Here is a 72,089-nt window from a genome sequence, read left to right as displayed (position 1 = left end):
AATTGCGACCGCTCCGGTGGCCTAGTGGTTAGAGCGTCCGCCTCGGATGCGGGAGGTCGTGGGTTCGATCCCCGGCCGAGTCATACCAAAGGCTTACAAAAATGGTACTAACAGCTGCCTTGCTTGGCGCTCAGCATTAAGAGGTTAGTGTTAGGACTGGTCGGCCTGGTGTCAGGATAATGTGACTGGGTGGGACATTATGCTACATGTCTGCAGCATGGTTTCCCAGTGCTAGACATCACTATAAACTGCTACACTGCAGAGATCGTAGCGATATGACTGAAAAATTGTTAAAGCTACGTTAAAAATCCAAATCACACACACACACACACACACACACACACACATTTGAAATTTCGATGAAATCCATGACAGATCATGCTCTATGTGGCTGGCTGTCACCCAACTTCACTTCCCACAGGGAAGAAAAGATGTATCAATATCCATCATGGGGTTTCCATTTTATTCCTGCGAATGATATTTAAAAGACATTCTAATTTCACGCGCTTACGCTAGTGTCATATTGTCTTCAAGATATATTTCAGTTTTATTAAATTAATCCAAAATGGTCTATGTGGTAAGGGAAACTAATATCGTGTATTATCTTTACAAAGTCAACATTCGAAAATATTTGCAATATATATTTTAGATCTGTGGTGGAATCAAGTCTTAAAATAAATTATTCAGCTTCGTCCTATCAATATCTTTTGTTGTGACAAATTGTAGGTAAAGACAGAAAAGTAGTTCTCAAATGTCCTACGTTGAAAACAATTTTCGTTTAGTATTGGTGTATGCCAGGGCATATATCATTGTGCTGATTTATTGATTCTCAAAGAGTTTTACTATATTTATTATTAGATATTGCCTTTTCTATACCTTTTTCTATTTAGTCATTCGTCCTCTTATGCTCCAGTGAGATTGTGATAACGACAATTGATCACAAATAATACTGTAACGTAAACGTTACAATGGTAACAAGAGAAAGAGACCGAATCCAAATAATGAACGATATTGCACATTTTGAAATTTGAAATGTGCTTCACTTCTAAAAGAGGCAAGCAATGATTGATATGATCATTTCGGAATATCCTATTAGCTTTAGGAACAGAATGAAGACATCATTCATATAATATATGCAAAGGACACCAGACAAAATATACACTTAAGCAACTCACAAGATATGATCAAAACGACAAAAATGCAGAGAGATATCAGTAGTAGACAACTTGACCAGTAGGGTTTAGGGAGGAGGAGAGGGACGAGTGAGATAGAATGGATCGGAATATCGCATCTTTTCTTTTCGAGGTATTGCATACATGTAGCATGATGCAGACTTCTATTTATAGGAATGCCTTCCGTGCAATAAATAAGTAATCTATAATAAGAAAAACACTGGAAAAAGGAGATAAATTAAAGCAATGTCTTTCCAATCTCGTTTGAATTTTGCTGGACTGTAATTGTCGCATATGATACTAGATTTTCTAGGATATAATTTTATTTTAAATTGTTTTACACTGATATTTAAATTAATCACCGTTAATATATACGCTTTATCAATGCCCATCAAATTTGTTCAATTCAAAGATGGAGTTGCAAGCAAGAGGTACAGATGACACAAGGAAAGATGCTTAATTACCGAAATTAAACAATTTATGAGTCTCTTTAATCTACGTTCTAAAATGTTTCACATTCCATTATATTTCACATAATGGTTAGAATATCGGAATTTAAACGCATTTTCAAAACGTTATAAATGTAAAAAGGAATGCACGATATTATATATCTTTAATAATTGTTGCAAGTTTTATTTGTGACAAGTTTTACTTGGTGCCACGCATTTAAAAATTGCACAGTCTTTTCATTCTAAATACTGACGATCCGTCAATTTAACAAGCGAAAACAGTATATTTTCTACCTTGGAAATTTAGTATTCATATCATTACTCACTTATTGACTTAGTGTTGATTATCTGCCACTTACAAATTTCAAATACCATTCAAGGCTTTAAAACTATTATTCAAGTAGGGATAGTTAACTGGAAAAGTTTACTTACCTTTGGCGATTCGAGCTTGCTTCAAAATGTGACAACGTAATATTAGAACTAAAGTTAAAACATTGAGCTAAATCAAATATAGGGTGTCTAAATTAATTCTGTTATATTTATTTTACAGATACGAAGTTTTTCCTTTTCTCTTTTTTTGCGCCTAAAAACCATATTCCGATCATAAATTAACTAATTAATTAATTAAAGTTGATCAAATCTACAGGCGCAAACTGTATATGTCGATCGATATGTACAGGAGAAAAAGGTAGTGTTATAGTGTATATACAACAAATAGGTTTTGGATCAGGTAGATTTTTAAGAGATAGTGGTAGAGATGTTTAAATACAGGGTCTTGAACTGAATGAAAAAACAACCTTTTTTATGAAACAGGGTCATTATACAACCATAATTTAAGCTAGAATTTCTGCTATGATCTGATTTTTTATGCTCAATTGAGTGATTTCAGAACACTATTTTATATCCACTTAATAAGTATCAACTAGGTTGAAATTGGCGGCATTAATCAAAACAATCTTTGAGAAAATCAGATTTGCGAACGCATATGTTGACCTATTTAATTATGTGCCAGACAGACAATATGTACTAGACTCCTGTAGTTTTCCCCCAAACGTTATATGATAAACACCGTTTGATGTGTTAGATTTTGGGTATAATGATCACAGCATTAAGAAAATATGGATGTCTATTCATTAGTCTCATTATTTCCAAACAGACCTGCTAAATAAGTCTCGCACGTTACGTGACATGTATCAAAATGATCTTAGGTCATCTTGGCATATAGCTGAACTCAATGAATGCCTGCAAATATGTCAGGACTTGTAAGAGGGCGAATAAACACAAATTATGCGATTAAGATGTAAGTAATACGTTAACATTTTGATTATATATTACGTACAGGTCAAAACATTGTTAAAATAATAAATATTCACCTTATCGTGTCTGCAGGAGAAAATGCGAGACCGGATATGACAGTGAATATTAAACGAAAAAGACTGACTTTGAAAGCGTGTCGTGGTTTATGAAGGATATGAAATAAACTGCATGCAGTTATTTAAGATAACTATGCGGCACATATAAACCTGAAATACACGTGTTGATATGCTTACCATGGCAAGATATAAAAATACAGACCTTGCTGTAATTACAAATCTCTATCTCTCTCTCTCTCTCTCTCACACACACACACCATCTTGGGACTTAACTACGTGGAAGTAAGTTGCAAGCTTGAGTTTGTCCAGTCGAATTTTTTATTGTTCAGGTGCCGTCGGGCAAGTTGTTTGTAAAGCTTCGGTTAATAATGCATCTAAACATGGAACACGGTTCAAAAATAACATTTATGTACCTAGAATAGCTGATTTTAATAGAAATGTATGCGAAGACGTGCAGCATTGCCCACAGAAAAATATTGATTCTCGTACAGCATGACTAGGTATCGTTCGTACATGTTTTCTCCCTATATTTTCTGAAAGACTGTTTTTCATATGAATCCAGTAACGTTGATATAACTTATATAAATAATGTCTCAATTCTTGTATAAAATACAATGAGTTTAACCGATAATTATAATGATGTCATTTTGTCAATCTGCGTCGAATACTACGATGGCTGTCACGTGTATGTGGGATGGGGTGAAGGTATTTATCAAAGCTCCACTCGATATTCACGGAATGTGATTTAATAATAATAATAATAATAATAATACAAATTGCCATAATTATTACTGTGGATTTATGATAATATTAAGCTAATATAAGGGAAATATAATGTGCATAGTATCAAGTATAGAGGAAAAATGTGGAAATCTGTTTAAAGCAAAGGATTTAAAGTTATCAGAAATGGAAACCACAGTAAATTAAATTGAATTACAAACTTCCATATCTACTCCACATTTAATCTATGTGAAAATTGATGCAAACTAAAATGCATCGCTTTTATAAGTATGGATATGTACTATAGTTTTCTTTCTGTTAACAGTCCTAACAACAAACAGAAAATACCAAAATCATATAAACAAAATCATAATAGCTTTGTTGGATTTCTCTAAAGGCGCGAGGTTTTCTACGTCTTATACACATGAAGACATCAGCTATACATTGAACCCAGCACATGAAAGCCATGAATAGAGATAAAATACTTGTACATATAACGGCAGGGATTTGTCCAGTATGACTGACACTTGTCCGTAATTCCTGACGGTTAAACATAAGAAACAGAACAATGTCACGGTGAATATAAATCAGAAAAGTTTAAGTTTGTAAAACAGATATTTCCAGCAATGTTCCGTGACGATGCATATCAAATGTTCAAGTTGGTATGATCAACAGAACAAAAAGAAGTACAGTGGCAACTCTTTTGTATAAGACAACGTGTGGAATAAGCATACAGGAACAGAACTTTTTTATATGGTCAAATTACTTCGTCTTTAAATATAGACGTGATTACAGCTGAGCCAGTATATACAGATGTATTGCTAAGTATTAAACAGTTATTTCATCTACATGACACAAATAATTACATACACGCGTTCCTCTAGCAATATAAACAACCATCACATCGTATTAAGTCAGAACAGGAAAGAATGAATGGACACGTAACCTCGTTTGAAACTGCAATTCAGACAGCTATTCTACACAACAAAATGTAACATGATATGGCACAGTCATTATAACAGCCAACAGAAATAAGAAATTACCGTATAGGTGATAACTGATGTCTAAACCATCTTTATATTGCAAACGATATTATCCCTCTCTCAGAAATACCAAACAGTTGCAACAGCAAAAATAGCACACCCACGTCCATCCCATCAGACAAGTCTGCTGCCAGCACTATCAACTGGGTTTCGCACAGGTTAGACAAATGTCTTAACACCAACTCTACTGGCTGAAAAAAAAATGAGACATCAAATTTAGCAGCCCTTCGTTAAAGGGATATGTTTGCAATAACATCCATAATCCATCAGTGGAAATTACAAACCACAAAAGACAGGAATCTAACACCTGATTCCTTTATAGTAAAGGCATAGTATAAAGGAGACTTTTAAAAACAGATTACCAGTCTCTTAGAAATTTGAAAACCAATACTATCTTGGACAGAATATTGAATGCAGAACTAATCAAATAAAACAACAATATTCTTTTAGTTGGTGGAAACGATATTCGTTATCAACGGACAAAGTTTAAAATTAGAACAAATCTTTTCCTACCTCCTTACATAGTATTTGTAAAAATATATGCCCAAAACTTATAAAATACAATTACCATAATTACAGATAATACTGCAAATAATGTGTAAAATATAAATTGTTACGGGATTTATAAATCGCTGAAGCTGCAAGGGAATAATTTTTACAATATACGTCTTGACAACTCCAGTGGACAGTTTTAGTAATATAACTCTGGAAAACATTCATAATGAAACTGAATGTGTAAAACTTCGATACATGGCTTTTATGGTCTTCTTACTCTGTTCTTTTTCAGGATAATTTACGAATCATGATGTTTTGTACAGAAATTAAAATAACAACTAATTCTATATCATTAATACAAGAATACTGTATCACTTAAACCAGTTTTTAAAATACTAGAGAGTATAACACATTTACAGACTTCAAGTTTATTAATGTTATCTTGGGTTAATAATAACAAATTTTAAATCTACATTTTTTCAAATGAAAGTAATGCAGCCTTTAAAATAGAATTGTTGCAGTCTGTCCTTATCGTGCTGAATATCTTTATTAGACGAATTGCTTGCTAACTAGATACCATACCCTACATAACGTGAATACTTGTCCAAGGTAACTTTTCTATAATCGAACAAAGTCTATAGCCGTTATAGGGTTCTATATAATTTTTACACCGTGCCGTTCTTTAAATAAGACCGGACGCGATTTTGTCGCTAAACGAAATTCTTTTTCAACTGCATATATGCTATTATATTATATTGCAATGGTTTTCTAATAAGCTTGTGACTGTACGTATATCCTCCCTCTGGGTTATGTAATATTTTACATTCATCTGTTGTTGTAGGGTTTAACGCCATTTTCAGCACAAGATATGCTATATATGACGGACAGTATAAATGGTGGAGGAAGAACACGAGAAAAAAAGCGGAAAGATCCACCGACCTACGAGAAGCTACTGGCAAGCTTTCTCACATACCCATATTGACCTAACCCGAGACTCGAACTCACGCAGACATAAACCCTAGGTAGAACATAGTTCCTTATTTGTCTATGTAGATACCATCTTTGTTTACTGTTCTTTGACCTGGCTTTGTATTTCTGATTATGTCTATTTCCATGTTATAATTCAGATTTAGTTCAATACATACTTTAAGACAATAGGTGTCGTCGATTAATTTTCCAAACAAATAAGAAGTGTTTCCTATCTCAAATTCCTCTTAGCTGAAAGTATCACCAGGTACGGAAAATATATCTTTTCTTGAATAGTTGGAACATTGAATTACCAGTGCGTATTGAGGTAGGTTAGCGACTATGTTATATGGTGGAAGTTCCCTCTCTGTTTGTAAAAAACAAGGAACGTACCCAAATAAATAACGTATACAAAATCAATCGAAGCACGTGGATAGAGCTGGCTTTTGGCTATTTTAAACTCTGTGTGGATTGTGTCCGATGAAGCAATCCCTCTTCCCACGTCAATGCACAGTACCTTATAATAGATGAATATATTATCTGTATGTTAATTGTTGTATACGTTGTCATTTAAAAGCAGAGTGTGTGATGATTAAGATACAGCTGACGCCTTGTAAATTACACTGTGCTAATTTTAAAGGCTTTTCCATAAATACTGAACTCTCACATTGTGTTGACCTTACGTGAGGTGCCAACACCCTGACAAGATATTACTCATGGAAGTAAAATTAAAGTAAAATTAAAGAAAACTTAAAGTATAATTAAAGCACGGTGACTCAACAAACGAGAAAATGTTTAGTAGACAATAAACAATTAAGTACAATTCAAACAGGAAACAACTATTCTTCTCAAAATCATAGAATGATTTTTGTCAGTCTTACAACCGAATTCATGTACTTAGCATGTTAACAGCCATTAGTAAATAACTTATAAATGAATGTATTTCCTCTTTTCTTAAATCGACGTTTTAACCAAACATTTGATTGGCAAAGAGGATGAAAGATATGGGAAAGAGATTTTAATATTACACGGTTGTACATTCGAACATGCTTAATCAAGGACAGCTTGTCTCCTTTCGTATGTAGGTATGCTAATGTTGTAACTGTTAATATCTAATAGTAGTTATTTATTTAAATAAATTGGAATTACAACTGAAGAGAATGGTAACACCTATCATGCTGAGTTTGGTATCTTTGTTTTTAACTTTTGGTTAGACCATAATCTTAATACAACCATGCTTGTCTAAGAGTGAAGCGATTCAGCTATGCAATAATGACTGAATAATCGACTCATATTGACCTCACTAGATGTAACAATATGGCTAATACTGACCTCACTAGATGTAACAATATGGCTAATACTGACCTCACTAGATGTAACAATATGGCTAATACTGACCTCACTAGATGTAACAATATGGCTAATACTGACCTCACTAGATGTAACAATATGGCTAATACTGACCTCACTAGATGTAACAATATGGCTAATACTGACCTCACTAGATGTAACAATATGGCTAATACTGACCTCACTAGATGTAACAATATGGCTAATACTGACCTCACTAGATGTAACAATATGGCTAATACTGACCTCACTAGATGTAACAATATGGCTAATACTGACCTCACTAGATGTAACAATATGGCTAATACTGACCTCACTAGATGTAATATTATGAATCATATTGGCCTAACTATTTAACACAATGACGAAAAGACATATCAAATATACCATTATTCAGACTCGGGTTTACAAAAATATTTTTTTCACTTGATGCTCACACTGTTATCAACTTATAAGCATTCGAGAAAAAGACATATATCCCATTCTTGTCAATTAGCTAAACATTTAGACTGACCAAGTATATTTAAATTGGTGTGTAATTGCTCTAGGATATATCACAAGATAACTTATTTTTATCTCAGAAGGTGGATGAATTTCAATGTTTAAATACAGAAATCTGCGCATAATTTGTGGTGTACTTTAGTCAGTGATTCATTTGTGTAAACGGTATGTCGCAGATAGAGTGACAAAGCCCTTAAATAAGTCACTCTGTCATTTAGCCTTCACACTTAAGTTCATCGATATCTGACTATAAAAGAAAGTAGGATCGTTTCTTCCTCAAATAATATCAACAGACGGCTCGTGCTGTTAGAATCGTGTTAATAAGCAGTTAAGATATTCTGGATCTGGGAAAAGGTGAAGTTCATATTTATTCTTATCATAATAGATTATGTGCATCCCATCCTTATATCCTTATCTAGCTTTTAAAAAAGTAAATAATAGTCAGCAAAATTTACATCCTCATGAAGCATAATTTTATGCAATTTGGATACGAAGCTCCAAATTCAAAGTCTTATAAGTTAGTCAATTATTTATTCCACAAATATAATTGCTAACAATTACAGTTGCATATTTTACTTGTACATTAATGATCGCCTTTACGTTTTCAATTTTATAGGCGATATTAATTTGTTTAATAATGTTTTTAAATTTAATTTTGTTGGCATCCATTGCCATTCATTATCTAGTATACTTTAAATTTGCTGGCTAAGATTATCTTTGCTATAAAGATGATTTTATACACAGTTTCAACTCATCATGCTTTTTAATAGACTCCTGACGTCCTAATAGAATATTTCTTTCATAAGGTGTTTGCATCATGGAGACACAAGTAATCTTCACACAGTGTCTGTTGGTACTACTGATGACTTTACACGAGACCTCATGCTGTCTATGCAGACGGGGAATGCTCAAATGGGAGGATATCATGTGTCCAGATCGTGATAAATCAGGTTGGTAAAAATATAACAATCTTCTAGAATTCACGTTTTTTACACGAATAGGAAAAGAAAAAACAACTGAGCTTAAAGTTGATGAGTTATGGTGCTGGTGATAATGACTCTGAGAATAATGACACTGATTCTACTGTTATGAGTACCACCACCACCACTAACAAAACTTGTCTTATCATTGTTATTAGTGCATACACCACATAAATATGCTGACAGTCATCAAGATAGCTACTTTTTTATCTAACATTTCTACTGATAAAATTAAATATTTTTTACACATAAAGGTCTTAATAAAGATACTTCGTTGTCGGACCTCAGCTAAAACTTGCTCATTTTTAACATAATCGATTTAAATCAGTTAATTGAACGCATGCCACAACCAGATTAGGACATTAATGCAGTAATACGGTAATAGTGTAACGTCATTTTTTCAATACGCAGTAGGTTATAAATGGCAGCCATTATATCTAGTGCAAGAAGAACCCGGAAAACCCTGATAAAAATCCAGACCCAAGTGAAGTTACTCTCACGTACCAACAGTGGCCGAGACCGAAACTCGAACCGACGCGAACCGAGGTGAGATGGCAGTTTTCGGTAAAGACGAATCTTCTAGAATAAACGGTTTCCCTGCGCCATGACAATGAAATAACTGTAACATTAAGCTAGTACTTCACCGTAAATATTCATCTTTGGTGGAACTATGGAATAAAAGATATTACAGAATATTTCTAATTTATATTAAAGCTGTCCTGAATTACATGATATAAATTTGCTTTTAAAGAGAACACAAATATGCCTGGTATATGTACACATTGTACATATATGTGTATGTTACCACAAAATGAACACCATATAATAGGCCATCGGCCGATATAACAAAATACAATACAATTAAATATAATGTGCGCTATGGTTTAAAGGCGTTAAATATGGCATTCATCATGAGTATAGATACATAATTTCCAATAATTGGTGCATTATTGTATAAAGATGACACTACCTCTAACTATATTATTCACCATTCATTTGAGTTATCAAAGATTGTCTAAGACGAAAAAAGACGAATTGATGTAGTAAGAAAGATTTATTATAATTAATATATTGCTATGACGCATTAGGGATACAACTTTTCTACAGATGTAAAAGATAATAAACTTCATTGAAGTATTTCGTTCTTATATGGTAGTAAATTGGACAACATATTGTAGTAAATTGGTATTATCAACAGAACAAAAAGAAGTAATCTGGCATAAACATACAGGAACAGAACTATTTTATATGGTCAAATTACTTCATCTTTAAATATAGACGTTATTACAGCTGAGCCAGTATATAGATGTATTACTACACCTGCCTGTCGATGAGAATCTACATTTAGCAAGTAATTTCCAAAGAAAATACGATAATCCACATTAAAGGTATTTCCGGTCCTAAATTCGCTTTATAATCCCATGCTACCCATATTTATGTTAATTGTTAATATCACTTTGCCAGTTTTGTAGTCTTGAATCCTTAATTATATAATAATTCTGCGATAGTCCAGTTTAACCTACAATCACTCTCAAAATTAAAAACGCCAAACATGTTTATTTTTCTTTCTCTCAAATCATGGTCGAACATGCAGCTCGTTCTATTTAATGTTATCAACGGGCGAGGGGATTGGTGTCTTCATTTCGTTTTTCGTTTTAACATTACTGTATTTCTTGACAACCTGCCGACTTTTAAAGGAATGAACCAGTTTATAATCGTGCAGTGTTTTTATATAATAAATGTTATGAGAGGTCTGCGAACTAGATTTTAGTCGGCACGATAATTGATATGATTATGTTAAATGGACGGTCCGTACACGCGCTGTACAGTTTGTATTGCTTACGAAAGGGTAGGCTGTTTACACTTGATTATGCCGTGCTGGGTGCAGTTTTGGTTTCTGATCAATTATCAGTCAAACAGAAACATATAATTGTTATCGTGGGAAATGAGTTCAGTGGAAATAAAGATTAGCATTTTATCTCCCATTGTTATTAATTGTATATTCCGTGTCGAAATATGGTGGACCCCTGTGCTCGTCTTTATTGATTCCACATGTGGGTAACTCTCACTTTAATCCATACATTCACGTCACGTCAACGGGACCTCGAGTGGCCGAGTGGTCTAAAGCGCACTCCGTTACGGATCACTGCCATCTCACCTCTGCGTGAGTCTAGGATTCTGCAAATGTGGGTATGTGAGAAAGCTTGCCAGTAGCTTCTCGTAGGTTGGTGGTTCTTCCTGGGGTTTTCTCCGGTTCTTCCTCCACCATTAATACTGGCCGCCATGCATAGCGTATCATGTGCTGAAAAATAGCGTTAAACCCCACAACAACGTCACGTTAACTCAACGCCGGTTCAACCTATGGCACAAATGAAGCATGTTCCCTGTCAATGTACCGACAGAAAACGAGTTTGGTCATTGCCACTGTCAAAAGATCATATTACACATAAGTGAATAATGACATGTCAGAAATCAGCCGAGCTCGTGTGTCTGTTCTCAAGCAAATGAATAATGGAAGTCCAATTCCTCATTTTCCTTTGATTCTCTACAGTTTTTGTACAACAATTATTACAACTAGTTTCCTCCAGTTCTTGAATTTTAAACCGCGATCAGATATCAGACTAGCTGTGAGAACTAAACGTTATATTTGTAAAGAAAAAAATTCTCATCCTTCCAGGGTAATTACAAAGATGCATATGCCGAGTTAGCCATGTTGATAATGTTGTACTCGCAAAAGGCGGAGAATGTGAGTAAGAGTTTTAGAGATTAAGGTATTGCTAACGTCATTTAATTCAAAACTAGAAAAACTAGAAGTGCGATTATTATTGTGTTCTTCACAGCCAGTGAAAGACATATATGAGCAAGGAAAAAGATGATAAAGTCGCAACCAATAAATATATTTGTTAAATTGTCACGTAAAAGATTCTGCAAAAATTGCCAAACTAGAAATCTAGTTAAAACGACAATCTTATGGGAAACCTGTATACGTACGAACATACACACATACATGCTTGCATGCACGCATGCACGCACGCACACACGCATACACATACATACACACACACACGCGCGCATACATACATACATACATAGCTTCATTCTACAAATAAAATGCATGTCCTACTATCAACCAACATGTTCTAACATAACAGCAATAATAAGCAGTACATTATCTTCTTATTGTAAAAGTCTTGATCAGAAAATCTTGTTGTAAAAGTCTTGATCAGAAAGTCTTCTTGTAAAAGTCTTGATCAGAAAGTCTTGATCAGAAAGTCACGTTGTAAAAGTCTTGATCAGAAAGTCTTGTTGTAAAAGTCTTGATCAGAACGTCTTGTAAAAGTCTTGATCAGAAAGTCTTCTTGTAAAAGTCTTGATCAGAAAGTCTTCTTGTAAAAGTCTTGATCAGAAAGTCTTGTTGTAAAAGTCTTGATCAAAAAGTCTTGTTGTAAAAGTCTTGATCAGAAACTCTTGCTGTAAAAGTCATGATCAGAAAGTCTTGTTGTAAAAGTCTTGATCAGAAAGTCTTGTTGTAAAAGTCTTGTTGTAAAAGTCTTGATCAGAAAGTCTTGTAAAAGTCTTGATCAGAAAGTCTTGTTGTAAAAGTCTTGATCAGAAAGTCTTGTTGTAAAAGTCTTGATCAGAAAGTCTTCTTGTAAAAGTCTTGATCAGAAAGTCTTCTTGTAAAAGTCTTGATCAGAAAGTCTTGCTGTAAAAGTCTTGATCAGAAAGTCTTGTTGTAAAAGTCTTGATCAAAAAGTCTTGTTGTAAAAGTCTTGATCAGAAACTCTTGCTGTAAAAGTCATGATCAGAAAGTCTTGTTGTAAAAGTCTTGATCAGAAAGTCTTGTTGTAAAAGTCTTGTTGTAAAAGTCTTGATCAGAAAGTCTTGTAAAAGTCTTGATCAGAAAGTCTTGTTGTAAAAGTCTTGATCAGAAAGTCTTGTTGTAAAAGTCTTGATCAGAAAGTCTCGTTGTAAAAGTCTTGATCAGAAGGTCTTGTTGTAAAAGTCTTGATCAGAAAGTCTCGTTGTAAAAGTCTTGATCAGAAGGTCTTGTTGTAAAAGCCTTGACCAAAAAGTCTTATTGTAAACATCTTGATCAGAAAGTCACGTTGTAAAAGTCTTGATCAGAAAGTCTTGTAAAAGTCTTGCTGTAAAAATCCGAGCATTTTGTTGTATAACAACTCATGGAGATTGTCACCTCTTGTTCTCTTGTTCGATACGGGGGATGGTTTCATGTTAGTGCACATGTATATATAGGTATGTGTACATGTATGGGTATGTGTGTGTGTGTGTGTATACGTGTGATTTAATTGTATGCATGTGTATGTGTGTATATGTACACACGCAATGGTATGTGTAAATGTCTATATGTATGTGTGTATTTATTTACATATATACAAGTGTATATGTATGTATGTATGTATGTATGTATGTATGTATGTATGTATGTATGTATGTATATATATATATATATATAGAGAGAGAGAGAGAGAGAGAGAGAGAGAGAGAGAGAGAGAGGGAGAGAGAGAGAGAGAGAGTTGTGTGTGTATGTGTCTGTGTGTGTATGTATGTGTGTGTAAGTATGTATATGTGTATGTATATATGTATGTACGTTTGGGTTGGAGCTATATTATACCAAGGGATATTAAGTCACAAAATGCCATATATATTATTATGTGATTGTAAGTATTTGTATATTTCATCTTGTAATTTCGTTAGTTGACAATGTATTTTTTTTTTGTTTACGTTCTGGTTTCTGTGCTGTGTCTCATATTCTCGTAATATAAATAATTCGTACTTTTATTAACCTGATGTAATATTTGCTAAAGAGGAAATGGAGTCAGTTAGTCAGTCATACATAAAAGCACACACGCATGTATACATGCATACAAACATGTATAAACGTGCATACATGTTATCTAGAAAGAAATAGATATATAGTTACCCTTGTTTAAGTTTTCTATTTCTTTTTCTTCAATATTGCAATGTTAATGTTAAGCACATAACAATACCGACGTACTAACATTTTTGAAGTATTATCATCATCAAGCAATTGTTCAAAGATCAGTGTCATGCCAAGTTAAATGCGTATTAGCTCTACCTACATATTTGTATGACTGCAGCTATTGAGATGGTTATATTCGTCAGTAGAATTGCTGACACAGTACTACTGTTTACTTTTTTCTGCACTTTTCTGTTGTAGTTCATGATCATGTATTATCCTTGATTCGATTAATCTGATGTAATCTCTGTTGAAGAAGAAATAAAGTCAGTCATACATACATAAGTACGTATGTACACACACACACACACACACATACATACATACATACATTTCTTGAAAGCAAATTTAGAGAATCTTACAGTAGAATTTAATTGCTATAGAAAGTAATTTGTTTGTGTACAACAGTCGTCAAAGGAACAGTGTTAGGTGGACAGCTAATGGAGACATTAAGAAATCGTGATGACCATGAAGATGTTGCTTTCTGCGGAGGTTACACGATGTATCTGGAAAAAATATTTAAAGTAAGTAAATACATCTACCTCTGATGCATCTTTAAATAAATCCCTTCAATTAAGTTTTCCTTGTCACATATACAGCCGGAAAATCTTTTAAATAGTTCTATACATAATGGTTAATGAAAATGGCAATTCATTACTTAAACAAACATCCACTACTTCCTATAGTCGAGCTTAACGTTACAATATTTAACTGAGTTGACGAACACACTGGATAAACAACTGTTTATTAATAGTGTTAACTCAATGTCCTGTGCCATACATATTTATTTATTCTCCATTTAATTTACTGTATAGGTTATCCTGCATCTCATTATTTTACTCAATAAGAAAAGTTTATTTCACGTTCAGATGACTATCCTTTACATTTCTTTTTCTATATAACGTTTATAACTGCCGTTTACCAGTTGCTTAATAGATACAATCCTATAAGTCTACTTAAATGGGGAGTTGCATGGTCTGTATTGATTTTAAAATTAGGTAATGCATTTTTTAAACTTTAATTTGTAATACAAGAAAGTTTAAAATCTGCCAAAATAACTGATACGCAGACGATTTGATATTGCGTTTTTATTTATTATATTGATGAATATATCGATATATTATCTGTATTATAATTATAATATATATTCTTACGAAAGTCATTTAGTTAAAAACATGTTTTATACTAATGTCTTATTACTGCGTTTGCATTCTAGGGGTGAGTCACGTTTATAATTTCTTCAAAAGCTTCAAAGCTAAATCCAGATAATCATCTAATCCAAAGAGATCATTGGTATTGTTAAAATGTCAAACTGTCCGAGTGCTTAACTGGCTAGAAATGGAACAGCTGAGTTAATTGACTGATTCTGAGAATTATTTTTTTCAAGCCTAGTTGTATATTGTATTGCTGCTGTTTATTATATTCTTATATAAGTATTCTTCGTGAGTTCACTTAAAGGATATTTGAATATAAAACATAGTGATTTTTCTGTGGTGTGGAACATAAGGACATAACAATTATCATTTGGACTACCTTTCGAAAGTGTTCTAATTACTTAGATTTATTTGGCTTATTATGACTTTTAGAACGTTTTAATTCATTAATTACTGCCAAAAAATTTGAACTTTCACTTTGTATTTTAGGGAAATAAATTTATATTTTCAATTATACAAATTTTGTGGGTTGTCGCTCTCTCGTGTTACGTAGGCCATATCACATGTAAAAGAAACCAATTTACGAGCTGAAAATACTATAGGTAAAATATAATGATCTTACAAGAGAATACGGGTCTATTGTTTATGTAGGGTAAACTGTGGAGTCTATTGTTTATGTAGGGTAAACTGTGGTGTCTATTGTTTATGTAGGGTAAACTGTGGTCTACGGGTCTAGTGTTTATGTAGGGTAAACTGTGGTCTACGGGTCTATTGTTTATGTAGAGTAAAGTGTGGTGTCTATTGTTTATGTAGGGTAACCGTGATATACGGGTTTATTGTTTATGTAGGGTAAACTGTGGAGTCTATTGTTTATGTAGGGTAAACTGTGGTGTCTATTGTTTATGTAGGGTAAACTGTGGTCTACGGGTCTAGTGTTTATGCAGGGTAAACTGTGGTCTACGGGTCTATTGTTTATGTAGAGTAAACTGTGGTGTCTATTGTTTATGTAGGGTAACCGTGATATACGGGTTTATTGTTTATGTAGGGTAAACTGTGGTGTCTATTGTTTATGTAAGGTAAACTGTGTGTATATTGTTTATGTAGGGTAAACTGGTATACGGGTCTATGGTTTATGTAGGGTAGACTGTGGCGTCTATTGTTTATGTAGGGTAAACTGTGGTGTCTATTGTTCATGTAGGGTAAACCGTGGTGTCTATTATTTATGTAGGGTAAATTGTGGTTTCTATTGTATATGTAGGGTAAACTGTGGTTTCTATTATTTATGTAGGGTAAACTGTAGTTTCTATTGTTTATGTAGGGTAAACTGTGGTGTCTATTGTTTATGTAGGGTTAACTGTGGTAGGGTAAACTGTAGTTTCTATTGTTTATGTAGGGTAAACTGTGGTGTCTATTGTTTATGTAGGGTTAACTGTGGTGTCTATTGTTTATGTAGGGTAAACTGTGGTATACGGGTCTATTGTTTATGTAGTGTTAACTGTGGTGTTTATTGTTTATGTAGGGTAAACTGTGGTGTCTATTGTTTATGTAGAGTAAACTGTGGTATACGGGTCTATTGTTTATGTAGGGTAAAACTGTGGTATATATTGTTCATGTAGGGTAAACTGTGGTGTCTATTATTTATGTAGGGTAAACTGTAGTTTCTATTGTTTATGTAGGGTAAACTGTGGTGTCTATTGTTTATGTAGGGTAAACTGTGGTATACGGGTCTATTGTTTATTGTATATGTAGGGTTAACTGTGGTGTTTATTGTTTATGTAGAGTTAACTGTGGTGTTTATTGTTTATGTAGAGTAAAATGTGGTGTCTATTGTTTATGTAGAGTAAACTGTGGTATCCCTTCCTAAAATAAACCCATCTGGCCCCGTGGTTATTATTATGAATTAATGGCCTAAAATTGCGAATTGTACAAAGTTGCTGTTGAATGGGTCAGGGAATACTTTGGATTAGAGGCCAGTAACACCTGTCACTAACCGATCTACATGAGTCAAAAAGTGACTGCACAATCAACCTCCCTTTATGAAAATTATATCAAGTTTTAGTGGTTTTACCTTCCACATTATTTTTACCTTTTCAAGTTTATAGTTGCTGTTTACCAGTTACTTATTAAATAAAGTGATATTCGTTTGTTGCGATGCGCGGTTTTATGGTATGTGTTGGTTCTATCATCGTTTTGCTTTGTAATATTTTTTTTAAATATGCAGATTTAGTTTTTCCACCTTTTTCTTTTTGTTGCAAGATTATTTCAAATATGCCTTAATGATTAATAAGGTGAAGTGTTTGCACTGATTCATTACGTTTTAATATATCCAAATCATATTTTTTTAAAACAATCTACGAACAGTAAATAATCTGGGCAAAAGGTATTTGACTGAGTGCCAAGAATACGGGTTTATTGTTGGTGTAGCGTAAACCATCCATGTAAGTACGGTCATTCTTTCATAATAAATTTTGGCCTAGTAGTTATTTAGCAGGAGACAACGACCTACAAATACATTGCCAGCACATTGGACAACTCCAATATTATTGGTAAACGGTGTCAAAGCATAGATGATATTAACTCGCGCAAATGACAGGTGTGGCTAACCGATCTGCATGAAATATATACAGACAATAAATATTAATAGTACTAGTAACGGTGATCCCGACCCAGGATATCTTGCTTATTAGATGGCTACGGTTATGAACTAGAAGCTTTTTTATTTTTCTATTAGTTAAACAGGAAAACATAAAGCACGCTTTCAAAGATATATTAAAGCTAAATCTTTCCCAAATTTTGAAAATATAGTCATTGTAGGAAAACTAGTATCAAATAATAGTAGAAGTATTATAGTTGAGCAATACAGAACAGAACAACATAGAAATTCTTTCCTCGTAAAAACGAGTGTGGACTGGGATCATCTGAGTGACAGTGTTGTGTGCGTGCTATCAGTGGAGGGCTTTAAGCCAGCTCTTGAACAACACTGCTAACTTTCCAGTAGGTTTTCTTTTCCGGTGCAAATTTATGCCGTACCTTGCCATGCATTGTACACATTCAGGTTCAGATATTAAGAATCCATTCGTTTCATCTTGTATTATCAATGGACGATAAAGGACTTGTTTAATAGAATAAATGTGAATGCGGAGTCTGAATAATCATATTTCTTCTAATTAATTATGAAATATGTAATAGGACTGAAAATCTCAACGTTAATTTTGTTGATTCACAAGCAGCAATGGCATTGAGTAATAGTAATTCACCTTTATCTTTTCAGAATGGCTCCAATCCATTAGGCGTACGCAATGGTACTTTCTTTATGGTTTTGCCCTACTCTGAAAATGACTGTGGCCGTCCTTTGTACGGAGGCCGAACTTATATCGTTTCTGGTAAGATGTATAACTTTGTAAATTCAAGAGCAACCTCATTTCACTTTTTGCGTCCTTGGCAACGCGTAGAAACGGATACAAAAGGCGAATTTTTAAAGGACAACACATACATACATTCACACAGACATGCACACACACACACACACAGATATATATATATATATATATATATATATATATATATATATATATATATATATATATATATATATCATACAGTCTTGTGTATAACATATGCTTCGCGCATTAAAGAATTCAAAATAAATTAGTAACCTAGCAGTTACATTAGTAGCGGAAGATAGTGAATATAGTCACTGAAAAAATAATAATTAAATCCCCAAGCTTCCGCTTTTAGTGTATGTCTCATGCGTTGAAAGTAGATTTTGTATCGATGGTACCTAGTGTATGTCTCAAGCGTTGGAGGTAAATTTTGTATCGGTGATATCTAGTGTACGTCTCAAGCGTTGAAAGTAGATTTTGTATCTGTGGTACCTAGTGTATGTCTCAAGCGTTGAAAGTAGATTTTGTATCTGTGGTACCTAGTGTATGTCTCAAGCGTTGAAAGTAGATTTTGTATCTGTGGTACCTAGTGTATGTCTCATGCGTTGAAAGTAGATTTTGTATCGATGGTACCTAGTGTATGTCTCAAGCGTTGGAGGTAAATTTTGTATCTGTGGTACCTAGTGTATGTCTCAAGCGTTGAAAGTATACTTTGTATCGGTAGTACCTAGTGTATGTCTCTTTAACTGAATAATAAATGAGTACATTTTACAGACATGATACGTAATGATAATCTAGTGAGAAACAAATAGCGGCTTTAGTGATAAAATTTGCCGTAATATCAGGATGGAAACAATGATCAGATACTTCAAGCACGTGACAATGACATATATAAACACATAATATCAAACTAAATATACCGAACGATAACAAAATTATTGACATAAAAATAGATAGATATAACATCATTCTCTCTTTTAGGTACGGTGGGTCGGGACGGTGTACTTTACAGCAATACGTGTCAGTATATAGCATTTTCTTCCGACGTATCTGTCTCTTCACCAGTAATGGATATTCTACTTGGTCGAACGGAACTTAAATGTAGAAATTAAGTGCTGTTTGTCAAAGACGATTCTTTGAGTGCAATGACAATTGTACCAAACAGAATAAAATCTTTGGTTCATTTTTAACGTGTAGCATTAATCTGATCATGCTATTTATCTATTCTCTCTCTCTCTCTCTCTCTCTCTCTCTCTCTCTCAACGTAAATACCAGCGAAAATCCACGAAAACAACGAGCGTGGCCAATTTTTGTCTGTGGCATGCGATGATGTCTCAGGAGCTATGGATGATGGCAAATTATAGTCACAAAAACCAAGGGAAATATGAAAGATATAACTGGAGGAAATATGCTCCTTAGTAATATTAACTAAATCATAATAATGAGGTCGATCAACTGTGATACATTTAAACGTTTGAATTACTTCTTTCTGGTTACTTATTTTGCTTAGTATAGAAATGCCACTTGTTACAAGATGTTAGTCGGTATGTGTACGGCAATGCGTTCGATGTTAGGTGGTATGTGTACGGCAATGCGTTCGATGTTAAGCGGTATATGTATGGAAAAGCGTTCAATGTTAGGCTGTATGTATATAGGAAAGCGTTCGATGTTAGGTGGTATGTATATGGCATTGTGTTTGATGTTAGGTGGTATGTGTATGGCAAAGCGTTCGATGTTAGGCTGTATGTATATGGGAAAGCGTTCGATGTTAGGTGGTATGTATATGGCAAAGCGTTCGATGTTAGGTGGTATGTATAAGGCATCGTGTTTGATGTTAGGTGGTATGTGTATGTATATGGCAAAGCGTTCGATGTTAGGCTGTATGTGTATGGCAAAGCGTTCGATGTTAGGCTGTATGTATATGGCAAAGCGTTCGATGTTAGGCTGTATGTGTATGGCAAAGCGTTCGATGTTAGGTGGTATGTGTACAGCAATATGTTAGATGTCAAGCAGTATGTGTATGGCAAAGCGTTCGATGTTAGGTGGTATGTCAATAGAAAAGCGTTCGATGTTAGGCTGTATGTATATGGGAACGTGTTCGATGTTAGGTGGTGTGTGTATGGCAAAACGTTTGATGTTAGGTGGTATGTTGTTGTTATATGGTTTAACGCCATTTTTCAACACACGATACGCTATACATGGCGGCCAGTATTAATGGTGGAGGAAGAACCCGGGAAAACCCCGGAAAGAACCACCGATTCACGAGAAGCTACTGGCAAGCCTTCCCACATACCCACATTAGCCGAATCAGAGACTCCAACCCACGCAGACAGAGGTGAGATGACAGTGATCCGTAACGGACAGCGCTTTAGACCACTCGGCCACTCGGGGCCCCTGTTAAGTGGTATGTATATGGGAAAGCGTTCGATGTTAGGTGGTATGTATATGGCAAAGCGTTCGATATTATGTAGTTAACCATGTTATGTTTCTAGTGATCTATTTTCATCATACTTTCTTCATTTAAACCATATTTCAATGTTTAAACCTTCAGTGTGCTTGTTTAATCAATTTGAATGAAAATATTAGTTCAAAAATAAAATTAATTATTAATCTGCAAGATGCTACTATGTAAAGAAGAAATATCTAAATAACTTATTATTTGGTTTGGGAAGTACATGCGTTAAAAAGATAAAACAACAAAAGAAAAGGAATCTTACTGGATACGCCGCCTTAAAAGATTGAAACGAAGCGGTTTAAACCATGAAGACTAGAAAAAGACAGCCATGCACAAATTAAATTATCTTTTTGCAGCCGATATATGTTCTTTTAAATAATTCTCTAAATTTGCTTATGATTCACCCAGTAGCCTATAATTACTACTATAACAATGAAATATCCTGGATACAATTTGCCCTTACATAAATTTACGAAAACTAACAGATGTCATTATGGCTTATCGATTTATAGGTCCATTTAAAATATGTTCCAGCATCCGCAACAAGTTGAAGTAAACTAGTTGAAACATAATGAATGTAAAGGTAGAAATAGTCATGTAAAGTTTTGCAAACACACGGTTTTTCGGTTGTTGTTGTTTTGTTTTGTTTTTTTTTTTGTTTTTTTTTGTTTTTTTTTGTTTTTTTTTAAATGATTGTCTTGTCCATGTTTGTATTTGCCTTTAAACCTTTAAAAAAAAACTCATTAAGGGTAGAAAGCGCTTAAGCTAGTTAGATACTTTAGCACTGAATGTTAAAGGTGTATTGCATATATAATGAATACATAAGAGTATTTGAAAAAAGACAGATTTTTTAAGAGAGATCGGTTTGGTTGTTTACCTTAAACTGAACGGGAATAAATCGTTTTTTTTATGAAACAGTCATTAGACAAGATAAATGGTGCCTAGAAGTTCTGCACAGAATTTGTTTTATCTGAATGAATGATTTTAAAACACTTTTATAGCCATTTAAGAAGTATCAACTTTGTTGAAATTGGCGGCATACGAGTACCTTTATTTCCAAAAAGACCTGCTTAATAAATCTCGCATGTTAGGTGACATGCATCAAAACAATCTCTGATAACCATAACACATATCTGAACTCAATGAATGCCTGCGAATATGTTAGTTGTAAGAGGGCGTATAGTAAAACTTCTGCGATTAAGGTGTAACTGGTACGTTAATATTTTCTATGTATTATCTACTCGTCAAAACATGGTTAAAATAGTAAATATAGTAAAGATCATGTCTGCACGAGAAATTGCGAGACATGATATGTCAATGAATATAAAATGGAAAAGACACTTTGATAGCGTATCGTGATTCATAAAGGACTCCATATGCGAACAAAACTGGATGCAGTTATATAATATAATAATGCGGTGCATATAAACCTCAAATTATTTAGATAGAAAGAAGAACGATTAATTTCTTTTATTCTGACAGACGTTGCACCTTCTTTCATTGTGCGCAAAAAATAGTCCCAAACAAAATTGAACTAGTATTAAGGTTGAAAAGTAGATTATACTTTTCGTACAATGTAAAGAACAAGCGTCCTTCCGAATAAACATAATATTTTACACAGATGAATTCATTTTTAAACACAGAATGTCCAGCGCTTGTGATGTCACGTTGTTTGATGCAATACTGGTTAGAATGCAGTAGACGGTCCATGATTACGTAACCTAACATGTCACTTTCACCACTAAATATTACACTGTTGCACTATTCATTTAAAAGGAGGTTTCCTGGATACATCATTTCCCATATTTACTGTAATATATTTGTGACAAGATATTTGCAATATTTGACTTGGAACAGCAGACTAAAGAATATGTAAACAAATTTCATTGTGAGTCGGAATTGTATCACATATTTATCGCGTAAATATGCAGTGGTTGGTTAAACTTAGGCCACTTAGGAGACTGCTTTTTGTCCACGTTCTTCTGCGAACGGAGGTGAATTTATTTACTTATGTAGGTTAACATTTAAGCCACGCTTGTATATAGGGTGGGTTCCGTGCTTTGTGTTTACCGCCCGCTTACCAACCCCAACTTATACATTCGCTATGAGCTGAGCAATACCCTTAGTTTTTACTGATTGTTGTTGTCTTGGGGTTTAATCCATTCGTTATGTTATGGTATGGTATACATTAGATAACAAGCCCATGTGATTTTACAGTGACCTCATGAAGACAGAAGAGACCATTTTCCCCCAATTCCTTTCGTGAACCGAATAATAAAATGGCGGCCAAAATGTTCATTGACAACAAAACAATCCAGAAAGCGAGGTTAATAACGTTTTCCCACAATTGCAGCCAACCAGTAATGAGAATACTGCACAATAATTTCATGGGCTTATTTGGACCAATCAGAATCACATAAAATGTTGTTGTTGTTCTAGGGTTTAACGCCATTTTTCAGCACAAGATAGGCTATACAAGTCGGACAGTATAATTGGTGGAGGAAGAACCCTGGAAAACCCAGGGAAGAACCATCGACCCACGAGAAGCTACTGACAAGCTTTCCCACGTGCCCACACTAGCCGAGCCTTGGACTCGAACCCGTGCAGACAGAGGTGAGATGGCAGTGATCCGGAAAGGTGAGCGTTTTAAACCACTCGGTCACTCGGGACCAGCACATAAAGTGATATGTTCACATATTATAATATGAAAAATATGAAACCGCACAAACTATAGGTGAAGTGTATCGACTATGTGATAAAAGAAAATATGGGACAGTAAACAAGACCCTCTCTCTCTCTCTCTCTCTCACACACACACACACACACACACTATCTGACTTATCCGCGTGAAGTTACTCGTGAACTTGAGTTTACCCAAGTAGAATTTTATTTGCTTGGTCACGCATCGGGTAAGTTCGTTTGTAAAACTACGGTCATAACTGGTTAAGTCAGCACTTACTATATCATCTCAACGGCTACAGATGGAGTTATAAGAACAGACCACGTATGAGGGTCAAATTATAAGTAGAGCAATAACAGCAAAAGCACGATCCATGTTATGGAAAGCTTAAATCCAAAGAATCGCTCCGGTAACACAACTTGTGATCACAAAGTCTAATTGATTACGGGTATGTTTGTGTATATCAAATCGGCGATGCACATACGAGAGAAAAGATGTACCAGGACACTTTCTTTATGTCACTGCCAGACTAACTTTACGGACTCCTAAATTTCACATGGTCATTTATATCACTGTCAAAATTCTCACGATTTTTTTAGTACTCGGTGAATGATTCACTGAATATTCTATGTAGAAAAATCACTAATATACTATGGTAAATTTAGAGTATGCGCATTTGGTTATAGCGCCCCGTTTTAAGGAATTCTTAGATTTTGTGATTAATTGTTTGATTATTGAAACTCGGTCCAGTGGAGATATTCCTAAACCCGAAATAATTAGCCAATTACTAGCAGCAAACGTCACGGAGTGAAGTGTTAGTGAGTTTGCATGATGCCAAGGTTCACTAGTAGTGAATTCAGATAAAAACCGAATGAGTGAGCCTAGAATAGCATAGTCCCTATTAAAATCTAGTGGTGTACATAGGTGGTGTGACTGCAGTGGTAGTATTTACGGTATGAAACCTGTAAATTACACAATGGAATCAACAAGAAGGGCCTTAGCAGATACCGTTTATGTTGTAATGGTGGCAAATTAGAGTAAAATTTATGTATACAACGAACACGTCTGGCTTTCTAATTTACAACTGAAGTTATATATATATATATATATATATATATATATATATATATATATATATATATATATATATATATGGTGGCATAAATAAATTTGATATACCAATACTATTGGTATACCAAATTGTTATCCGCCCATGGCGCAATAATAAGCATACGCAAACATTCTAGCAACCCTATACTGTTCATTCTTGACCAAGGACGAATTTCCACACAATAATCGTTAGTGACGCATGAAGAAAAAAGAAAGATAAAAAGTATTCATAATCCACGTTTTCTAAATGAATTTAATCTGGCACACAATTTCATCGCAGTCATATTTGCTTTCTGTTCCTCGCTCCCTTAAGTGCATAATGGACAAACTAAGGAGAAATCTGGAGTGAGAGAGGAAAATAATTTGGGCTGGATGAAAGACTTGAAAATGAACTTTCGCCAGGTAACCTACAAGAATATGGTTTAACGTAATGTTATGTGTTCACTTTCCATGGGATTTACAATGTTTACAAAATCAATGATACAAATACTGCAAACCCTGTCAACATTATTCGGTAAATTTGTCGGTTACTGTGATGTATTGAATGGTTTTTTGCTGTTGATTCTTAAGCCTATTATAATATTCTAAACACTGATTATAATTAATTAAATATGAAAATGTCCAAAGGTCGCCACCCCACCCCCCATTCTCTCTCGCTCTCTCTCTCTCTCTCTCTCTCTCTCTCTCTCTCTGGACCATCGTAGCAAGATACAGGCGAAAGGCGAAAATCTATGAAAAGAAGAGCGTAGAGAATTTTCCCTTGCGTCACCCCACGATGTCTCTGGACCTCTGAATGATAGCAAAAGTTAAGTCAAGCCGACCTGAGAGAGACAGACAGACAGACAGAGACGGAGAGAGTTTTATGGTTGGTAGGACTGTTATTGAAGCAAAATAATGACTTAGATCAACTGTAAATATTTTAAAATATTTTCTTTACCTCTTGTTGGTTCGTTATTTCCCTTAGTTTATATTCCACATTAATTTCCATGCGCCGGTACGTGAATGGCTGAACGTTCGTGTGAATGGCGTAGATAACCATGTGTTTGAAGTGCTCTACTTTCTTCAATAAAACCATCTTTCATGTTTATATCATACGTGTTTGGTATATTGCTTTAATCCGTGTGGAAAAAAAATAGAAACTCAAAAAAGGAAACAACCAACTTACCTATATGCAAAGGTGATTGTGAATAGCTGAAACACTCGGCAAGGATGAGTGGAGTTCATTCACTCGGTCAATACACCGTTGTCTGTAGTAAATCTTAACTCCGTTCAAAGGGCAAATACATGTATTTGTACGTTATAAAAAAATTAAGAATAGTATGTACATTGCATTAATATAAAATACCACTCGTTCTATAAATTTTTAATTAAAAGGAAACTCGACAAGTCCCGTTTCCTTCACATGAAAAATGTATGCATATCTTGGTATATCATTGATACAACGTAACACGTTATATATAAAAACAAAATCCATACTTGCACGATAAATATCATCGTCCGTAAAGACCGTTTCGTTTTTTATTCAGGCAAAGCACGATTTAGTTCTTCATTATCATTAATGTGTAGGACTTTTCAAATCATCGTGCAAAATGCCTACCTACCTACCTACCTGCACGCACGCACGTAAACATATACATACATACATACATATCTGCACGCACGCACGTAAACACATACATACATACCTGCACGCACGCACGTAAACATACATACATACATACACACACACACACATACATACATACATACATACATACATACATACGTGCAGCCAATCAGAGAAAAACATTGTTTTAAAGCCACGCCCACTTCTCAGTTGAAGACGTGGCCACCACTGTTTAAAAAATTCAAAATCCATACTTGCACGAAAATTATTACCGTCCGTAAAGACCGTTTCGTTTTTTATTCAGGCAAAACACGATTTAGTTCTTCGTTGTCATCAATGTTTATAACTGTACATACACACACACACACACACATACATACATACATACATACATACATACATACATACATACATACGTGCAGCCAATCAGAGAAAAACATTGTTTTTAAAGCCACGCCCACTTCTCAGTTGAAGACGAGGCAACCAGATCTTAAAAAATTCAAAATTCATACTTGCACGCTAAAAATCACCGTCCATAAAGACCATTTCATTTTATAATCAGGCAAAACCCGATTTTGTTTTTTATTTTCATCAATGTTTATCGTGCAAAATGCCAGATGGTGTTTATTTATTCATTTAAAGTGTATTTCATTATAGCGTTAGCAAAGATGTTAAATTTATTTGAAAAACATTAAAGCATTCTGTTCATAAGATTACTATACAGGCTTTAATACAAAACTATTTGTGATTTGCATAACTCTGTTGTTGTTGTTGTTGTTGTTGTTGTTGCAGAGTTTAACGCCATTATTCAGCACAAGATAGGCTATACATGGCGGCCAGTATAATTGGTGGAGGAAGAACCCTGGAAAACCCAGGGAAGAACCACCGACCCAAGAGAAGCTACTGGCAGGCTTTCTCACGTACCAACGTTAGCCGAGCCTGAGACTCGAACTCACTCAGACAGAGGTGAGATGGCAGTGGTCCGTAACGGTGAGCGCTTTAGACCACTCGGCCACTCGGGGCCCCGCATAACTCTGTTGGTTAAAGTGTTGCTCTCCTAACATGTAGAAAATAAAAGAAAATCAAGACAACCTAGTTTTCACCAGTAATTATCCAAAAGAAGGTTAATCTGGAGTGGTAATACTAGTAAGGCGTACCGCCAAGGGACTAAACCTGTAATTATTTAAAACACCCAATGAATTACAGGGACGGATAATACATATAAATCTAAATAAGTGGAACATTTTTTAATATATATGTACCTGCTGGGGAAATATGCGATAAAAAATCAAATTTCATAACTAAAATGAACCAAACAACATAGGACTACTCTCTAGAAACATAAATTGTATGATGAGATTTCAATTGTTTAGTAACTGACTTAGACAAAAGTGAGGACATTTTAGAATCGGATAAGAAACTTCATAAGTTGATAAAAACATTTTAAAAATCAATAACCTAGCAGACGCTTTTAGACACGTAAATAGAAACGTAAGGGAATACACATATAAATATGTTAATAGTAAGGAGAGCCGTCTTGACACATTTTGTATATCCGAAGGACATGTTGACGTAATTAATAAATTCACCATTGTAACAGAACCAAGTTCAGACCACACGCCAGTAATACTCAACCTTATGGTTACAAATACAATCAAGTAGGGCAAGGCCTGTGAAAGATGAACCATGCTCAAAAGCTCGAAAGTCAGTATGGTCCTGACACTCATTCTTGAGAAATAAGGTCTGTCATAGCACAAACTAATCAAACTGCGCGGAAGTCCACAGGATACGAAATGTGAAGTGAAACGGATTTTTACTTCGACAAGTTTGTAGAGATTAATGGAACATTGAAAACATAACTTTCAAAACAAAATATAAAATTGGAAATAGAATAGAAACCACAAGGAGTGAACTTTACTCAAGAGACGCAGACAAGAAAGCAAGAAAATATGGCAGCTCCCCACAAGGAGATAAAAATGTTGGAAACATTCTTTACGATGAAGAGGATAGAAACAGACGATGGATCATACCTCGAATGTTCTTTCAAAGAAGGTAACCAAGAGTTGGACATGTCAAATACACCAACAGAAAGGATACCATCAACATCAACAATCATGATTGCTCTAAAAGTCATAAATCCGGACTACATAAATCAAACCTACTCCATTTAATAGAAAAGGGTACAAGGGCTACATACTACGACCCAGAGGGAACCTGCAGATTATACCATACGATGAAATAAACATCATGGAAGATAAGGTCACAGTAAAAAAGCCCACACCAATCCTAAGGAAAATTAAGAAAAAAACAGGAGAGCTTCACCTATCAGGCGTCCCAATGGAAATACCCCTTGAATTAACGTTGAAAGTTTTGGGGAAAACATTGGAATAAAAGTAATAACATCAAGACTGGCAGTCCTTCCACTATCCAGGATATACAATGGGATAAGAATACTAGAAATAGAAAAAACCAAACTTAGAAAATGAAAAGAGCCTTCTACCAACACAGATCCCTAACTAAATCGTGGTACAAAGGTTGTATACACCACAGAAAATGCAACAGGTGCGGAAAAACAGGATACACTCCACACAAATGTCCGAATAACCAAGAGGAGACCGCAGCAGAGCCAAGTAAATAGACAAGAGAACAAAACAAACAAACCTACGTTGCGACGGCAGAAATCTTCCCAAAAACAAAGCACCAGGAAGAACAGACGAAACAACAACAACAATTGCGACAGGAAAAAAGCAGCAACAACAAGAAAATCAAAGCTTAAAACAACAACAGAAAGAGGAACAACAACAACAACCAAGACAAAAGCAAATTCAACAACAACTGAAAAAACAAGAACACGAGATTGGGAAACAAAAATAACAAGATCAACAACAAGACAAGGAATATCCAAAACAACAACAAAGAGAAAAACAACAGCAACAAATAGGACAGAAGCAAATCCAGGAACAAAAAGAGATAGGAAAACAGAAACGAAAACAAAAGGAAGAAACAACAACGTAAGAAACCAAGATGAAATAAGTACAAATGAGCACCATGCTAGGAAAAATATAACAGGAAAAAAACAAAACAGCGAGAACAAAGACATGGCCAACAAGATGAACTGGGAGAAAAACAGCAAAACAAATTGAAAACTAAATAACATCAACAGAGACAAAATCAGCTGAAAGAGCACAACTAACCCTGACATAGTCCAAGTTTCCTCTGACCCTTGCCATCTCATTTTTGATATTTGGACATTTATGTTGTGGTGTAGGGTCAGAGCGCATTCCCTATCGAAAAGTTGGAATTCGCCGACACCATTTGGTGTCGGGATGGGGTAGCCGCTTACTAGCCGGCCCAGCAAACTTGAACGACCTTTCATCTAGAGATACCTGCATGAAATCGATAGGAATATGATTTATTTTCTCAGAAATTGCGATCGTAGCATTCGTTGTCTTTAATCTGCTGATACAAGAGACGAAAGTGCATCTTTGCTAAAATTTGACCTGGATCTGGCCATTTGTATTCCTATTCACGTGACTACACAACTCTCGCAACCGACATCTCGATGACATCAGAGGTCATACAGTCACGTGATATCAACAACAGACCATTTCTAATGTTGCTGTAGGAAAACAAATCGAACATATAAATAAGTCATGTAATTTTGATAGAAAAATAATTTTAAAAAACTTCTCAAAATATTTTATTGTGAAAACAACGACGAAAACCTGTAAATGTTGCAGAAATTTGAAGAAAACCAGATTCACTACGAAGAGCACGTGTCAATGTGGTAGTCACGTGCAACCAACAAAAAACATCGCTGACACGTGCTCGATACTTCTTGGAAATGGTTTTCTCCACCCTGCTGCGATAACGACATGTTTCTGTTCGTTGTTCTCGGAATAAATATGTTGAGAATTAAGCGTGCATTATATTTATTTACAAACATTAAGTGACTTCTATATAATATGTCCAAATTCTATGTACAACAACTTGGGAAATTTGTTATTGTCGATATCACCTGACTATGACCGCTGATGTCATTGATATGTAGGTTCCGAGATTTGTATAGTCATGTGACTCGGAATGCAAATGGCCAAATCCAGGTCAAATTTCAGCAACGACGTACTTTCGGATTAAAGACATGACGAATGCTATGCTCACGATTTTTGTGAAAATAAATCATATTCCTATCGATTTCATGCAGGTATATCTCGATGAAAGGTCGTTCAAGTGTGCTGGGTCGGCTAAAAAGCGGCTACCCCATGCACTCTGACCCTACACCCCAACATAAATGTCCAAATATCAAAAAATGGGGTGGCAAGGGTTAGAGGAAACTCGGACTAACCCTGACAGAGTAAGAAATAAAAGGACCAGAATTAGACAGAAGCAGAAGACGGGAAAAAAGAAGGCAAGAAGTACATAGAATGATGGAAACCTACTTATTAGACTACGATGAATGCCTTAAATAAAAAAGATACAATACAGAAAATAATAACATTTATAATATAAAAGCGATGATGAAAGTCATATAAGGAAAGATTTTGCATTTTGCATCGAGCAATAGCATACAGTATCTACGTAAAAAAACATACTATAGTTGTAGGCTGTTGGAAACGAGGCGCAGTTTAAAGATCTGTAAATTCGTAATTGGTAACCATTTCATAAGCACTTGCTTCATTAAACTCCATCATTTGATTTAAGAATATGTTTTATTGTCTTAAATATCAGGAATTCATTAGTTATTACACGAAAGATTTAGCCTGCCTTGTTTTATTTGTTTTTGTAATTACTCCTATTTGGCTATATCAAATTAAAACAATGTTAATAAATTTTGCTATTCACAAGTTTGGTATTACGTCGGAACTCTGATGTTTAATTTTATATCAAATATGATTTTCAAATATAATATTTCTTCATGACAGTTCAAACTTACTCTGATAAAGAAAGTACTATATTAATTGAATCATGAAAGACGACGACACTGGACTGACGAGTTAATTGTTTGGCAGAATTTCATGGAATCATTTGTTAACATTAAAAAGCTAATGTTGTATTATATATATATATATATATATATATATATATATATATATATATATATATATATATATATTTGTGTGTGTGTGTGTGTGTGTGTGTGTACGTCATAGTTCAAACATATACTTTCAGAATGCAAACATTGCGACTGTACACAGAAGTCCAGCACAATAAATCATACTTACTATTTCCATGGTCCTGTGATCGGAGCAGTAATGATTGGAGAAAATGGTGTATCGCAAAATAAAAATGACTTTGAGCAGGAATCCCATGTTTAGACCCATACTCTGGTAGATATATCAGAAGGAATTGGCATCTGCATCATGAACAATTCACTTTCTGGAATATAGACTTATTTTTATTTTGATGACTTAATATGGTTGGAATACAAGAAATTTTCTTAGCATTTCTATCTCTGTTTTTACCAAGTAATGAAGAATTGTGAATTGTTAATTGTAAGAATTTAATCGAGCGATGTTAACAGTCAGTAGAGTTTAAATCAATCTGCTGATGAAGTCCTTAGTGTGAGGACGAAAACTTCAAGTTTGCTTTCTCTATTGTTTATGTATGGAGTTGAAAAGTTAAAACATTGTCAGATGTGAATATTACTACAGAGATAAGCTTTCGCTAACGTTAAATCTCATTTACTCCTGCGGATGACGCTAGTTCTCCTGTTGTCATGATGGTTGTGTCTACAAGGAGACATACATGGTGAACAAAAAAACCACCGAAGATATTGATAAGAAGAATGATTGCTGTAATTATGCTTACAATAAACTAGATTTAGTGTGTTTTATTATTTAGGATTCACATCAAAACAAAATAATTAGTAACTCGACTGTTTTAGCCAAGATGACAATACCAATTCGAGAACACCTCAGCACAAAAGGATTGTTTTAAAGGCTGTGTTTATGTAGTTAAAACACCGAACTAATATACATACTATCAATACTGTCTAATATCAATATTAATATATATAATAATATCAATCCTGTATAATATCAATATTAACATCTATAATAATATCAATATTATCTAATATCAATATTAACATCAATAATAATATCAATATTGTCTAATATAAATATCAACATCAATAATAATATCACTACTGTCTAATATCAATATTAATATCTATAATAATATCACTGCTGTCTGATATCAATATTAATATCAATAATAATATAAATACTGTCTAATATCAATAATAATATCTATAATAATATCAGTACTGTCTAATATCAATATTAATATCAATAATAATATGAATACTGTCTAATATCAATATTAATATCAATAATAATATAAATACTGTCTAATATCAATATTAATATCTATAATAATATCAATACTGTCTAATATCAATATTAATATCAATAATAGTATAAATACTGTCTAATATCAATATTAATATCTATAATAATAGCAATACTGTATAATATCAATATTAATATCAATAATAATATAAATACTGTCTAATATAAATAATAATATCTATAATAATATTAGTACTGTCTAATATCAATATTAATATCTATGATAATGCCTTTCTTTTTCATAAGCCAAAAAGTGATTTTTAAAAAATAATTTACCTTATTTTGGTACAGTTGTCTCAGAAGTGTCTATCTGAAAATGATAAAATAGTATCGTCATTATCTTTCCTTCATTAAAGTGTTAGCAATGGATGCAATCCAGGTGATATCTTAATAGGTTATGGCAAACTGCCTTGTATATTTATATATTTGTATGTAATATTAAAGTATATTTGGATGTTTACATGTCTGAGGGTGAGTTTACAATCATGCAAATTTGTGTACCCAATTATTTGTATGCCGAACCCCGTAACATGTCACTATTGTATATACTAATTTGTAATACTTTTTTTAATGACACTTGTTTCCCATCTGCACTTGATCGATTTCTGATTAACGTGTGTTTCTTATCACATCACGTTTTAAATTCCACGTAAAATCTGCAGTGGGTGCATGGAGAATTGTTAACATAACTCACAATTATGTAAGCATGTCTTAACTTTTTGATTTGTAACTTATATAAATACTGTGATTGTTGATTGTATTTGGATCATTGATTTCACTTTCATGATATTACATATTTCAAGAAACAGATGCGTAACAACTGTTCTGAAATTACCATCGTCTAAGCCCATTCGTGTGTGTTCCATTTATCGTCCTTCAAATACGCGATCGTCTTGATTTGAGAGATTATCTTTTCTTTGCTTCTTACTATGGCCCAATCCTTTTGTTAATGGATGATCGGAAAATTGATTTCATGAATGACTGGTAAAGTAAATGGAATTCTATTTTACCAATATGCAATCTCAATCAAATGATAGTCACTCGAGTCACTATCATGCTGATGACATTAATTGATCACATTTATTATTCACACCTTAATTCATACCATAGATATTTGTTTTGTTAATGACAACTATTCAATCTGAACTTCATGAAACACGTTCTGTAAACCATTCAGCAAGGCCCATGCCACTATAAAGTGCTGATCCGATAACCGTTTTCATGCATATATTTTTTTTTCTATAGAATTGAAATATGCTTGAAGTAAATGTTAACCTACTCTTATAATTCCAGATCTTGATGTACAATGTTGGAATGCACATTTTCTTGCAATTCTAAAACAAGATGCTCCTATTAAATGCAAGAAGAGGGTCATGAAATTGTGTGATATCTGTCAAAAACAGCATGCCAAACAAATTTACAAAACGTCAACAAATTTAACTAAAACAGTTTTTAAAAATTCACGAATGTAACCAAACGTTGATAACTAAAGCGAAAAAGATAGTTTTAGAATTTAATTAAAGTACAAGTGACTGCATAAAAATATGGAAACATTTTTGTAACTTTAATACAACTTCGAAAGTTTATGATTTCTCTTTAGAATTTAAAACCAAAAATCATCCTAGTATAGAGCCATCAAAATTTACAAAACGACATAAATATCTTAGTCACGTCAGTAGTGAAGGGGGGCACTTTACGTACAATGGGAATTAGCATTAAAAACACCCTTGGGGCACTTTACGTACAATGGAAATTTAACATGGAGAAAAATCGTGGGGCACTTTACGTACAATGGGAATTTAACATGGCGATAAATCGTGGGGCACTTTACGTACAAGGGGAATTTAACATGGGAATAGAGTTTGGGCTTGTTTAGGGACAAGGGGAATTTAACATGGGATTTTTTTTAAAAAAAATTTTTAAAAAAGGGGTAGGCAATTCAAAAGACTATCTCTTTTCGAGAAATATGGCTGGCCCTGAAAAGGGCCTTTGGGTTTTCTTCTTCTAATTTCGTCTTTTCCTCCACCAACTTCTTATTTTATCTCCAACACTCTTTCTCTTCTTTTTTTTCTCCTTCTCTTCCTCCTCTTCTTCTTTCTTCCTCTTCTCATTTTCCTCTTCTTTTTCAATTTTTTCGTTCCATGTTCTTATTCTTATCTTTTCCTCTTCATCCTCCTTCTCCTCCTTGATCTCTTTCATGACACCACTAATCTTGTCCTTTGCTTTCCTTAAATTGTTAATTTCCATCTTTACACGATGGGGACTATAGGAATAATGGTCTTCAACGAGTCTTATTAGCATCTGTTCCATTATTCCTAAGTTGTCTAAAACGTCTTGCAAGGTTTGTAATTTGTCCATTTGGTTTGACGCCATCTTCTTTTTATTCTTTGCAGAATGGTTTGAACGACGAATACTGTGGGTTCTTATACGAAAAGCGCGTACGTGAAGGAAAACATCCCCCTAAAACATAAAATGGATCTTACCTAGATGATGACCGAACATCGCGCGGACGTGAAGGAAAACATCCCCCTACTTTCTCATTTCATATAATATAACCCTAACTATACTCTCCACATTTGCTAAGAAACCCATAATCTACTATTCACACAAACATACCTGAGCTCTTACCAACACACAAACACATACACTTCCACTATTAATAAAGAGTTAGTGTTTATATACACACTACTCTACCTACACACATTGGCAAATTGATCGTTATTTCTTTTCTAGAGTATTGGGTAGCCCTGAAAAGGGCTGTTTTGTTTGGAACTTCATGGGCACCTGGTTAATGGTGGCACCTTCCAGGCCTGGCGCCACATACGCATCTTATCCCCCAGTTACTTTTTACCTTTTGGGGGGAGAGAGCAGAGGCAGGATATGTCGCTTCAGAATCCCAATTTTCGCTCTCTGGGATTTTGAAATTTTTTCTCTCCTTTTCCTCCTCCTCTTCTTTCTTTCTTCTTTCCTCCTCTCTTATCCTTCCCTCCTCGACAATGGCTTCCGCGGCCAGTTCATTTAATATGCGCCTGGCATATTCCAGATGCACATGAAGCTCCAACAGTTTCTCAAGTCTCGTGTTCATTTTTTGGTGTTGATCAATCAACAAGGGTAGCTGGACTGCCGAACGACTTTCAATTTATACTGAAAGCGCGGACGTGAAGGAAAACATCCCCTAATAACATAAAATTCATCTTACCTAGATCATGAACCAAAAAAAAAACAACAACGCGCTGACCTAAAAGAAACACTCACTCACTTTTTATGCTACCCATCACTATTGTAAAATTTTTTTATAAATCACTTCAATAGACTATCCACATACTCAAAGCAATCCAATCTAATCCCAAATATACACCTCAAACACTAAGATAATATATCATTTTAATCTACTATCCACACCAACTTACTTTTAGCTCTTACTAACACACAAACACACAAACACATACCCTCACATTTTTTAAGAGAGAGTTAATTTTTATTTTCACACTACTCTACTTACACACATTGGCAAATTAATAGTTATTTCTTTTCTAGAGTATTGGGTAGCCCTGAAAAGGGCTGTTTTTTGTTTTGCTATGGCATTCTTTTTTAGTTTCTAAGAATGCGATGTCCTCTGAGGATAGACTTTCTGACGATAGGTCTGCTTCTTCGGAAAGAGAAGAAGAACTCTTTGGTGTCGATACGGCAATCGACAAAGCCTCTGTCAGCTTCAGGTTGCTGCTGCTCTTGTTGTTGTTGTTGCTGTTGTTGCTGCTGTTGCTGCTGTCTCTGAAGTCTGTACTTCTCTGTCCATTCTTCTTTTTCCCTGTTCACTTCTTCTCTGAAGAGCTCTTCTATTAGGTCTTCAGTGATTTTTAACATTCTCACGTTCTCTATTTCTTCTGGCTTTGGTATCAGACTGTGTCTGACCCTATGCAAATTCACGTAGGCTTCGTTGAGCTTAGCTAGTTTGGAGCACATCTTCGTAGGAGGATGAGTCGACAATGGATGGTTAGACTGGGAACAAACCGGTTCTTAAAGTTAAAGCGCGGACGTGAAGGAAAACATCCCCACACGGTTTTCGAGCCGCAACGTTCATGAGAGGGATAGTAAGAAATGAAAGAGCATCAATCCAACATTCTTATAGCTAAACAAAAGACAAAGGCATTTTTTTCAAAACACAACATTTTTTATTTAAAAATCACTTAACACTAAACAACAACATTTTTAACAATAATCCAACACTATAACATCCAACAATTTTCTTCAAATCACAAACATTTTTTCTTCAAATACTAACTACTTTGAACAAGGCTGACAACGTTGTGAATGAAATTGTGATTTCCACTGTTGGAAATCATTAGGCCATTGATGGACACTACGTTTCCTAGCTTGAGACAAAAGATAAGCATAATGGTCACAAAACCATCGGTCTACTTTCACATCGTTTCTAGCAGAAGAACGAGGATCGAAATGAGTCACTAAATGTTCTAAGGAATAGCCCAGGCTGCGATGATGCAGAAAATACACACAATATTGTCCACACACCAAGGAATCTGTGCCTTGTAATTTCACATTATTGAATCGGGTGGTTTGAGCATTTCTTCTCATAAAGTCAATGATATCGTCTTCCAAAGGGGGCAATCCGTACGAATCGAAATATTCCACACATCCTTCTTGAGGAAAGTAGATGGCTACCCAGTGGGTTCCTGGGAGATGACTGTCGTCCGTGTTGATCACGTAAGCTTGATGGTCTTTAGGTTTGCGATGAGGGAGTTCATCTTTAGCACAGACGACAGGATTCCAAGAAGCCGTATACGAACTGTGGTTCAAAAGGTAATGAAGTTCCCAGGTATCCATTGTTTTGTGTTTTTTTTCTTCTTCACAGGTAATAATAAATCGTCAATTCGATCCTGACTTTTTGCTTGAAAATGTCTGACGAATAAACGGTTATTCGTTCTGTTTCCTCACTCTGATTCAGGAGAGCTTCGATACGATGGATCTCTTGAGTGGTTAATGCTGGACAAGAATGTTCACGCAAGTCTTTATACCACTGGTGCAACACGTCTTTGTTCGAGATGAGACTCCAAGCTTCGTCCAGATACTCGTCCAATTTTTCTTCTTGACTTAACATTAGGCATTTATCGTGTTGAATTTGACTGGGATGATCGTTTTGACATCCATAACAATTTTTCTTGATCAATTCCGTCATTTTGTCGACCAAGTGTTTGGCAAAACAGGAGACTAAATGGGCTTCTTGTTCTGGCCATCTCGATTTCATCATGATCACTTCTTCTTTTTCCACGGTCTCCTTACATTCCATCTCCAAAGTTTCTCCACTAGGTAAAGAGGGATAACAGTCTTCCATGGCTTCTAGTAATCTAGGATGACTTCTCTCAAACTGTTGATTTCTATGGTATTATCGAATTCTGCATACAGGATGACGTTCACTGTGTTTTCTGCGCGTAAAGCTTCTGCAAACTGAATTTCCACACGAATCTGGCCAGATTTTATAGGGTGGAAATGTCCCTCGTCGCTGCCTTGGTCAGGAGTGAAATCAAAAGCCCACAAAGCATAGCCTCCTGCATATTCGTCGTACGTAATGCCGTGACTGGTGTTGGTTCCTAACTGTCCGGTAGCTTCGTACAGGGACAAGTACGATCTCAAGTAATTCTTCTCGGGATCAAATTTAGGCTCGAAAGGTCGGGTACACAAGGTCTTGCCGTCGCGACTGACTTCGATCTTGGACACTTTGTAATGTTGAAACTCAAAAGGATTTTCGTGGTAGGCTCCGTTGAAGGCTGAATTCTTGACGATACCAACAATCAATCGTTTGGGTAACTGTCCTTGGAACAGATGATCTTGGATCATGGATCGCTGTCCAGCAGGAATGGTGAAGGTTTTCACTTCTACGCGTCGTATCGGATACTTGGCGGTCGTTCTGCTCAATGTCTGACTGATGTCGTTACCTACTTTAGGTAACACTTCCACACGTCGCACGTAAAGTCTGGCTCCTTCGATGATGGTTTTGTAAGTGGCATCATGAGCAGCCATCAAATGGAAAGCGGCACTGCTGCGATTCAGTCTCAAGCGGATATCCACCCCGTTCAACAAATACTTTTCTTGCAACCACATGTCCAAATGCAAGCGATCCATCAGTTCTAAACTACGACTTAGATGAATTTTCTTTCGTCGTTCTACAAATCCCGTTGTATTTGAAGCATCCCCAGCAAGTGTAATGCCGTTGAACTTAGTCGCTTGGTCAGGTTTCCATACCACGCAAGCATCCAGATGAGTATTCTTGGCTTCTTTTCCGTACGTCAAGAGATTTTCCAGGTACGCTCGATAAGGGTAAGTATCCATGCTGCTGCTGACCAGTTTGTTATTCAAGTACAAGTCCACTTCGCTGAACAAGGAATGCATGAAATTGTTGACGGGAGCTACTGCTTCATCAGCATCTATGTTAGCGGGAGGTGTTCCTTCCATCACTTTCACTTTCAAGTACAAGTATCTGCTATTCAGATCGATGTAATCTTCGGGCTGTCCTTTGATTTCAAACTCGATGGGAGCGGAATCGGTCAATGAGGAGACGGGATGAAATTCCACCCACTGGGATTCTTGCATGGTCATCATGGTGGGGGGCATGGCAAACATATCCAGTTCCGTCTTGGAACAAGCGCAAGACTCTCGGTGCATCATTTTTTTCTCTTTCTCAATAATCGAAAACGTCTAAGTCTCGAACGGTTCTTCTTTTCTTGGCCTTTCTAGCTTGAAGTCTGGTGAAAGGGTGTTTTCTTCTTCGTCGTCTCTTTCTACCTTGTCCTTGCTGAATGCCAGACTCGGTAGCGTGCAGGGCATTTATAGGTGTGTCTCGTCGCCCTAAAATGTCTTTGCCCGTTTGCAGCAAGACATTTTTGCCTGCCCTCATCAAGGCTTCTTTAGGGTTTTGTTTGTCGATGATGACATTTTGGAGAAATTCTTTGCCTTGCGTCAGTGCCGCATCTTTCAAGGCGTGCAATCCGCGTGTCACCATCGGTTTCAACACCGGGGCCACCGAACGAAAGGCCGATTTTAACATATCTCCTAAACCGTGTCCTCGCTGTCGTGCAACCCCTCGGTACACTGGATACATGACTTGCTTACGAGTCGTGAGAGAACCGTTTTCGAAAATGGAGTTTCACCGTGACTTTTCCTTTGGTGAATGGAATATTTTGTCCCAAATCTCCTTTTATAGTAATGTTGACCGTGTCCAAATACGACTTGCTGACCGGCAAATAGTGAGGATGGACAAATTCGCGGTGGACGTGGTAAGTGTTTCCACCTTCCTCGTCAGCGTTTGCGGCAGAATCCACTTTGAAAGGAATGACACGCAGTAACGGTACGGAGGTGTGTCCCACCACGTTGTATTCCACCACATCGGAATACACAAACATCAAATTCAGTCCTTGGTTCAGTTCTACCGGGGTACGAAAATACTGGCCAAAAGAATCGTTGTCGTAAATGATTGATAATTCGGGGGTTTTTTTTAGTTGTTCTACTCTCTTCCTCATCTCCATGTCACCGCCCAACATGTCAAACAATTCATCACAGAAATAGAAACCCATGATTTTATCCTCAGGAAATTTTATCAGGAAGCGACGAGCTGTTTTGTGGTATTCCAGGGTGATAGTTTTGTTCTTGACATTCTTAAAAGCTTCCCCGAACACGCCATTAAACCTGGTGGCTATGGTGTTGACCAAATGTTGACCACTAAAATAATAACCTGGGGGAATGAACAAGTGATAGATGGTGTACTTTAGATTTTTTGTGCTAGGGGTTTTATGCTTATATTTGCTATGGGTATCCATCCACTGTTGTATTTGTTCGTCATAAACTTCCACATCAAATTTATTTTGATTGGCAACGACATTGAGGACTTGGGTCGGGTGAATCATTTCTACTAAAGCCACTTCCCAATGGGCTTCGTGATCTAAGGGGATGGCTTGAGGTAATTTGGCCGTGTAACAGCACAACGTGTTGTGGGGAAACACCTCCATGGAACTGTCACTGGGTAAGGTTAAGTAAAATTGGTTTTGGTGACTCATAATTCCAGAGTTCTGTGGCTGTCCGAGGGAATATTAGTGGATGTCAGAGGTGTGTCTCCGCCCAAAATGGGGTTCTGGTTGTGGTTGTTGGAGTGGTGACTGGCACTGGCACTGGACACAACGTTCCCGTTCGAGGAGAATTTCAGGGAGGGATTGGGAAGCAGGTAACCGATGCAACTGCTCAATAAAATGGTCCACAATTGTTTGTCTCCTTGTTGCAAACTCAAATTGGCGATGGCTGCCCCTATGACACAATACACCACGAAAATTTGGCAGAAAAAGACGATTTGCGTTTTAGGCACACGTTCTCCACACCACACCCACAAGGGTTGTTTTTGTAAATCTTGCACAGAAGAACTAGGGGAAGAAGGACTGGTCGACGTAGCTGCGTCTGCTGTGTGAAAGGGCATGATGGTCACTTCTTCTTTTTATAGTCGATGACTTGCGAAGCGTCGATCCAAGAATCGAAACTGGGTGGATATCCTTTCCAACGTACTTTGACTTCTTTGACACGTCGTTTGCCCACTTTACGGGTTCTGCGTTCGAGAATGCTTTCGATGTCGTACACGTCGTCTTCTTTTTTGGTCACACGTTGTAACTCGGGCAAATAAAACGTTCCTTTGAGTACTTCTCCGTTCATGTCTTCCAATTTATAGACGGCAGGATGACGGCCATGCACTCGTCCAGTGACGCGAAACAATTCGGTCGTCCAGTTAGGTAAGTAACCTTTGTCGAAAGTGCGTTTGGTTTTGCCAATGCGCACCCAATCTCCTACGGTCAACTCTCCACTTTTCTTGGGGACAGCCCTCGTCGGGGACGTACCAAACAGGCGCTCAAACACCAGCACTTCGTTGTCGGGAGTCACGTCTTGCGGGGCACGTCCGATGCTTCGATGGTAAGATTGGTTGTACGCTTGCACCAGGTGCGGTAAGATGTCGATGTACTTCAGAGTGTGGTGATGCGTAAAATATTTCCACATGCGTTCTTTCAAAGTGCGTTGAAAACGTTCCACGATGCTGGCTTTGGTTTCGGGATTCTCGGTGGTAAAAAAATGAATGTCACGTTTCTTTAATTCTTTTTGGAAAGCTTGGTTCAGAAATTCGGTGCCTTTGTCCGTTTGCCATCGAAGAGGGCGACGACCGCTTTGTTTCAACACCCGTTGCAGGGCTCGCACTAACTCGCTGCTGGATTTGGAAGTCAAGGGCACGACCCAGGCAAATTTGGAAAAGACGTCGATGACACAAAACAAATATTTGTAGCCGCGATTGTAGCTGGCCAAATGAGAGACATCGGCTAAATCGGCTTGCCATTGATGATCGATGCCTTCCACTCGGGTGCGACTTCTGGCAAACTTGCGTCGAATGGGTTTGTGTAAAGTGTAGGTAGCTTGTTCTTGTAACCATCGTTGTACTTGAGGTAAACGGAGACTTTTCAGTCGCGTTTTGGCAGCACGATACAATTTTTGAACTCCTGCGTAACCTGCAGGATGGGAGGGATCGTAGTAAATGCTGGCTAAGACTTTTTCCATTTTTTATTTTTTGTGTTGGTGTGTTAATAAGTCACCCACTCTTCGGTGATGCTACTTTGGGTGGGTCGAAAGGGTGGTTTGGAAACGGATTTACGTGTCCGATGGGCTACGGGAGTAGAAGTCGAAGGTAGTGGTGGTGGAGGTGGCAATGGAATGGCTTTGGGTTTTTTTTCTTTTTTCGCTTCTGGTTTCTCTTCTTCTTTTTCACTTCTGTCGAAGGAGGAGTGGACATCATCTTTTTAACCCAAGCTTTCATTTCTTCTCGTTGGGGTGTGGGGGACGGGGTCAATAAGGATGCTGCAATCTTACTCGAAATGGGAGCTGCTGACGGTGTTTGAAACACTTCGCGCGTCTCTTCTTCCTCAGGTCTTCGTGGGGTAGCATCTCTGGTGACGGTTGGGGATGACAGTGGTGGTGGTAATGATGATGATGGTGCTGGACTTTTCATCAAGGTCTTAAAATCTTTCAGAGTGGGTAAAGCTGTTTCGTCTAAAGCTTTCTGGTGAAAGAGTTGCAGTCGTTGCAAGAGTTGACCGTACTTTTGCGATTTTTCTGTCTCGGACAAATCTTGGCGATCCATCAAGGATTGCAATTCGTGTTGTAACTGGGACATCTCGCTCAAATTGGGATTGGGAGGTAAATGCGGGGTGCGTTGTTCTTGCCACCGATGGTATTCCATCCATCGTTTGTAAGGCACTAAAGCTAGTTTTCGTCCTTCCATGGGGTTGTCAGGGGTAAATTCTGAGATCTTGGGACTTCCGAAGGCCTTTTTATCTTGCTCCCACCAGTCCTCCCAACATGGTTCCCAAGACTCCTTTCAGTATGGGGCCTAACAAGAGAGGTAAAATGCCTCCACGTTGGACCAACATCTTCTTTTTTTGACGAATGGGAATTTTCTTTTGAACCCTTTTCCGAAGAACGTGACGATGTTTGCCTAAGCATTGTTTCTGGTGTTTGGACAAAGGGATCGTGCCTTTCAAGACGTTCAAACAACATTCGCACACGGTATCGATGACCTCTTTGGAGGCCGTTTGAATGAGTTTTTTTCGTAGGGGTGGAGAAGCTTTGGACAGGACAGATAACATGTCCCCATGTTTGGCTAAACGTGGTGGCAGTCCTTTCCTTTTTTTTCCTTGGGGTTTTCTGGAGGGTGACATCTTTGAGTCTTTAGGAGCACCTAAAAACACTGATACTCTACTCGGTCACAGGCCTTTTTTATACTGGAACGCGTCGCCACTGATTGTCTTTACGGCGTATCAGTTTGAGGACAGGCATGACACGTCGTGCAGGGGTACGTAACGGACTAAATCGAGCCAGTTCTTGCTTGGACAAATCCAGTAAACTTTGTAACATGCCCGATCTTTCATGGACTTTGATTTTGGGAGAAGGTACTTTGTGAGCAGCAGCCACTGCCGCTAAATTGGAAGGTCCTGCCACTGGGGAAGTTCTTTTGGGGGTCATCAACGGAGAAGTTCTTGGTGTAATCAACGTCTCCAAGTACTCTTCAGTTCCTGGTGACATCAACGGAGAAGTGGACAAACGTGAGGCTACCGGAGACGTTGTGGCAGGTCGTGGCTTGCGAGTGTAAGGTTGCGTCCTGGCCGAAGTGCCTCTCTTGCGACTAGTTTTCTTCTTCTTCTGTGGACTTTTCTTTTTCTGGGGACTTTTTCTCTGTTTCTTTTTCTGGGGGCTTCTTTTCTTTTTCCGGGGTGATGGTGGTGGTGTCTGGTCAGAGGAGGGTCCTGCCACTGGAGAAGTTATTCTTCTTGGGGACTTGGTCTTTTTCTTTTTCTTCTTGGGGCTTCGTTGAACTTTTGTCTTGGGGATAACTTTGGGGGCATTAGGATCCCATCTTAAGAGTGAGCGAATGATGACCCCTCCTAGAGTACCGCTCCCTCCAGGTTTCAAAATGATTTGTTTTTTGGTTTGAGTGTCGATGCGGGGATCGGCCAGTTGGACCAAAGCGACTTTGTTTCGATCGAAAAAGCGTTGGGTTTGATGAGGAATCTGAATGATTCCTTGGAGTAATTGACGTGCCGTCACCGTGAACCATCGTAAGACTTCTTTGAGACTAGCTTCTAAGACACGAGCTCGTGTTTGTGGATCTTTTTCTCGACTGATGCCATACAAGGCACGAATCAATTTGACGGGAAGATGCGACTGAAGGGACGTCATGTTCACACTGTGTGAGACAGACGAAAAAGGGTCTGAGGTTTTTATAGATTTTTTTCATGGGGAGTGAAATGAAGTCGAGGACGGAGACGTGTACAGGACAGGCCCTCCGTCTTGGCACCATTGGTGAAACAAGTGGGTACGAAATCGCAAATCCTCGGGGGTCGTAGGTTTCAAATCGACGAGTAAATAGGCGTGTGGAGTTTGAGTGGCATCGTCGTACGCCTGAGTCAGCCAAGGCGTTCCTAACTGTTTGGCTAAGACTTGCACTTGCGATTTATCTCGAGGACTTTTAAACAAGACCACGTAATGCGCATTGAGACTGATGGTGCGATGGGCTTTACTTTGTTGAAACAAATTTTGGGTGATGTAAACGACACTGGCATTACGGTGATGCCCTTTGCGCGTGAACCACAATTTAATTTCTTCTTCGTCTTCTCCTAACATGTCGTCGAAAATGACCAAATGGGTTAGACGGGAGTCAGAGACGATGCCGTCGTCTTCTTTAGGAATGCCTTCCACAAACACGATGGAATCGCCTTGACTTTCACGCAAGAGGTTGTACGCCGATTGCCACTCTTTGTAACACCACACGATCCGTTGAGGGGGCCGATCGATCAAATGATGTTTATGTTCGATCAAACGTTTGACGAATTCGGTTTTGCCTGAACCGCTAGGTCCAGCAATGAGCATGTTAAAGGGATGGCGAAGATACAAAGCCTCCCAACTGGCACGATCTAAGTGTTCGTCGATGACTTTGACAGTAGAGGAAGAGGGAGCAGAGACAGCAGAGGTAGCCATGGTGTGAGAAATGTCACTTGTGACACAAAAAACAAACAAGACAAGAGTTTATATACTTTTTTCAGAACACGTTTATTGAATGTTTCAAATATGAACACGAAAGACAAAAATACATACAACCCAAATAGTGATGTACAGGAATATAAAACACAGCAAAGCGATCAAAGTGGAATATAAACAAGTGTCTGTACAACATGTTTTGGGTAACGAAGATGTCCTAGGGACAGTGTGTAATGTTCTTACAGTCTCTACATGAGGTATTGTCACACAAGTGTCCTCCCGGAATGACCTTTCAGGCCTGTCCATGACAGTTCTGTCCTGAAGCGAGTGGTTGTTCTCGGTGACGGGTTCTTCTGGCACCGTCACTAACACAGGTTGAAAAGTAACTTTTTTCCTTGAACAACTCTTGTGCATACTGGGCCACTTCTTGGGTCCAAGCCTCAAAACCCCCCTTTTTCCAGTCACGAACATCTGTCCAATGAGGGTGTAAGTCACAAGCTACACACACATCGTCATACACGTCTTGGGTAGCTAAAAGTTGACGAATCTTTTTTTCCTGTTGAGGTCGAGAAGTATCCAGATGAAAACGCAAGGCTTTGAGCAAAAGGAGTTTTTCGTGACCATTTAAGGCCATGGAGGTGGTAAGTACTGATCGTAAAGAGTCCACAAGGAATCGGCTGGTAAACGAAATCCCAGAAAACAAGTCACTAAGACACACACCACTTGTCGTCCAAAATTGAATGGATACAGTTCTTGTAATAATTGATGGTAATGATCCACGGTTTGAATATGGTCATTGAGTTCCTTCCACGGAATCTGTTGGATGACATGTGACATAAACCGTGGCATGGCAGCCTGTTTTTATATTCTCTTTTTTTCGGATGCAATAGACGTACTTTCTAGCCAGAGATCTTCGTTCTCCAGTAGGGAATCTAAATCTTGCATACTGTAACCGAAACGTCAGAGTTCGTTTAGGTGTTTCCTCTTCCTCTAAGTAGATTCCACGTAAAATATGTTGGTAATCCTTTAACTTGTCTTCCTCAATGCATTGCACTAGGTGAATCTCGAAGTAACCATAATCATGAACATGTCGATCATTAGCGACCTCAAAGTGTTGAACAAGGTCTGACCACTGAAACAATTTCTGACGAATCAGTTCTCTTATACCATTCAGGTACCAGTGGTTAAAGATCTGGTGACGTAACGGATGCAATTGTTCTTTACGTTTGACTTGTATTTTCACCAGCTCTCGGTAAATGCGTTCTCTCAACTCCACAGGCAAAGCACGAATGTTCTCTAGCAAAGTATCCATGAATAGGTCATACTAAATCCTCTTTGGTCTGACACAAGAAATGTACTCTTTGCACAAACATGGTTTCACTTCAGTGTCGAATTTAAATCGTTGAGTCACTAATCTACACATTACAATTCGTTCAGAAGTTTCCTCTTTCACCAAGTTGACATTGTGTTCAAGATGTTGGTAATTCGTTAACTCTTCCTCTGGAATTCGATGCAGTACGTTTACAATGTAGTAGATAAAATCGTCAATACCAAACCATTCCTTTTTATAACCAGGAGGTCGTTGATCAATGTCTGTCCAATGGAACACTTTCAATTGAATCAATCCTTGTATAGCCTTCAGGTACCAGTGGTTCAAACACCGGTGACGTAACGGATGCAATTGTTCTTTACGTTTCACTTGTATGTTAACCAGTTCTCGATAAATGCGTTCTCTCAACTCCACAGGCAAAGCACGAATGTTCTCTTGTAAAGTATCCATGAACAGATTATTATGTTAAAAAGTTACTTCAATGTCTCGGTCCCACTAAAGGTAAGTAATGACAATTCGGTGACCATCGAGCATGTTCTACGTAGGCCGAATCTTGCGGTTCCCAGTGGTGAAGTGACACATCGCAACTGAAGCACTTGACTTTATCTCCTTCGCCCAAGTAGAAAAATCCGGCTCTGGCTAATTCTTCGGGGGTCGGTCCTCCCAGATACTTAGGCCATTTTCCTTTGAACGATTGAAGACGATTTTCAAAGTCGCAGTATTCCGACAAACGCACAGGAAACGAATATTCGTTTTTCACAGGTTCGTTTCGATGAGGGTTGAGTGAAATGGGCAGGAGTTTGCTCAGGGCTGGATGACATCCGTAGGGAGGTAAACGTGAAGGTGAACATTCCCCTTTAAAACGAAACCCAGTAAAATGTCCAAGAGGACGAGGGGCATCACTTTCGCATCCCACAGGTTTGACACGCACAGCATCACTTTCCATGATAGGGGTAGGGGCACTAAAGTTCCCATGATGCTTTACGGCATCGCTCAGGTCACAAGGTACAGCATCGGTCCCATCGCAAGGCTCACAATCGCATTCCACTTCCGAAGCCTCACACTTGAATTGTGCCCTTCTAAACAACTTGTTCTGTGTTTCTCTGAAAGTATTCATCTTGTTCGCTCGGTCTTGGTAGTCACAATGAACTATCAATTTTGCCTAGGGTTCCTTTTTATATACAGACCAATACCGACGTGACCGTACGGTAAGGTGAAATGATTGGGAAGTCGAACTCGCTTCTGGTATACAATTTGATAGACTTTTTCCAAGGGTCGACTGACGATGTGGTGAGTGGGTAAACGTACAATCTTGTTCGGTTGATAGGTGGTCACTTTAAAGTTTCCATCCTCTCCCGATTGCAAGGCTTCTTTCAATACCCCAAAGTTGACCACTCGACTGGTACGATAATTCAGAGTCAGTCCTTTCACTTTGCACGTCGTGTGCACTTCTCCTTGTTTGTCCCGGTATTCGTAGCCGTAATTTTTGGGACCGCCACTGACGAAACTTAAAATCTTGTCGTCGGGATGCTCGTCTGTCCAGGCTCCTAAACGGTCTCCTTCGATGTCAGGGTGATGTTGAATCGGGTGATGGATGTAAATGCAGCTGTCCGTGTCAAAGTACAGGACGCGTTCCCCTAACAGTTCTAAAGCTTCGTACAATTTTAAGCGAGCATGGGCTGTCACATAAGCCGCAATGATGACATTTCCAAAAGGGTCGTCTTGTACAAAGTCCAGATCTTCTTCGTAATTGACCAAGATCAAATTCTCTCGAACGACGTCCACGTGTTTGATGAATTTGGTTTTGTCGTGAATCATCTGGAAGTAGCGGGAAGGTTCTGTCAAATATTCCGTCTTGGGTAAACACGGTCGTTGTGCCATTTTACCCCACAAGCAATTTAACATCACTTTGGCAAACGATCGCCTGCCTTCGTTTTTCTCGATGTGGTCTAAAGTGATGCCTTCTTGTTCGTAGTATTTCTCTTTGAATTGTATTTGGTCTTCGGGAGTGTGACACCAGGACGGATAGCCGCTGGCTTCTTGTTTCAGTTTCAAAAAGGCATCCACGTAGTCGGCGAAAATGCCTTTCTGACTGGGGTCACCCTTGCAGTATTGTTGTGTCTTGGGAAAGTGGCAAATTTCGTACACTTCTAACAGTTGGTATCCCATGTCCAAAGCTTTGAACAATTCCACGCTGACCCAGGTTCCCGTCAAGGCCCGTTCTTCCTGGGTGTGCTGACAAGCTTGGTCTTGGTTGCACGTTTCGGCATAAGTACGGCACAAGGGAAACATCAGTTTGCCTTGACAATGGTGAGGTAAGACGGGATGGTAGAGGTTCGTGGGAGGCAAAACTTTACACTTGATCAAGCCTTCGTATTGTCGAATATTTTTCAGGTCAATGTGTTCCGTCAGCAATTGTGGGTGCCCTACGGGAAAACGACAATATTTGCACACGTAGGGATACAGCGAACACACGTCCAAGTATTTGATTTCTTCTCCTTTCTCTTCGTCGGCTTGGTACAGCAAACAGGTGGCATTGGTCCTTCCTCCGTACAAACTATCCCTCGGGTTCAGCGGGTCCACGAACTGGTAACTTTCCACGAGGCGTTTAAACTCGGGATCGGTTTTCATACGGTGATCGTACTCGTGTTCCCACATTTCCACCACTTGGTATCCTTGCTGTTCCAACTTTAGGCGCCGCTGACAAGTGTCCTGGTACAAGTCTTCCATGGTTCGTTGCAAAAACTGATTTTTAGTGCCACGGTCAGGGTAACAGACGGGACATCCGTGAAATAAGCAACCGTTAAACTCGTACACGATCTTGGGGTTTTCTAAGTCCCAGCCATCGACCGAATACGTTCCGATGGTCTTTTCGCCCCCTCCGTTGCGGGCATGCTGAATCCACTTGTCTTCCTTGTCGCACAAGTAATGTAACCAACGTAGGGCTTTGACCGAGTATTGACGTTTGACAAAGTGGGTCGTTTGAGGACTGATGACAGCCACGGTCTTTTCAGGCATGAATCGTTGTCGATACACTAAGGAACACGCTTTGGCAATGGTGCAAGCTTCTTTCAAAGGATCGACCCCTCCGTGTTCCATGAATAGTTCTCGAAATTTTCCACAGCAACGCCGTAAAATGTCCACGTCGGAACGACAATACTTTAGCATTTCTTCCTGAAAGTCGAAAGGGTCCGAGGCGTGAGCCTGGTACCAAGCGTAGAAAGCTTTTCGTTGTTGGGTATGCATGTTGTCGGGGTCGTAATAGTGAGCCTCAGGTAAATGGGGTAGAACGGCGTGTTGATTGGCTTCCGTATTGAAAAAGTGTGGAAAGTACCCTTTAGCCATTTCTGTCATTCCAAACGTTTTAGGCATTCGACTCAAAGGCATGGCCAAATAGTTCATCGAATCTTTAAACTGCACTTGTCCCACTTGCATGAAAATGATTTTGGCTCCGTTCAAAGTCACTTTAGGACGTTCGGTGCCTTGTTCCGTATAGTACCTCAAAAGAAACTGTCCATCGTATCCGGAGAAATTGTGAGCCATCACCGTGGCATGACGATGACAATCTCCGTAACGTTCGATGTCCTCTTGGCTCCACGTCTTGTCGACGGGGTCTAAGACCCATTGGGCAAAATCGGCTAACGTGTTTGGTCCCCGAAAGATTTTTTCACGCCCTCCGGGTATCTTGCTGCAGTGAGGGCAATGACTGAAGATAGGTTCTTGAATGCACTTCTCGCACGCTCGATGAGCCACGCAGAAATTAGGAATGTGAATGCCGGTCTCTTGCATGCATTCGAAATCGAAAAAGATGAAATTGCCTTTCTTCTTGTGACCGTCCTCTTTCTCTGGTGGGGGTTGGTATTTTTGCACGTAACATTGGTGTTCCAAGTCCACGATGTGGTGACAAATGTGACATTTTTTCTTTCCTGAACATACGTGTGCCTTGGTATTATTGGTACGTATGACTTGTTCACACGTAGAGCACAATCTCAGCAGTTGACAAGCGCATTTCTTCTGTGAACCTTGCGTTTTCCGATGTTGTTGGTAACAGGTAGGGCTGACAAACGTGCGCAGACAAGTTGAACAAGGCACTGGTTCTTCGCTCAGACAGGGTGAAGAGGCCAAACATCCTGTGCATTTCGATCCACAATGCTTGTGTTGCTCTTGATTGTTATAACCATGGTCACATTTCTCACAGTAATAACTGTATTTCAGGAATCCGGTGATACTGGTAATGGTATCGAAATGGTCATCGTGATGATAAAGGTGAATGTATTTTCCGTCCTTAAAGTCTTGGCCTCGAAACAACAGAGGTCCGCGCACTTCTTGAGGGTGCACTTTCAAGGTGTATCGTGGAGCTAGGGCATCTTGCAATTTTTGCATCTCAGGAATGCCACAGGGTGTGTCTTTGGACAGTCCGGCTTGTTGTAACAGGAGTTCTGCTTCGCTTCGTTGTTTGGCTCGATCGGATCGTTGAATAGTGTTCCAGGTTCTTTTCCATTCTACCGTGTCGTTCTTGTTGGCATAGGTTCGTCCCACCACGATGGCACGGGCTAAACACATCTGGTCATGAGGGTTGTTAATTAGGACGAGACTCTTTTTGGTGTTGCGAAGGTCGTCCACCAATAACATCTTTTTGCGTCCGGTCCCTTGAGGAGGAGAGACGTGGGTCATGTCCAATGTGGCTTTTCCATCGGTGATGTCAAACTGGTCATTAGATTGTTGTACGTGTTGAATCTTGTCCATGATTTTGGAAGCGGTCAATTCTGCAGGGGTGCTAAACTCGATCCAAACAGGGGATTTCAAACCGTCGTGTTGTATGGAAAGTCTCAAGCGATCGTCTTCTTTGGGTTGACATTGTTGCTTGAGTGCAGTGAGCAAAGAATCCCACACCTCAGTGATGAACACTTCTGCTTTCTCTAACGGTACTTCAGCCTTGAAATCTTTAAACTTCACCGTGTATTTGTAAGCCGTGGTTCTAAATTTTCTAGAGGAGCGCTTTTCCGTCTCTCGAATGGAATAGTAATTTTCAGGGTTGACTAAGGGTGGTAAACTTGGTTTAGAGGTTTCAAATTCTGGTTCACTCATGTCCTCTTCAAAATCACTGGCATGAATTTGTGCCAAGATTTCAGCCCTGGTACGAGGCGATAGATCACGTTTCTGCCTCTTACTTTCTTCTTCTTTCTTCTCGAATGAATGGGATCGTTTCATCTTGAAAGCAAAAAGTCAAATGACTCAAGTTCAAACACCATAAACTACTTTATAGTCATAGCAGACCAGCGTATATAAAAGGGTGTGTGTCTTGTCCTTTCACTATTCATTTCACTCTCAAGCCGAGCACAACGATGGAAGAGACTGACCAGATGGAACGTTTCGTTAGAGCTTTGCGAGGGGTCATTAGAAAATTCTCTTCAGACCAGCCGACAGACTACTCTCCTTCCTTTCGAGATAAAAGTCAAGATACTTGCTATATCTGTCAGAAGAAAGGGCATTGGTCTTCAGAGTGTCCAGACCGTCAAAAAAGAACAAAAACAGGGACTAAAAAAGACAAAAGTCAAGATACCTGTTATTATTGTCAAGAAAAAGGACATTGGTCTCCAGATTGCCCAAAAAAGAAACAAGAGGAGTCAGAAGAAAAGAGGAATTCTTCAGAAGAAGAGAGGGATTCTTCGAAAGAAGAGAGGGATTCTTTAGAGGAAGAAAAAAGACAATTCTATTTACAAGAGGCAAAGAAAGAGGAGAAGAAGAAAAGAAGAAGGGAAGAAAATGAGGAAAAGACAGTGAAGAAATTCAAGAAACAGAGAGACTAAACAAGGAGAAAGAAGAAGTCAATGAACTTTTCATTAAAGTGTTGTGTTGTGAATTGTGAATTGGATTGTAAAAAATGGAGAAAAGAATAAATGAATGATATAAGGTAAGTGTCTTTGAGTTGTGATTTTAAAATAAGAACGTACACTCACGCACTCATACACAGACACGTACTATAAGGGTAAAATGGGTGGGGTTTTTTTTGAGTTATTGGCAAATTGAAATTGTATTTCTTTTCGAGAAATGTGGGTGGCCCTGAAAAGGGCCTTTTTTCTTCATGGTGAAAGGGTGAGTTTAACCAATCAACTTTAACTGCCTTATGCCTTTGCCACGGCCAAGGCCTACTTCTGAACTGCGTAATGCTGATGATGATTGGGTTGAAATCACTAAGGGTGGTACGGTAGGCTTAGTCACAGGGTTGACGTGTTTAGCTCGGGAAGGTCGTATTCTCTTCGGTCGTGATAATGAAGTCTGATACATTTGTTTCAGACTTCTTAACTCCGCTAAAATGTCCAACAGTAACGTGACCGTTTGATTTTCACCCTCTTGTTTCTTTGCTGCTACTACTTCTTCTTGCTGTTGCTGCTGTTGTTTTTTTCTTACCTCTTCTTCTTCTTGTTGCTGTTGCTGTAGGAGAAAAGCCTGTTCCGCTTCCTTTTGTCGTTGTATAAATTTCTCCAATTCTTCTTTTTGTCTCTGTCTAAAATTTTCCACTTGCGGTAATGAAGAAGGTAACGCAGGTTCCGGAACAAATTCTTGCGAGGAGAGAAAATCCACAAAATCCCAATTCACTTCTTCTGAAAGTAAGTCCGAGTTCCCTTGGGCAGTCTCTCCTGCTGGTGCACCCCAATGGATCGTTTTCTGAGTTTCCGTCATGTTGAATCACTGTCGCATAGATTGACTGCACACAAGCGCTAGCGAATCTATATAGACTACGTGACGTCACATACTGCACTCTTACGATTGGATGCGGCTGGCTGAATTTTGTAACGCGTGTTTGGATTGGTGAATGAACTCAATCCGTTTCAATCCTTCCTGTCCCTATAAATAAGCGCCGTTCACTGCATTGATTCACCTATTCTCGGAGCCTCAACATGTGGACAGACGTTGAATCTTCAACCCTTGTGTCAACAATGATGTTCAGGACGGACATGCTCATGTATGTCCGAGCCAAGTGGACCGTTGTCCACAGGACCAACAGCAGCCTGTGGATAAGAAGAGTCTATATAGAGAGACAAGGTTGCCTCAAGAGGACTCTGATGTATGGCCCTGCTGTAAGACGAAGTTTGAGGAAAAGAAGATGTCGCAAATGCCCTCTATGTTAAGGGTATATTAACATAAACCAAAGGCCCTTTTCAGGGCCAGCCATATTTCTCGAAAAGAGATAGTCTTTTGAATTGCCTACCCCTTTTTTAAAAATTTTTTTTTAAAAAAATCCCATGTTAAATTCCCCTTGTCCCTAAACAAGCCCAAACTCTATTCCCATGTTAAATTCCCCTTGTACGTAAAGTGCCCCACGATTTATCGCCATGTTAAATTCCCATTGTACGTAAAGTGCCCCACGATTTTTCTCCATGTTAAATTTCCATTGTACGTAAAGTGCCCCAAGGGTGTTTTTAATGCTAATTCCCATTGTACGTAAAGTGCCCCCCTTCACTACTCACGTCATTAGCGTCAATATTTGAAGAATATTCTTGCACATCGCAAGATTATTAACTTTTCATCGTTTTGTACAGCTGAATGTCCCATCTCATATATTGTTTCTAATCCCTTACGTTATTCATGTTTCAAACAAACTTGACGGCACCAGAAAAACATCACTGTGAAATTACACAAAAATACTCAGTATATATGTTCAAGTTCCTCTCCTTCAATTCCTTACTTTATAAATACAAGTATTGATACTTGAATTTATTCCATATATGTTAATGGAAGAAAACGTATACTACTACAGACATACTGAGATCCAATCAAAACTGCCAGACCCAATACAAATGACGTATAACCGGATGTTTTGTAACCAGCCGTAAGAAACAAAATAAGATGCATTCTGCAGTCCAATCGTCAAATCAAGAAAGACTATATAGATGTTGTAAGGACAGCTATTACAGCATGTTGCAAGGAGGTAGGACTGACAATTACATTTGAACATTCGTCAGATTCATTAAGGAACAACCCCAATTGGATGGATCATATGTGTGTGTGTGTGTGTGTGTGTGTGTGTGTGTGTGTGTGTCTCATAGATCATCACCATGCAAAGTAAGCACCTAATAAACTGAATTGCCAGATATTATGAATATGAAAACCTTAGTGAGAGAGTTGGAACCAATAATTTTGATTGCAATTTTCTTTCCCTCGACAGCCAAAACTGATTATGTATATGCCATATATTTTTAAAATGTTGTTGACGTGTGTGATATATATTATGTACAAAATATAATTATAGGAGACATGAATACAGATCCTGTGTATAAAAATCCACCCAAAAGAGACCTTGCTCTCAGGAAAAGAATACAACAAAGAAACAGTTGCAACTTTAGTGATACGAATTCGTAAACATTACACCACCTATGGATCAAAAGACATGTCACGAACGTACACACTTGGTTAAATACTTATACCTGAAATAATCAGGGTGGTTTAAAAAAAACAAATAGTAAACAATAGAAATGATTTCTCAATATCGTATCACCTAACTGTTACAGCAGCTTTTGCAAAACATATGTTCAAAGAAAATATAAAAATACGTGCATTTCCAAGAATAAAAGAAACTTGATGAATCCATTAGAAAGGCGCATGTATGAATCTGACGTTAGTGCATTCTTGAATTTTACATATGATCATACAAAGGTAGAAGATATACAGAAGTATAATGAACTGATAACTAAGAGTGTAATAACTACATCAGACAGATATATTCCAGCCTGAATTCAGATCCTACCTGAAACCATATTCGAAGAAAAGTGACCTAGAAAAGTCACAGCAGGATATGAGAAAAGCGTGCGGAGAATGAATCAATGCAGGAAAAGCTAGAAGCACATATTGTAACAGCAACCGAAAATACAAGGAATAAAAAGAGATTTCTGAAAGAAACATAAGCTAGAGAAAAATTTATATAAAGAATGCTTATTGGAATAGATAAGAACGAGTGTATAAATGGGAATAGACGAATTATATGCAGTCAGACGGGAAAATAGAACAGATAAACCAGATTATGTTAATATTTTATTTCGAGAAGTAGAATCAAATAATTTGGATGCATGTGTCAATGTATGGAAACTGTATTTTATGAATTAAGATTTACAACATAAGAGGAATATAGTGATTATGTCAAGATGAAGAATATATACGAACAAAGCAAACTGGAGAATGATGATATAAAACGTGATCCTAATTATAGACAAGGTATTGCAGCATATCAAGGTTCTAAAAATAAAAATAAAAATCACCAAGCATTGATTGCGTATCGAATGAGCATTTAAAGTATGGTGGAAAATATCTAATCAGACATTTAATTGCCCTTATTAATTGCATGATCCAGTGTGAGTTTTTGCTATATATATATATATATGTATGTATGTATGTATGATGATACTACCAATATACAAACAAAGCGCTAATCCGGTGAATTATGGTGATATAACATTGACGTCTTGTCTGGAAAAATTGTTTTAAAAACTAGTGATGAACCGAATTCAAAATATTTAGACACAATAAACTTTCCAGACCCATATCAATTTGGATTTCGTAAGCAGGCTGGATCTATCTCTGTAGCATTTACCCTTCAAGAATGTCTGATATACTATACTAATCATAACTCCAACGTATATGCTGTTTTTCTGGATATGGACTGTGGCATTGTCGACTATTAAAATATTAAATTATTTGGAAATTAGTGCAACAATATAGAGAATAATCGTCCATTCCTACATAAAGTCAAGTGCCTGTGTAGCGTGTAGAGGACGTATATCGAACACATTTTTTCTTTTCCTGGTGTACATAAATCATCTTTTGAATTAATTAATAATGACTAATTGCGGGTTAACCATGAATCGATTGACCATACCTGGCTTAATTTTGGCAGACAACACTATTCTAATAAGCTCTACGCTAAATGGATTATAGATACTCGAAAATACGGCTATCATTATGCTCAGAAGTGGAAATGGAAATATGATCCTATCAACTGTACTTGGATGATATTCAGTAGGAAAAAACGAAGTGTACTCATCAAATGGAATTACCTTTGGATTTCAGGATATTCCTAGAATAAAAAAGTTAAATATGCAGGAGTTATTTTTTCCTAGTCAATGAAAACTAATGACTATTCTTGTGATAAAGCAAAACGTGAAATAAACTCACTTTACTCAATTGGATTAGATGCAAATGAAATGAATCTCGTACTTTCTGTGAAAGTATGGGAAAGAGTTAATGTGCCGTCTGCCTTTTATGGCTCAGAACTCTGGTTTAATATGACATATCACGACATTGAAACATTGGAGGAAATACCACAAAAAATGTTTTTCCTCTGGACAGTTCAGAATTTGATTTTTTACCCCCAACATAGCTATAATTCTTTTATATATTATATAAATACTGGAATCAACATGTGTGATCTAGAACACTATCTCAAAGACTTTATTTTCACTTGAAAATATCCAGACAAAATAATATGGAAAAACTTAATTGTGACAAGAATACAGGTATCGAGAAGAGAAAACATGAAATGAGTATCAGAGATCCATCGAAGGGATTGGGTCGATATTTAAAAATTAATCCACGACTAAAAGTGCATCATTTATGGAAAGTCGCTTTCACTGACTCAATCAGAAAAATGGATTATGGGTCTTTAATTCGTATTGGATGAATAAATGCATAATCTGTACTGTGTCCCCTGTATGGCAAATCAAATTATAACCGTAATCTATACATTCTGAGAACTCATTTTCAAACATTGTACCCAAGATATTGTTGTCAATCCCAACTAACTCAGAGTCTTCGACCTAGATACCGTGAAATGCCCATAAACTACTCGTCTCTACTCAGTATTCTCCCAGTATCCCCAGCGACACAAGCGGCCTTTTTCAGCAAATATAGCGGCATTTCTTAATGTGCAAGACAAAAATAATATATGTGCGATACACAATGTGCGATACGAGTAGTGTAGTGGGGCTTTTTTGAGCTGACCTACTCCCCACTTTACAAAAGACCACTCACTCCATTCCAAGATATCTTCTAAGAAGCACCTGACTCTCGTGACACGCTCAATGGCCTCCTTCAATGTTCCCACTCTCACATACTGATGGTGAATGAAGCCTCTTAATATCTTCACTTCTTCCTCTATCATTCCCTGGACAAGATCCATGGCTACCTTGAGGCTGGTTACTTGACTTGTCACAAAGTCTTTGGTAACTGGATACCTCCATTCATCTTCAAGCCTTTCCACTATACAGGCTACATTCACCATCCAGTATTAACTGTCTTTCAAGTTGTTGAACAAATCCGAGACTGCTACCATCTTCTTTCGCTTATTCCGTAGAATGGCACATATGACGAACGCTTGAGATTTTATCTGTTAAGCACGGACGTGAAGGAAAACATCCCCTACACTCACTTCTCATATTATAAGCTATCCACACAGAGGTGAGGAGCCAAAAAAAAACATAACCAGAATCTACTATCCACACACGGGCTGAAGCAAAAAACATAACCATAATCTACTATCCACACACGGGAAGAAGCAAAAATCAACCATAATATACTATCCACACACGGGAAGAAGCAAAAACATAATCATAATCTACTATCCACACACGGGAACAAGCAAAAATCAACCATAATATACTATCCACACACGGGAAGGAGCAAACACATAACCATAATCTACTATCCACACACGGGAAGAAGCAAACACATAACATAATCTACTATCCACACACGGGAAGAAGCAAAAATCAACCATATTATACTATCCACACACGGGGAGAAGCATAAAACATAACCATAATATACTATCCACACACAGGAAGAAGCAAAAACATAACCATAATCTACTTTCCACACACGGGAAGAAACAAAAGTCAACCATAATATACTATCACACACGGAAAGGAGTAAAAACATAACCATAATCTACTATCCACACACAATAAGAAGCAAAAATCAACCATAATATACTATCCACACACGGGAAGAAGCAAAAAACATAACCATAATCTACTATCCACACAGAAAGGAAGCTGAAAAACCTCACTCTACTATCCACACGAACGTACGTGAGCGCTTACAACCCCAATAATCTACTATCTACACAAGCTTACGTGAGCGCTTACAAACCCCAATAATCTACCATCCACACAAACGTACGTGAACTCATACCTACACATACACACACACACACACATGCACACACGCGCGCGCGCGCACAGTCATATTAGTAAAAGAGTGTTTATAATCACACTACTCCAAATTTACACCATTTTGGCAACTTGCATAGTTTTTTTTCTACAGTATTGGACTAGCCCTGAAAAGGGCTGTTTTTAAAAATTCAAGTCTCTTCTAGTGTTGGGGCAGAGTGCTTCCAGCTCCAGTTCTCAGTCCCAATCCTCTGTGCTAGTAATTGTGAAGACTGGCGGTCGTTTCTCTGCTCTTATAGGCTTGACATTACAAATGGGCCACATGATGAGAATTATCCTCCTTCTCCGCCTCTTCGTTCTCCTCTTTTAACTTAATTTACTTATCCTCCTCCATAGCTATGAGTCGTCTGGCATTCTCCAGATGCCACTGAAGGTCGATCAGTTTGGCGATTCTGTTGCTCATTGTTTCAATTTTGTCTGGTTGCCAATGGGTAGCCAGACAATCAATCAATCAAATAAAGGATTTAAGTCGCCTACGCAACTAGTGCTTTGACTATGGCTAAAGAACGGACGCGAAGGAAAACATCCCTACACGGATTAATATTGGAATGCTCAAATAGTTTGATTTCAGGGATAGAGAGAGGTCAAAGAGCATAGTTCATGATACCAATGGCAAACAAACGCCAACGCATTTTATTTTCAAAAACACAACATTTTTATTCAAATAACTCACAACTAACAATTAACAAATATAAAAGAATTACCAATTCAAATCAACAATAAACATTTTTTTTTCAATTAACTATCTATTTTGGACAAGGTTGACAACGTTGTGAATTAAATTGAGATTTCCACTGTTGTAAGTCATTGGGCCATTGATGTACACTACGTTTCCTAGCTAGAGACAAAAGATAACCATAATGGTCACAAAACCATCGAACTACTTTCTCGTCGTTTCTAGAAGAATGACGATCGAAATAAGTCACTAAATGTTTTAAAGAATATCCCAGACTGTGTTGATGCAGAACATACATACAATATTGTCCACACACCAATGAATCTGTGCCCTGTAATTTCACATTATTGAATCGTGTTGTCTGAGCATTTCTTCTCATAAAGTCAATGATATCGTCTTCCAAAGGGGGCAATCCATACGAATCGAAATACTCCACACATCCTTCTTGAGGAAAGTAGACGGCTACCCAGTGGGTTCCGGGGAGATGACTGTCGTCCGTGTTGATCACATAAGCTTGGTGGTCTTGAGGTTTGCGATGCCGCAGTTCATCTTTAGCGCACACGACAGGATTCCAAGAAGCAGTGTACGAACTGTGGTTCAAAAGGTCGTAAAGTTCACCAGGTATCCATTATTGTGTGCTGTTTACTTTTTCTTGTTTCTTCTTCACATGTGATGATAAGTGATCAATTCGATCCTGACCTTCGCTTTGGATTTGTCTGACAAGTATCTGTTTCTTCGTTTTGTCTCTGCACTCTGAGCCAAGAGAGCTTGGATGTGATTGATCGTTGAGTCGTTAATGGATGGTAAGAATGTTCACGCAAGTCTTTATACCACTGATGCAACACGGCTTCCTCCGAGATGAGACTCCAAGCTTTGTCCAGATCCTCGTCCAATTTTTCTTCTTGACTGAGCATCAGACATTTATCGTGTTGAATTTGAATGGGATGATAGTTTTGACATCCATAGCAATCTTCCTTGATCAATTCCGTAATTTTTTCGGCCAAGTGTTTGGCAAAACAGGAAACTAGATGCTGTTCTTGTTCTGGCCATCTCGAATTTATCACTTGGTCTTTTTCGTCTTTGTCTTGCGATTCTGCTTCCACAGGCTCCTCACATGTCAAGTCCAAAGATTCTCCACTATGTACAGATGAATAACAGTCTTCCATGGATTCTAATAGTCTAGAATGACTTCTCTCAAACTGTTGATTTCTGTGGTATTATCGAATTCGGCATACAAGAGGACTTTCACCATCTGGGGTAGAGATTCTGCAAACTGAAGTTCCACACGCAGTTGACCAGATTTTATAGGGTGGAAATGTCCCTCGTCACTGCCTTGGTATGGAGTGAAATAAAAAGCCCACAATGTGTAACCTCCTGTATAATCATCGTACGAAATACCGTGACTGGTGTTGGTTCCTAACTGTCCGCTGGCTTCGTACAGGGACAAGTACGATATCATGTAATTATTCTGGTTAAAGTTAGGTTCGAAAGGTCGGGTACACAAAGCCTTGCCATCGTGACTGACTTCGATTATGGACACTCTGTAGTGCTTAAACTGGAATGGGTTTTGATCGTGGGCTCCGTTGAGTGCTGCATTGCTCACGATGCCAACGATTAAACGTTATATAACTAACCTTAGAACAGATGACCTTCGATCTTGGATCGGAGTCCAGAGACAATGGTGAATGTTTTTACTTCCACGCTTCGTTTCGGATACTTGGCGGTCGTTCTGCTCAAAGTGTGTCTGATGTCGTTTATCACTTTAGGTAACACTTACACACGACGCACGTAGAGTATGACTTTTTGGATGATAGTTTTGCAATCTTTAGCATGGGCCATCAAATGGAATGCGGTACAATTACGATTCAGTGTCAGGCGGATATCCACACCGTTCTTCAAATACTACTCTTGCAACCACGAGTCCAAATGCAAACGATCCATCAGTTCTAAACTTCGTCCTTGCAGGATTTTTTTCTACGGTCGTTAAAACCTACATTGTGAGGATCATCATCTGCTATCAGGGCTGTGTCGTTAAACGCGTTCTCACCTGCTGTGTCAGTTTTCCATACAACGCAAGCATCCAGATGAGTGTTCTTGCTCTCTTTTCCGTACGTCGAGAGATTTTCCAGGTAGGCACGATATGGGTAAGTATCCATGCTACTGCTGACCAGTTTGTTATTCAAATACAAATCCACTTCACTGAACAAGGAATGCATGAAATTGTTGACGGAGCTACTCTAGCATCGGCTCCTGGAGAAGTGTCGTCTGTTTTGATCACTTTGACTTTCAGGTACAAGTTACTGCTATTCAGATCGATGTAATCTTCGGGTTGTCCTTTGATTTCAAACTCAGTGGTAGCTGAATCCGTGAAAGATGAGACGGAATGAAATTCAACCCAATGGGATTCTTGCATTGTCATCATAGTAGGTGGCATGGCTAAGAGATCCAGCTCCGACTTGGAACAGGCACAAGTCTCTCGGTGCATCATTTCTGTTTCTAATATATAAAAATCAAAAACGTTTTTCTTTTTTTATTCTTTCTAGCTTTAGGTGTGTGAAGCTTGTGAAAGGGTGTTTTCTTCGTCGTCTCTTTCTGCTTTGTCCTTGCTGTTTCGTCAGGGAAGCAGGAATGCCTGACTCGGTTCAGGTCATTTATTGGAGTTTCTCGTCGGCCCATTATGTCTTTACGCGTTTGCAGCAAGACATTTATCAGAGCTCTGAGAGGTGTCATCAGAAAAGTTTCGTCAGACAAGCCGTCGGACTATTCACCCTCCTTTTGAGATAAAAGTCAAGATACTTGCTATATCTGTAAGAAGAAAGGGCATTGGTTTTCAGAGTGTCCAGACCGTCAAAAAAGCAAAACAGGTGCTAGAAGAGACAAAAGTCAAGATACCTGTTATCATTGTCAAGAAAAAGGACATTGGTCTTCAGATTGCCCTAAGAAACAACAGGAGCAAGAAGAAGAGGAGAGGGATTCTCGAGAGGAAGAAGAGGTACCCTCCCCCAAGGAAGAATCCAGACACGTCCAGAAAGAAAAACATGAGAAGAAAAGAAGACGAGGAGAAAGTGAGGAAGAAGTGGAGGAAAGAAGACGAGGAGCAAGTGAGAAAGAAGTGGAGGACAAAACTGTGAAAGTGAAGAAATTTAAAAAACAGAGAGTGAAGACAGTCACAGACGAAGCCTAAGACCTTGTTAAAGTGTTATGTTGTGCTGTGAATTAGATTGTAAAATTTATACCAGAATAGACCAGGCATAAAACGTAAGTGTCTATTGGTTTTGATTTTTAGAATAAGAACCTACACTCACGCACTCATACATTTACACATACAATATGGGTGAAAAGGGCTTTTTGAGTTTTAATATTGTTGGCAATTGAAATGCTATCTCTTTTGGAGAGAACTGGGTGGCCCTGAAATGGGCCTTTGGGTATTTGTTTGTTTAAACAACAAACTTAGGAATGGGAACCAATCAACTTTAACTGTCTCAAGCCTTTGCCACGGCCAATGCCTACTTCTGAACTGCCTCCTGTCGATGATGATTTGGTAGAAATCACTAAGGGTGATACGGCAGGTGTAGTCACAGGGTTAGGTTGTTTAGCTCGGAAGGTCTTTTTCTCTTCGGTCTTAATAAAGAAGTATGATACATTTGTTTCAGACTTCTTAACTCTGCTAAAATGTCTAAACGTACCGTGACCGTTTGACTTTTACTACCTTGTTTCTTAGCTGTTTCTTCTTCCTGTCGTTACCTTCTTGCCTCTTCTTCTTCTTCTTGTTGTTGCTGAAGGAGAAAAGCTTGTTCTGATTCCTTTTGCTGCTGTAAAAAGTTCTCTAATTCTTCTTTCTGTCTCTGTTTAAAATCCTCCACCTGTGGTAAAGAAATAGAAGGTGGTGAACGTACTGGTTCCGGAACAAATTCTTGCGAAAGAAAATCGACAAAATCCCAGTTAAAGTTAACCTCTTCTGGAAGTAGGTCTGTGTTGACTTAGTAGTCGATGCTATTCCGTCGCTTTTCGTCTCCACAGCCGGTGCACCCCAATTCATCGTCTTCTTAGTTTCCGTCATGTTTGAAAACTGTGTCGCATGGATTGACTGCGCACAGACGCTAGCGCTTCTATATAGGGAATGTGACGTCACAGGCTGCTTTCTTCGGATTGGACGACTGACTCCGTGTTGTGACTGAATTTTGTAACGCGTGTTTGGATTGGTCAATGAACTCAATCCGTTTAGATCCTCCCTTTCTCTATAAATAACCGCACTTCGCTGCATTCCTTCACCTGTTCTCGTCACAAGATGTGGACCAATGTAGAATCCTCTACTCTCGTATCTTCAATGCTATTCCGTATGGACTTATCCATATATGTCAGATCATCGTGGACCATTGTCAGGATGACGGATACAAGCGTTTGGAAAAGAAGAATTTATGCGGAGAGACAATGCTGTTTAAAGCGGGTTCTGATTTACGGACCAGAAGTCAGACAAAGTTTGAGGAAAAGAAGAAGACCTATGCGATGCCCTCTATGTTAACGGAATAATGTTAACATAAACCCAAAGGCCATTTTCAGGGCCACTCATATGCCGAGAAAAGAAATTACTTTCTTACCTCCAAGTTTTTTTTATATAAATGTTGTATAAGTATTTGTCTCTTGTCTGTGTTATCTCTGTATACCCGCTCTTTGCTCAGTAATGTGACGTCACCTCCCCTAGTTGCCACATTGTTACCAATCTCCCCTACCGTGACGTCAGACGCTCTACACACTCCACTTTCCCTTGTCCCTATACAGGCCCACTATGTTTTTGACTGCATTTTCCCTTTGTTCCTATACATCTTGTCCCTATAGAGGCCCAGTGGGTCTGTAATGTATTTTCCCATTGCCCCTATTAGTCTTGTCCCTATACAGGCCCGGGGGGGGGGGGGGGCTGTAATGTATTTTCCATTGTCCCCCTATAGCCCCACTAAACTACTGATACGGAATTAAAGATTGAACATCTGTATCGAACGGATATCAGATTAAATAGGTATGTAATAAATAAACACATGTCACAGATAACAGCAACGCAAATATTAGGTGAAGGAATAAACCTTTAATAACTCTTGAGGGTAAGGACGTTTTACGTCTTTCTTTCGTAAATGCTCAGACGAGTTCTTATCGATTATAACATATAAGTATGATTCGTGTGATTATCGTGGCATATGATTGATCAATATGCCATTCCTAATATTTCTGTGATTCCCAATGACTTCCTGTGGAATTAATTAAAGATGATGAGTAAGTGCGATGCCTGAGGACTTCGATTTACGAGATGATCTGTATGATATATAACCGGATCTACCTTCCTGTCCATCCGTTATAATCTCAGTACTGTGTCATTTTGCTTTATCTCTGTCTATCTGTGTCTTTATTTATCCGTGTGTGTTCTCTGTCTTTCTCCTATCTAGCTGTATATATATTTATTATATACTTCATAAATAGTCCCATCAGTTTAACGCTGTTGCCACGGGTCAATATCTAGCGTTAAGTAACAATATTCAACGCTTTCGTATATGGTAAACACGTGCCCTCATTCTTTGAACTACTTCAGGCTAAGGAAACATGGATGACCACGTTATAAATATTATGGCCATCAGATGCTAACCATTTATCTCTAACACCAATGCTGAAAATCAGCAGATAAGTCACTCGTCCAAATAAAAATATCTATCATAAAAATGTTAAAAAAGAAAATCTCAGTACATACAACGGTTTAAATTACAGTGAAATTATAGACAATAGATATTATTTGTACAACAATATTGAAAATGCACGTTTAGAGAGAGAGAGAGAGAGAGAGAGAGAGAGAGAGAGAAAGAGACTTACCTTGAAGCGAGCGACTTCCCTTTCCTGTGTAACACAAGCAGCTCCAAATGAATCTATATATTTTTTTAGGTATTATCCAAGTTCGATAGACCACAATATCCTGACAACAATCATCACGCACAGTGCATCTTAATCTGCTTATACAATATAAGTATATAATAAGAAGGTTATTGAATTAGTATTATAAAATATTGGACACTCATTCATAGGACGTAGGATGCCCTCGCAATCTCCCAGAGACAAATATATGTGACAATATTTACCCATGTATGAACAAAGAAGAAGAAGAAGAAGAAATAATAATAATAATAATAATAATAATTTTATTATTATTATTATTATTATTATTATTATTTCAGTATTCTGTTACAAAGTCTCTATGATACAGTTATGTTAGAACCAACTACAGACATACGTTTACAGAAGTATCATTTCTAGTACATATTGTAGTTTGTATGCTTAGACGGCATTCTGCCTAGCTACGAAAAGTTCCTGTCTTTTGTCCGTATGGATAAAATCTGATTTCTATTATAAACATTTCCAATTGTAACCCTAACACAAACTATACGCGAAATTGATACATTTCTATACAAATTTCATAATTGTTTTGTTATGGTTTTTTATTATCATACCTGATTTTTGTCGTCTTTGTTTATTATTTAAAACCCTTTTCTTTATTTTTGTACTTTTCCCCCATCATTCAAACATGTAAACAGTTCATTTTTGTCTTCCAATAAGACAACTAATAAGAGACTTCCAAGATCTTATAAGTGACAGATTTTTTAAAAAAAATGTTATTTATCCTCTATGTCATTTTTAGTTTTTACCAAATACACTGTGCGGTGATTTTACTGCTAAGTCCGTCCTTGCTTGCTTTCCACAAATAAATTCTCCTCAGGATAGATCGCTGCAAGGAACATTTACATTTGTCACAAGCGGTATGCCTATCTCCTGGGAGATATCTGCCCAGATTGGTAATCACATGTATATAAATCAATGTACATTATTTACACATATATAAATCACAGGTACTTAAATAACAGGAACTCAGAACAGAAATATAGACGCCATAAAATAGATAGAGTTATTTTTGACAAACACGTATTGACATGTATCTGTTTAAAGCAGCTGCGAAGTGTGCACTCAGTAAAACTAAAAAAAATCGATATCCCAATACTCGGTCCAATAAGAAATTCTAACACCGACATCCACTTGTTTAACAACTACAGAGACGTGATGTGATTGGGATTTTTAACGTAGCTTTAACAAATTTTCAGTCATATCGCTTCGATGTCTGCAATGTGGCAGTTTATAGTGATGTCTAGCATCGTACCGCAGACGTAGCATGATGTCCCACCCAGTCACATCTTCCTGACACCAGGTCGACCAGTCCTACACTCACCTCTTAATGCTGAGCGCCAAGCGAGGCAGCTGTTAGCACCATTTTTGTAAGTCTTTGGTATGACTCGGCCGGGGATCGAACCCACGACCTCCTGCATCCGAGGCGGACGCTCTAACCACTAGGCCACCGGAGCGGTAAGAACTATAGAGAGAAGAAATTATTAATTATTAATGATGTTATCATAGGTCACAATCATTTTTTTTAAATATTGTAATTTTAAGTCATTGTCGAATATTAAGAAAAACATCGTTACAAAAATGGTTACCGCTAATATTACTAGTCTTAATAATAACATAAACCCCAGAGTGGCATCTATTACTACTGGTAATAATAACATAAACCCCAGTGTGGCGTCTAAGCCGTTGTACGTCATGTTCTGAAAAATGGAGTTAAAGCCACAAGTTAATACTAAAAATAATAATAATAATAATAATAATAATAACGTTGTTGGTGGTGTAGGATTTAACGCCATTTTTCAGCACAAGACAGGCTTTACATGGCGGCCAGTATTAATGGTGGTGGAAGAACCAGGGAAACCCCAGAAAGAACCACTGGCCCACGAGAAGCTGCTAGCAAGCTTTCTCACATACCCACATTGGCCGAACACAAGACTCGAACCCAAGAAAACAGGGTGCGATGGCAGCTTGTCTGTAGCGGTGAGAACTTTAGACCCACCGGCCACTCGGGAACCCAATAATAATAATAATAATACAGCAATAATGTCCTTTTTCTATCAACTTCAACCAAACATTTGTATACGCACACTGTACAAAAACAGAAAGATAAGATAATGAGAAACAAAGAAGCGTAGCAATTATTTTAAAGGCCTCGAGTTATTAGTATCAACTCGGGTATGCATAATTTATAACCTAAAATGTTCTTATAGTGTTGGGGCTCTTGTTATCATTATTTTAAATTCATTTAACTAAACAAGTTGTGCATGCGGACAGAGCGTTTAGTAGCAAGGATAACCCAGTGCAATAATATCAACCACGTGTTTTCTATCCCGGAATTGCTGTAGTGGATAGAGCCAGTACTACACGATCATGTGGGTGAACTGATGCAGTGCATAGGGCCAGTACTACACGTTCGTGTGGGTGAATTGCTGCAATGCATAGGGCAAGTACTACACTTCATGTGGGTGAACTGATACAGTGCATAGGGCCAGTACTACATGCTCATGTGGGTGACTTGCTGCAGTGGATAAGGCAAGTACTACACGATCATGTGGGTGAACTGATGCAGTGCATAGGGCCAATACTACACGTTCATGTGTTTGAATTGATGCAGTGCATAGGGCCAGTATTACACGCTCATGTGGGTGAATTGCTGCAATTGATAGGGCCATTATTACAAGCCCATGTGGGTGAATTAGCGCTGTGCTATGACCAGAACAACAAATCCATGCACTACTAAGGTCAAGTAGTAGCCATTCACATTTTGTCCTAATGATGTTCTCTCTCCTGACAGACAGACTTATGTTGTAATTCATCCAAAGCGCTTGTTTGTTAAATAAAATAGAAAAAATTAAATAAAATCTTTAAAACTTGTTAGAAACAAATAGACTTATAGGTCCATGAGTAACCTAAATATCTGCTCTGCTCATAATCGTCGCGACATTCCAGATTTGGAGGAATTCAAATTGATTGCCGGTCAAAGCAGTATAATGGGGTTGATATAGCCTCCTAAAATGTCAAAATAGCCACAGTGGGAATTTAACATTAATTTCAAAATGGATCGCTATAACGTATCTCGCATGAAACAATTCCAGCAATAGCAAAGTGCTATCTAATTATTGAGCATGTACTCACCTGTGGACAGCACGTTTGTACCAATAACCAAAACATTACATGTGTTACGTGTTTTAGGCTCTAATAAACAGTAACACAAGAAAGAATGAAAACAACAAGCTTTGAAAAATATAACAAATAATGTATTTCCCTGGAAAAATACATTAAAAATGAGAAAATAAAAGACAACTTACGGTTTCCAGAATTAAATCCAAACATAAGACAAGAATAATTCACAAATAAAAATTATTGAAGTCCTAATTATGAACTGTTCTAATGATTCCAAGTTCGAGTCACGACGAAGAATCCAAGATGGAAGGCGATGACGTATGATGTAGCCTGTACTGTGCTGACGTCAACACTTCCATGTAGAAAAATAATAATTAATCCTCCGGTCTTGAAAATCCAAATAAAAGTTTCAAGAAATGTCCTTGTTCACGAGTTCTGTATGAATACAATAATATTTCTAAAGAAACGAATTAATCTTCTAGAGTCCAAATGATCTAAAGAAAAATTAACATATAACTAAGAAACCCAAAATCTTCAATACTGGTCACAACAGAAGAAAACAGATTGACATCAAGTCTTTAAAAGCCCGGACTCTGAAATCTCTCTCTCTCTCTCTCTCTCTCTCTCTCTGAACTTCACTATTAATACTAAGTATTTTGCAATTTTGGAAATGCCTAATAGCGAAATAGAGGATGACGTGATCATGTTTACATGTAAAAGTCACATAGCTCCTGTATGTCCTTGATAAGAACCAATCATTTTACTCCTAGAATAAAGTTGTTTACTTGACACTCAATCAAGGCCAGGAACTAAGTCAAAAATAGAAACAAGTGTTTCTATTAATAGGTACCTTTAAGGAAAAACTCAGGTCAAACTTAATTTTCTGGAAAATATCAAATTCTAGTAAACAAAATTACATTACATTGGCATGTAAAGAAAATAAAAAGACTCCAAAACCACAACCAATCAGATCAAATCAAACACAAATTAAATCAAATATAAATTAAATCAAATATATGTAACTCGTGTTTTGTGTAAGAAAGATAAAGGTGTTGTTTTGTGGCCAAACCTTGGAGTTGATTCATCAATATTTTTTCAAAACTATCACAATGAGCCAAATGAATAATTGAACGATTAAAACAATTAAAAGAAACGAGACTGACTTTGAATTTACTCAAGAAACTGGAATCAACACTAAGGATGTTTTGTGTCACTCATCATGCATGCAGCAATTGTATTCAGGAACCTTTACTTCATCACTGTCAGAATAGTAACGTCATGGCGGAGGGTTACGTGCAGATATAGTTCGTGGATCCCCTACTCTTTCTGTTTTGCTGAAAAGGTTTCAAACTCCAGCGACTACACCTGGAGGAGAGGTGGGATGTATTACTACGAGATATATCATAACGTCGCTACAGTCAATGCTGACATCATCCCAGGATACCACGAACAATTTCTTTTTAAATAATATTCAAAACAGGAACCAAGTTTACTCAAGTCATCATAAATGGAGTCAGAGTCATTTACGTGAATATGGGGAAGGTAAACCTGAAAAGTACATGAGTTATTGGCCATGTCTTTGAGCACAATGACTAAATAAGACCAGTGAGCACGCATTTATATAGATTTTGTAGAGACTCGAGTATCCAAAACAGCATAGACATTTTAATCATTAGTATCTTAAAGCTATCAAAGATTAATTTATTTGAAATATTAATATGGTCAGCCACTGATAAATTGCCAACATGTTGTAAGACTCTTCATGCCACCACTTCTGTCAACCGTGTTGCATCTAATTCCATGGAAGAATGCTAATTACATGGTTAAAGACTTATTGGGTTGCCAAATAGTTTTAAAAGAACTGATTCTACAAGAAGATATAACATCTTTGAATTTTTGGATCGCGTGTTGTGTGTTTGCTAGATACTGAAAAACTTTGATTTCGTTTGCAAGCAGATTCTCTGTTGCAAATTTATCATGACAGCCACAAACTCTATATGAGCACGAGACACTGGTTGTGCTACGATTAGTGATGCATATAAGTCTACCCCTGTGTAAAGATGAAATTCATTGCACTTTATTTACTCGTCATACTCACCGACATACACTAACAGATTTACACCTGGAAGGATGCACATGTCTGGACAAGTTTTGGATTCGACATTGAAAACAAGAGTTGGCTGTCTCTGTCAAAGTTGGTGTGTATGAGTGATGAAAAATATAATTTTTAAATTTAAATAGTATTTGTTGTAGCATGAAAACAATAAACACGTATTATAATTATTGTATTCTTTGTTTCTATGGTCTTAATATAAGTAACATGACGAAGCAAAACCAACAAATTTAAAAACAAAAGCATAACAATAACTTTAACTGCCTAAGTTCTTAAATCGAATGGTCGCAGGAACTTAGAGTATTGTGACCTAAATCCAAAATAATCCTAAAAGTCCAAAAGAATGGAGTGTGCCGCATGAATTAAAGATCATGAATGTGCTGATGTACCAATTTATTTCAATGTGTTGAAGTGCCAACATCCTTCGTTTATCACAATGGCATTTTCCATAACGTCTTTGAATGAATTCACAATAATCACAAAATGTTGATTTTGTCCAACCGTCAAATGAGCACGTTGTAACTCCAATAAATAATTTAAATAAATGGTTCTTATCAAATTAAATATAAACACATCATTAAATACATATGCAGACTAATATTAAAAAGAAGAAGAAGAATTGGAGTTAGGAATACTACTAATTATTCAATTTTCTCTTAGTATACATGTCTACGATTCTACTGAGACTCTGTGTCGCAATTCATTCATGTGACGTATTTCACTATACATGACTTAACCCAGCTGACTTATGTCACAATACTCAACCATCCAATCAGAGAATTACCTTAAACTTGCAGACAGATTCATTATCAATAATGGGTTTAAAACTATCAAACACCTATTTATATCTCCATCTAAAAAAAGAATCACCCTTCATGGACCGAAAAGAAAATAGATGAACATAACAACTGATTGTATATGAAATTTTCAAACAACTCGAGAGATATGGCTCAGAAAAGATTGATGAAAGGTCACATCTTCAATATTGCCAGGCGCTGTATTATCGCCGACCCTTTAATATGCTCATTGACTGACCACGTGATACAGGTAAAACTGAATTTGTCAAACGCATGTCTAAATAATGCTCACCTTTACTCAATCATTCCTCGCGAAGGCAAGAGATCGTATATTACTCTGGTCAAGTATATCTTGCCATCTTTGATATCATGATAGGTTTTTCATGGAATTTTCATCATCATAATGCCAGTATTATTTACATCATCACAATTGATTTCAACAATGAAAAAGCCCATCGCATCATCTGTCTCAATGCTCCTTATGTCGTGTCCAAGAGATACATTTCAAGTTCAAGTGTTGCCAACACAGTTAGAAA

General features: G+C 37.5%; 1 protein-coding gene and 1 long non-coding RNA gene across 2 annotated transcripts; one reads left to right on the top strand and one right to left on the bottom strand.

Moving 5' to 3' along the window:
• Positions 1–14,431: 14,431 nt before the first annotated feature.
• LOC149779145 (uncharacterized) lies at positions 14,432–65,626 on the bottom strand. Its single transcript, XR_016415374.1, has 4 exons — positions 65,443–65,626; positions 33,069–33,102; positions 31,662–31,815; positions 14,432–14,557 (listed from the first exon to the last, which is right to left on the bottom strand). It is a non-coding gene; the product is annotated as an uncharacterized LOC149779145 (long non-coding RNA).
• On the top strand, positions 14,458–19,738 carry LOC149779146 (uncharacterized). The gene is made up of 3 exons (XM_089938571.1): positions 14,458–14,575; positions 18,477–18,588; positions 19,570–19,738. The coding sequence occupies exons 1-3, from the start codon at positions 14,492–14,494 to the stop codon at positions 19,698–19,700; spliced, it is 327 nt and encodes a 108-aa protein (XP_089794697.1). The 5' UTR covers positions 14,458–14,491; the 3' UTR covers positions 19,701–19,738.
• Positions 65,627–72,089: the final 6,463 nt, after the last annotated feature.

Source organism: Sinohyriopsis cumingii, chromosome 17, assembly GCF_028554795.1.
Source record: "Sinohyriopsis cumingii isolate HCF-2022 chromosome 17, ASM2855479v2, whole genome shotgun sequence".
In the NCBI taxonomy this organism is placed as follows: domain Eukaryota; kingdom Metazoa; phylum Mollusca; class Bivalvia; order Unionida; family Unionidae; genus Sinohyriopsis; species Sinohyriopsis cumingii.
This window is presented reverse-complemented; position numbering and strand designations above follow the sequence as displayed.

Coding starts and splice junctions, on each gene's coding strand:
- LOC149779146 (XM_089938571.1), top strand. CDS start 14,492: ATGGAGACATTAAGAAATCGTGATGACCATGAAGATGTTGCTTTCTGC. Junction 14,576..18,476: donor ATCTGGAAAAAATATTTAAA/GTAAGTAAATAC, acceptor TTATCTTTTCAG/AATGGCTCCAATCCATTAGG. Junction 18,589..19,569: donor CCGAACTTATATCGTTTCTG/GTAAGATGTATA, acceptor TCTCTCTTTTAG/GTACGGTGGGTCGGGACGGT.